This window comes from Symphalangus syndactylus, chromosome 22 (assembly GCF_028878055.3).
Source record: "Symphalangus syndactylus isolate Jambi chromosome 22, NHGRI_mSymSyn1-v2.1_pri, whole genome shotgun sequence".
Classification (NCBI taxonomy): domain Eukaryota; kingdom Metazoa; phylum Chordata; class Mammalia; order Primates; family Hylobatidae; genus Symphalangus; species Symphalangus syndactylus.
The window spans coordinates 23836967-23908427 of record NC_072444.2 but is presented as its reverse complement, the minus strand read 5'-3'; the positions used below and the strand labels follow the sequence as shown (position 1 = coordinate 23908427).

The 71461-nt window shown below is 49.4% G+C and overlaps 1 protein-coding gene across 1 annotated transcript; it reads right to left on the bottom strand.

Annotated features, from left to right (window-relative positions):
* Positions 1-18428: 18428 nt before the first annotated feature.
* Positions 18429-62088, bottom strand: LRRC38 (leucine rich repeat containing 38). The gene is made up of 2 exons (XM_055261648.2): positions 60880-62088; positions 18429-19555 (listed from the first exon to the last, which is right to left on the bottom strand). The coding sequence occupies exons 1-2, from the start codon at positions 61508-61510 to the stop codon at positions 19302-19304; spliced, it is 885 nt and encodes a 294-aa protein (XP_055117623.1). The 5' UTR covers positions 61511-62088; the 3' UTR covers positions 18429-19301.
* Positions 62089-71461: the final 9373 nt, after the last annotated feature.

Below are 71461 nucleotides of genomic sequence, written 5' to 3'. Positions count from 1 at the left end.
CAGTAGAACAAAAAGAAAGATACTAGAAGGTGCTAGGCCAGTGTGTGAGCTCTGAGCTTAATCTACCTGGGTTTAAATTCTAGATCTATCGCTGGGGATGGTGGCTCATGCCTGTAATCCCAGCACTTTGGGAGGCTGAGGCAGGTGGATCACTTGAGGTCGGGAGTTCGAGACCACCCTGGCCAACATGGCAAAACCCCTTCTCTACTAAAAATACAAAATTTGGCCGGGCATGGTGATGTGTGCCTGTAATCCCAGCTGCTTGGGAGGCTGAGGCAGGAGAATCACTTGAACCTGGGAGGCGGAGGTTGTAGTGAGTCGAGATCGTGCCACTGCACTCCAGCCTGGGGGACACAGTCTCAAAAAAAAAAAAAATCTAGATTTACCCTTTTCTAGCTTCACTCATCTAGTGACACTGGATGAGTTATTTACCCGCTCTCTGTCTCTTGTGTAAAATGGAAATAATAATTGTACTTTCAGGGCTTTGTGGCAAATTAGATAATACCCATAATGCATATAGTAGACACTTGACAGGTGATATTATTATTATTATTTATAGTATTGGGTAAGCTAGGAATATTATGTAACTATGCCTGGGGTTCCGCTTCACTTCTAATCTTCCCTTAGTTTTCGTTGTCATTTGCTAACAATCCCAGACCCCTCACACACAGGCACAGAGGGTGATGACCTCATTAGGACTATGTTCAATAATGTCCTAAATCAAGCTTGTCCAACCTGTGGCCCACGGGCCACATGGGGCTCAGGATGGCTTTGAATGTGGCCCAACACACATTTGTAAACGTTCTTAAAATATTAAGATTTTTTTTGTGACTTTTTTTTTTAGCTCATCAGCTATTGTTAGTGTATTTAATTTAATTTTATTTTATTTATTTATTTATTTATTTGAGACAGAGTCTCATGCTGTTGCCCAGGCTGGAGTGCAGTGGTACGATCCCGGCACACTGCAACCTCTGCCTCCTGGCTTCAAGCGATTTCCAGCTAATTTTTGTATTTTTAGTAGAGATGGGGTTTCACCATGTTGGCCAGGCTGGTCTCAAACTCCTGACCTCAAGTGATCCACCTGCCTCGGCCTCCCAAACTGCCAGGATTACAGGCATGAGCCACTGTGCCCAGCCATTAGTGTATTTTATATGTGGCCCAAGATAATTCTTCAATTGTGGCCCAAGGAAGCCAAAAGACTGGACACCCCTGTTATAATGCTAAACCCCATACCCAGTCTTGGAGTAACAAAAGCAGCTCGGGGCTGGTAGATGGCAGACCTCAGAAGAGACTTCTGGGTGCCTCTCAATACCCATTCTCCCCTTCTTCCCAGTTGAAAAACAACAGTAACAACATTTCAGCTAGTCACATAACTCCCCAGCTAAATGACATTTCCCAGCCTCCCTTAAAGGAGTTATGGCCTGAAGGCCAAGTTCAAAACAGTAAGAAACAAACCCAAGTGTTGTGTGGAACTTTGGGGAAGTCCTCTTTTTATAAAAATTTAATTAATTAATTTATTTATTAATTATTATTATTTGTGGGGGGAGATGGAGTCTCACTCTGTCACCCAGGCTGTAGTGCAGTGGCGTGATCTTGGCCCACTGCAACCTCTGCCCCCTGGGTTCAAGCGATTCTCCTGCCTCAGCCTCCCTAGTAGCTGGGACTACAGATGCCTGCCACCACGCCCAGCTAATTTTTGTATCTTTAATAGAGACAGGGTTTCACTATGTTGGCCAGTCTGGTCTCCAACTCCTGACCTCAAGTGATTGCCCACCTCAGCCTCCCAAAGTGCTGGATTACAGGCGTGAGCCACTGGAAGTCCTCTTAAAAGGGAGTGGGGGTGCCCTCCCCCTCTTTCCCTTCAGTTCTTTCTTCTTGCTGGCTAGGATGGTGAAGTGATGACCGGAGTACGAGCAGCCATCTTTGACCATGAGGTTCCTGGAAGTCAGAGCCACAGTGAAAAAAACCTGGGCTCCTGGAATTGTGGAGTGGAAAACAAGTCCTCTACTGACCACCCAGTCTGAGAGAGAAATAGGCTTCTATCTCGTTCAAGCCACTGTTGTATTTTTTTGTTGTTGTTTGCTTGTCTGTTGTTATTTGTAGCCAGACTCAATCCTGAGTAATATACGGGAGTTTTCCTCCTGCTTCGCCATTAGCCAGCTTTATTTATTTATTTCTTCATTTTGAAACAGGGTCTCACTCCGTCACGCAGGCTGGAGTGCAGTGGCACAATCTCAGCCCACTGCAACCTCCGCCTCCCAGGTACAAGCGATTCTCCTGCCTCAGCCTCCTGAGTAGCTGGGACTACAGGCATCCACCACCATGCCTAGCTAATTTTTTGTATTTTTAGTAGAGACGGGATTTCATCATGTTGGCCAGGCTGGTCTCGAACTCCTGACCTCAGGTGATCCACCCACCTCAGCCTTCCAAAGTACTGGGATTACAGGCATTAGCCACGGTGCCTGACAGACTATCCACAATTTCAAGCATCCACTGTGAGTCTTGGAATGCATCCATCTTGATTAAGGGGGACCTACTGTATTGCATTAAAGAATACCCCCATCTTTTCAGGGATCTCAGGCCCCTCTGCTGGCTTGGAGTAGACCCGAGAGCTCCCACCTAGACAGCAGGAGGTGACAAGACCTGGGGAACACATCAAAGCTGAAACCATGCTGGGGAACATAGTCACTTTTCTGGAGACCCATGACACAAATGGCCAATTTTGAGGAGCCAGAAGCATGGCTGGAGTTTGCAAATAAGGAGTCTTGACTGCAGCCCAGGAAATAGCATCAAGAAACTCAATTTAGGAGCAAAATGTGAAGAGTCAGTGGTGAGCAGGGGGCAGCCCTTTTGGAGGGCAAGTGTACACCTTGCCAGCAGGGACTGTGAATTGGAGCCACCATTTGCTGCAACGCCTGCAGTTGGAGTTACATGCTAGTGCATGCCTGGGCCATCCGGTAAGAGTATAGAGAGCCGAGGGGAAGGAGCTGCATCCCTTCCGTAGGTCTCCTGGCTGAGACCAGGCTTCCCCTTACCCCGAGCCTTGCCCTCCTAAAAACAACCCATCTTCACCCCAGCTGGGTCAAAGCAGGTGTTCTAAGAGCTTTGCTTTGTTTCCCCAGGGTGCTGGCCTCCCTGTTGGGGCATGGTTCAGGACCAGACTCTCCACTAAAGAGAGGCTGTGACGATGAGGACAGGAAACACTGCAGCCAGAAGGTTCTTTACCTGGGCCTCATGATGGGGCCTGTTTCACCTGAAAGAACCTGGACCCACAGTGTCACACGTGGGAACCCAGGCAGCTCTCGGTTACCTGCCCTGGTGAAGTGTTTCTCAGAGGCGCTTCAAGAAGAGCAGGGATTGCAATCTGAGCCCCTGAGGTTGAGGCATTCTCTTCAACTTATGCACTGCAGCCTGGGCAACAGAGCGAGATTCCGTCTCACAAAAAAGAAAAAAAACTGTAGATAGTGCCAAACCCTAAATATACTAGGTTTTTCCCTATACACACATACATATCTATGATAAAGTTTAATTTGAAAGTTAGGCACAGGAAGAGATTAACAATGATAATTAATAAAATAGAACAATTATAACAATATATTGTAATAAAAGTCATATGAATGTGGTCTCTTCTGTCTCAAAATATCTTAATATTTTCAGACTATGGTTGACTTCGGGTAACTGGAACCTGAGAAAGCTAACTCACAGGTAAGGGAGACACTGTAGCTTATTATAACTCAGAACCAAGAAAGAAATGAAGGAGGGCAAGCAGGGAGTCGACGGTGCCACCAGATTGGGAATCCAAGCTGCTTTGCTCTTCTTTCTAAAGCGGCGTAGGTAAGGCTTTATTTACTTACTTTTTTACTTGTGTATTACTGGAGAGAGAGAGCTAGAATAGCAGGGGGGCAGTATTCTTTTTTTTTTTTTTTCCTTTAAGACGGAGTCTTAAAGTCTGGTTTTCTCACCAGCCTCCAAGAGGAGCTGGAGAGGAGTCTGGTACCACTCTGTACACAAAGCCAGAAGCAGGGAGGGGTGAATGGGATGAAGGGACAAGAAGCCATGCACCACTTCACACCCCCAGGATGGCTGGAGTCAAAAAGATGGACCATAGTCACTGGCGCTGAAGATGTGGAGAAACTGGAAGCCTCGAACATTGCTGGTGAGAATGGAAAATGGTGATGTCACTTTGGGAAATAGGCACTTCCTCAAAGCATTGAACAGTGTTACCGTGTGACCCAGCAATTCCACTCCCACATATACACCCAAGATAACTGAAAACATATGTTCATAATAACAATATGTACATAAATGGGCCAGGTGGGGTGGCTCCCACCTGTAATCCCAGCACTTTAGAAGGCTGAGGCAGGTGGATCACTTGAGGTCAGGAGTTCAAGAACAGCCTGGACAAAATGGTGAAACCCCGACTCTACCAAAAATACAAAAATCAGCAGGGCATGGTGGGGCACACCTGTAATCCCAGCTATTTGGGAGACTGAGGTGGGAGGATTGCTTGAGCCTGGGAGATTGGAGCTGCAGTGAGCCGAGACTATGCCACTGCACTTCAGCCTGGGTGACAGAGTGAGACCCTGTCTCAAAAATAAAAATAAATGTATACAAATGTTCACAGAAGCATTATTCACAAACCAAAGAGCAGAAACAATCCAAACGCCCATCAGCTAATGAATGGACAATCAAAATGGGGTCTATCCACACAATTGAATATTATTCAGCCATAAGAAGGCAGTGCTGGCCAGGTGCAGTGGCTCACGCCTGTAATCCCAGCACTTTGGGAGGTCGAGGTGGGCAGAAGGTTTGAGCCCAGGAGTTCAAGACAACACTTGGCAACACGGTGAAACCCCTTTCCTACCAAAAATGCAAAAATTAGCCAGTGTTATAACCCAGTCTCAAAGTAAATAAAAATTTTAAAATAAATTTTTGTTAAAAGGAAGTATTGATCCATGCTGCAACATGGATGAAGCTTGAAAACGTGGTGCTCAGGGAAAGACGCCAGACACCCAAGGCCATGTACTGTATGATTCCATTCATAGATGTCCAGGATAGGCAAGTCCACAGACACATTGGTTGCCATAGGTTAGTGGCTGTCAGAGGCTGGGGTAAGTGGGGAATGGAGGTGACTACTAATGGGTAGGAGTTTCTTTTCGCAGTGATGAAATGTTCTGGAATCAGACAGTGGTGATGGTTGCACAACCTTATGAATACTAAGAACCATTGATTGTACACTTTAAAAAGATGAACTTTATGGTATGTGAATCATAACTAGATTTGGGGCTTTTTTTAGTCTTCCTAGTGCTCCAAAGGAATGGTTTTTGGTTGGTTGGTTGGTTGAGACAGTGTCTTGCTCCGTTGCCCAGGCTGGTGTGCAGTGGCACGATCACAGTTCATTACAGCCTCAACCTCCTGGGCTCAAGCCATTCTCCCACCTCACCCTCCCAAATAGCTGGGACTACAAGCACATGCCACCATACCCAGCTAATTTTGGTATTTTTCGTAAAGATGGGGTTTTGCCATGTTACCCAGGCTGGTCTCAAACTCCTGAGCTCAAGCAATCCACCCAGCTCAGCCTCCCAAAGTGCTGGGATTACAGGTGTGACCCATCGCACCCAGCCTAACTCTGTTTTTAAATGGGGGCTCCGGGAAGGCGTCAGCAGCATCCTCGTGGAGGCTGGAACAGCCGCAAAGCAGCCCCTCAGGGAGAGGGCAGGGCGGGCTGAGAGCCAGCTGGATAGAGCTGATCGGGAAGAGGGAAGGAGGCTGGATGGGTTGGGAGTGGCTTCAGTGAGGTCAAAGGCTCTTGACACCTCGGTGAGAGGCGGTCACTGGGGATAAAAAGGGCTAGGACGGCCTTGGGCTGACAGGGTGGACCAAAGACCTCCTCCCCTTTCCGTCTCCAGCCTGTCCAAGCCTCTTTTGTCTTCTCCCTTATTCTCTGCTTGGAACGTGCTTGCCTGCCCTGCCTCTGTGCCTCATACTCACCCACGAAGCCGGGCTAACTCCTTCTCAGCTTTCCAGCTTCAGACACAATGCCCCTCCCACAGCACCAACGAGGAACAAAGCCAGGTGTGAGTTAAAGCAGTGAAAACAGATGATATCCAGACAGTCGCCGAAAGGGCTGAGCTCCACCCTGATTTGTGCAGAGGGGACCGGGTGTTCTGAAGGCAGAGGGAGGGAGGGAAAGACAGGCTTAGTAGAGCCTAGAAGTGAAAAATCACAAAAGGTTGGTCGGTGCGAATGTGACGAGACCAGCGTCTTCGGGCTTGCAATGACTAAAGTCAGGATTCTAATTCCTACAGAGTCTGGGAATTGGAGGTCCCATCCTTCCTGATTACATTTCAAGGAATGGCTGTAAGTCCTGGAGAAAGACACTTCTGAGTTGCAGGAGATACAAATGCATCTCAAAGGGACAGAAGAATTTACCATAAGCCCCTTTCAGTAAATGCTCTAAGAAAGGGAGGCCGGGGTCCTATGTCAGTTGCTGGACTGGTAGCCTGGGCTTTCCTAGGCAGGCATCTCAAGGGGGTGTTGGCGTCATGCTAGAGTCCAGCCATCTCTGAGTGCAGGTGTTTGGATGGAATCGTTATGTGCCGAGAGTTCTACAGTTCTTGCGAGGGGCCCTTTTCCTGACCCATGACCCTGAGATGGTCCCAGTTCGTGGCTCCCCAAGCAGCCCATGTTTCCTATAGAAACTCATTACATTTGTTGCAGACACTTATTTGTCTTCTCTGATAGAAAGCTGCTTGTGGTTACAGCCTGTGTGTCCTGTTTGCTGCTCTGTGACCAGTCCCTTGCATAGGTTAATAATAAATCACAAATGAATGAATGAATAAATGAGTCTCAAGTCAGAAGCATCTAGGATAAGGAGGATTTAGTCAGGACAAATGGGGGAAATGGGGGAAAAGTGCAGACTCAAATAACATGGGTGCATATTACACCCTCCCTTGAAGCACTGGAGGGCTGGGAACAGGTACCATGGGCATCAGGTGATGATTTGAGGGTCGACGGGAGCTGTGGGTTTTTTGTTTTGGTTTGTTTTGTTTTTGAGACAGTCTTGCTCTGTTGCCCAGGCTGGAGTACAGTGGGGCAATCTTCGCTCACTGCAATCTCCATCTCCTGGGTTCAAGTGATTCTCCTGTCTCAACTTCCCGAGTGGCACAATCGGGGCTCACTGTAGCCTCCGCCTCCTGGGTTTAAGCAATTCTCCTGCCTCAGCCTCCCAAGTAGCTGGGATTGCAGGTGCCTGCCACTATGCCCAGCTAATTTTTGTATTTTTAATAGAGACAGGGTTTTACCATGTTGGCCAGGCTGGTCTCGAACTCCCAACCTCAAGTGATCCACCCGCTTCGGCCTCCCAAAATGCTGGGATTACAGGTGTGAGCCACTGCACCTGGTAGTGGAAGCTGTAGGTTTTTATGCCACGCTTGAAATTCTGCACCGTGGACTGGGTTGCTCCATGCTGGCCTTTCCTTGGATGTAGGAATCAGAGAGGGGATCCCAAAACAACAGAAGTGGTTAATTCCACACCGCACAGCTGACGAGGCGCATTCCCCCTCCCTCCCTCTCCTGCTCTCACACTTGTTTCCCCCATCAGGCAATCAGTCACCAGAAGATTCAGGATTAGTGAAAGTATAAGCTCTTCGAGGGAACCCATCAGAATGACAGTCATGGCTCAGAATCTGAGAGAGAACAGATCTTTGGGAAACTGAATAACCCGCACAGTGTACCGACCGCCTCCTTCCTCCAGGGACAGGTGGTGGACAAGGACAGATGAAGGACATCCCCTTCCCGCTGTCCCTGGGTTTTAAGCCCTTTTGGCACAGAAAGCCTGTCCAAGTAATTAACAGAAGTAATTAGAGGTCAGATGGTCACAAATGGAAATCACTCAGTGCCCAGCCGCCGATGCCAAGGTTGGTGGTGCCAAGGAGGCAGGAGGGCTCAGAGGGGAGAGGGCGGCCTGACCAGACATGGTGATCCGACTGAGGGGCTTATTCCCCCGGCCTCTCACAGGAAAGGCAGGGTGTGAAGTCTGGGGGTTTGCGTCTGTAATCAGCAGCCTGAGGTACAACGGGAATAGGCAACTGCTAAGAAAGGAAACACCACAAACGGCTCCTGCTGTTGCTACAGCCTTGGGTTCAGAACTGTGCCCTCGGCAAGATGAAAAAGAGGAATTTTTCTTTAATGAACTCAGTATGAGTCTTGTAAATCCTTCCTTGGTCATATTTCTTACACATTATGTGTGGCTTTCACATCTTTGGAAAGGATAGGACATTTATGACCCACCCATCTACCCATTCACCCATCCATTTACCCACCCACTCATCCACCCACCCACCCATCCACAGCTCAGCCACCTACCCATCCATCCATTCATCCACGCACTCACTATCCACTTCACAAATATTAATCAGGCTCCTGCCAAACTCAAGGCAGGGTTAGGCTCTGGGCATGCAGGGTAAGCAAGACAGGCATGGACTTTGTTCTTGAGGTTTATAATCTAGCAGGGGAAAACAGTATACAAGCAAGCATCAAAACCCACGAAGCCCACACAGTCATGAAAGCTGTAAAGACAAACAGGGTGACAATGCATTAGAGGATGTATTAGTCAGGGTTCTCCAGAGAAACAGAACCAATCGGATAGATAGGTAAATAGAGGATGATGATGAGAGATAGATAGATAGATAGATAGATAGATTAATAGATGATAGAATGATTATAGATAAATGATAGATGACTGACGGATGGATAGATAGAGAGAGAGAAAGAGAGAGAGAGATTTTTAGGAGAATTGGCTCATGGGACTAAAGAGGCTGAGGAGTCCTGCAGTAGGCTGTTTGCAGGCTGGAGAGCCAGGCAAGCTGATGCTGTGGCTCAGTCCAAGTTCAAAGCCTGAGAACCTGAGGGTCACTGGTGCAAGTCCTAGAGTCCAAAGACCAGAAACTTGGAGTTCTGATATCCAAGAGTAGGATAAGAAGGCATCCTAGTGGCCGGGTGCAGTGGCTCATGCCTATAATCCCAGCACTTTGGGAGGCCGAGGCAGGCGGATCACGAGGTCAGGAGATCGAGACCATCCTGGCTAACATGGTGAAACCCCGTCTCTACTAAAAAATACAAAAAATTAGCCGTGCGTGGTGGTGGGCGCTTGTAGTCCCAGCTACTTGGGAGGCTGAGGCAGGAGAATGGCATGAACCCAGGAGGTGGAGCTTGCTGTGAGCCGAGATCGCACCACTGCACTCCAGCCTGGGCAACAGAGCGAGACTCTGTCTCAAAAAAAAGAAAGCATCTTAGCTCCAGAAGCCAGAGGGAGGAGTGAATTCGCCTTTTCTCTGCCTTTTTGTTCTGTCCCAGCCCTCAGTCAATCAGATGGTGCCTGCCCACATTGGGTGAGGGCTCATCTTCCTTACTCAGCCCACTCACTCAAATCCCAGTCTCTCTGGAAACACCCACAGGCACACCCAGAAGTAATGCTTGACCAGCTACCAGGGTATCCCTTAATCCAGCCAAGCTGACACCTAAAATTAACCATTGCAGAGAGTGGCGACAAGTGAGGGTTTCTTTGGCTGGGATGGGCAGGGAAGGCCTCTCCGAGCCGAGACAGTGACCGGGAGGCCTAGAAGGAGCAAAGATCTTGGGGGAAAGCATCCCAGGCAAGGAGACAGCCAGGTGCAAGGACCCTCTGGCTGGAGCAAGCTAGGCCTGGGTCAGAAACCGAAGGAGGACCGAGGGGCTGAAGGACATGAGTTATGGGGACAGGGACAGGGCAGGCTGGCAAAGTCTGGGACCTCTCACGACAGCACTACAGAACCTAAGGGCCGACTGGGTGGGCAGCAAGCCCAGCTCAGCTGCCCCCTAAATACTCAGGTAGAATGTGAATACTCTGATATTCGGTTTGAATATTTTGTTACTCTGCTATTCTAATACTTAGGTAACACTACTTCCAAATATTCTATTAGAACCACTTCAATAGTTGTGGGTTTCTGAAAAGATCAACTGCAATAAACCCTAGCTTGGGCCCCAGCTTGGGCTCTGCCATGCCTCCTCAACCCACCTTGGACTCACTTCCTTAAGGCAGACCACACAGTATGGCCCTCTGCAGGTTAGGAGCTGCGTCTGTGTTCCTCAGTTCATGCTACAATCAAGGGTTCCTGTCTGCCAAGCCTGCGTCAAGGCTTGGTATTTACTGATGAGTGACACCCATTAGTCATGACCTCATGGAGCTTACAGTCTAGGGCATCTCTGGGGACAGAGGATTCCATGGGGAGGAGGGGAGATGACCCGGGGGCCCCAGCCCCTGCATTTCTCGCCATTTCATGCAGCAGCTCCTAAGGGTGTGTGGAGTCCACGGCTTTCTGGTCACCAACAGAAAGAACCTTGCAGCTTCCCTGGCGATCAGGAAAGAGCAGAGGTGCAGGCTCACAGCCATGCACTGTCCCACCTGAGCCTGATCTGGAGTTAGGAAGCTGGCCAGCTGCTGTGGCTTCAGGGCCTTCCCTGCCCCAGGGAACCTAATTTCTTACATTGATTTTTTTTGTTTTTTTTTGAGACGGAGTCTCGCTCTGTTCCCCAGGCTGGAGTGCAGCGGCGCGATCTTGGCTCACTGCAAGCTCCGCCTCCCGGGTTCACGCCATTCTCCTGCCTCAGCCTCTCCGAGTGCTGGGACTACAGGCGCCCGCCACCACGCCCAGCTAATTTTTTGTATTTTTAGTAGAGACGGGGTTTCACTGTTGTCTCGATCTCCTGACCTTGTGATCCGCCCGCCTTGGCCTCCCAAAGTGCTGGGATTACAAGCGTGAGCCACCGCGCCCGGCCACATTGATTAACCTGAGTGGAGGAGGCCGATGAAAGGGAGGTTTTGATGTCCAGATAAGAGACTGGAGAGATGGGGAAACTGGGGCAATAGGAGGAAATCTGGCCCTAGGTTGGCCTAGGGAATAGGTCTGACCTCGCGGAGGGGACACTGTCCCTGTTTCTGGGAGAAACGCTGTGGTCCTGGGGGGTGAGTACAAGCCAAAAGGAAGCTCATTCTATGAGGGCACCTCCAGGGACTGGCAGTTTGGGATTAAACACCTGGGCAGGGGCCAGGTGCAGTGGCTCATGCCTGTAATCTCAGCACTTCGGGAGGCCAAGGCAGGTGGATCACCTGAGGTCAAGAGTTTGAGAGCAGCCTGGCCAACATGGTGAAACCCTGTCTACTAAAAATACAAAAACTAGCCAGGCGTGATGGTGCATACCTATAATCCCAGCTACTGGGGAGGCTGAGGCAGGAGAATCGCTTGAACCTGGGAGGCAGAGGTTGCAGTGAGCCGAGATCATGCCTTTGCACTGCAGCCTGGGCGACAGAGTGAGACTCTGTCTCAAAAATAAATAAACAGCTAGACAGGGCGGACAGTTTCAGGAAGAGGACCGCAAGAGGGCTGGTGGAGGCCATACTGCCCCAGGGTAACGGTGGGCCCTCAGCAGATACCCTGGACACTCTGTGGTCACGAGTTAGGCTTGGCTTCAAGCCCAAGAAAGCCTCCCCATCCCCAGAAGTCCTTAGTGCCCATGGGCTGTAGCACAGAGCATGGGAAGGCACACTTTCACTGGGGTGAAATCTTGCATTCAGGTGGTGGGATGACCAGGACAGCATAATTTGGATATTCATGTGGCCTCATTTGTACGCCCAGGTGAGTGGACTCTGGGGACGTGTGGGTCACATGTGTAAAAGCCACCTCTGACATTTATGCAGATTCTCGAGCACTGAAGGGCAGCTGGGTCATTAAGCCAACAGCAGGGGGGCCTGGGGACTAATTATGAAACAGTAAAAATGAGAACTAAGGTCTTCAGGCTGCCGGCTGTCCATTCTGTTATCTGATGCTGGGATTTGGGCTCTGATGCTAGGGTCCTCTTGCCACTGCATCCTCTTCCATGCACCTGTGAATTCTCAAGGAGGCACCACCAGGATTCTGAAGGAGGAGAGAAGGGAACCCACGTTTGCGGGGAAGTCCCTCTCGTTACCTCACTGTGCTCTCACTGACTGCCAAGAAGTCAGTGTGACTGTTTCCCAGAGGAGGACCTGTGGCCCTAAGAGGATCCACAGCATGTCCAAGGCCACTCGGCTGTGAGGACAGAGGGGATGCTCCGCTGAAGGGCTCTGTTGGAGACCAGTTAACAGGCGATTCCTGCTGTTATTATTCACAATCAGAGACTCATATAGGGATGAGAGCTCTGTGCTGAGTGTCAAACTCTGAGAGAATGATTCTCAGAAAACCAACTCCCAGCTCGGGTTCCAGTGGAACTACAGAGAGCAAATGAGTTCATGACTACTGGTCCTGAATGTGAGTATAAAGTTTTACCCTAAAAGTACCTTGTATTTTTTTCCAAGGCCAAAATATAATAACTCATTTGCACCCTGGAAAGGTATGTTTATAAAAAAAAAAAAAAAGATTGCATTTGCAAACAGTAGAGAATACTGCTCTTTTTTATTAAAAAAATCTTTTCCATGGAAAAACAATGTAAAGTTTGCATGTGTGTTTATTGGTCTGGGGACTTAAAGAACAAAGATACCTTGTGGATTGCAGACAAATGAAACCCACAGAGGTTTGCTTTGGGTAGGTTTCACCATACAGGTGTTTCAATAGACCACTTTGCAAATAATAAATTACTTAACACTCAAGGCACTAAAAAGGAGTTTATGGCCAAGGCACAGGGCTGGTGGCTGGCTCAGTGAGCAGTGGCAGGATATTAATGAGACTCAGAGCCTGGATATGCTCTGGATCCAGTTCAATGTAATAGAGTTGGAAAACCACCTGCCCCCAGCCACTGACTGCGCCTAGGATTCATGCCTGTAACTTTGACCATCTGAGCCTGTAGGGACATTGGGGAGGAGGGGGAGGGTGAGAGGAGGCAGTGGCAACAGCAGCATGGATGTTCCATGCAAACCCTTCTGTGTCACCAGGGAAAGCAGTCTGAGTACATGCATTTCTTAGCCTCTCTTCCAGGATAAAGCCTAGTTTGGACAAGCACTGCAAGGTTGAAGTGTTACTGCATCCTGGGGCCAGAGCCGGGGCAAGTGGCCACCCCCTTGGTCCCTGCTGTGGTACCCAGAGTCATCTGGAATGTCTGTAAAGCCAGGACGAGAGTGCATAAACCCTCCAGATGCTGATATCTAAATATTTACAAGTCACAAATACAGATATACTGTTTAAAAAAAATGTTCTGGCCAGGCACGGTGGCTCACGCCTGTAATCCCAGCACTTTGGGAGGCCAAGATGGGTGGATCACGAGGTCAGGAGATCGAGACCATCCTGGCTAACACGGTGAAACCTGTCTCTACTAAAAATACAAAAAAATTAGCCGGGCATGGTGGCGGGCACCTGTAGTCCCAGCTACTTGGGAGGCTGAGGCAGGAAAATGGCATGAACCTGGGAGGTGGAGCTTGCAGTGAGCTGAGATCGCGCCACTGCACTCCAGCCTGGGAGACACAGCGAGACTCTGTCTCAAAAAAAAGTTCTATACAGTTACCTTGACAAAAGTACTTTCTTTTTTTTTTTTGAGATGGAGTTTCGCTCTTGTTGCCCAGGCTGCAGTGGTGCAATCTCAGCTTACCGCAAACTCCGCCTCCCAGGTTCAAGTGATTCTCTTGCCTCAGCCTCCCAAGTAGCTGGGATTATAGGCATGTACCACCATGCCTAGCAAATTTTGTATTTTTAGTAGAGACACATCCCTATGTTGGTCAGGCTGGTCTCAAACTCTGATCTCAGGTGATCCGCCCACCTCGGCCTCCCAAAGTGCTGGGATTACAGGTGTGAGCCACTGCACCCGGCCAACAAAAGTACCTTCTTAATGACTTCGAAGACTAGGTTTAAATGGTAAATTATTAAATTCTTGGAAATCTGCTGCAGAAAATGGCATTGTGTGGACAGCTGAGCTGATTGAAGCCTGCTCCCTTTCTCTTCCCACTTCCAGCTCCATCCTGCACCTTAGAGGCCTATGCACACCTGTGTGGACATCCCACTCTCACATCCAACCTCTATTCATCCTGTGTGGCCACTCAGCCTGCTCTAAAGCAGGGATGCTGGGAAGATGCCCACATCCAAGCTTGGAATCGTTTTTGCCAGAAATCGGGGGCCCCAGGTACCCAAAAAATGTTCTAGAAGGGGACATGTTCTGAGTGGCCACGGATTCCTTGCTCCCTGGGGAAGAGTATAGCTGGAGGAGGACTGGAGCAGGGCCCCCTAAAGCACTGGACCCAAGATAATGCCCCTCTTGCCCAGGTCCAAGGGCTGTACTAGTGGTACCTGCTGTCATCACAGCATTCATTACTGATGAATTCGATTGTGATGCTGGAATCCTCTAATCATAAGGTCTTGAGAGCAAGACAGTAAGACATTTTGGTGGTTTTGACTCTTCACTGGGGGGGATCTGAGATGTTGGATTTGAGGCTTGGAATAAACTCATCTTGGGTGCATATGGCAACTGCAGGCTGCTTTTCCAGAAGCTCAGCATGCAGCCTCAAGAAATGTGTCCCTCCACGCTGTTCTTGCCAGGCCTGCACCTGCTGACCTAAGAAGGGAATGCAGGTGGCTAAGAGAGGCAGTGCACACAGGGGTCAGAGCACCTGTGGCCAACTCCTGCTCCATCACTGACGGGCTGTGTCCCCCTGGCAAGTTACTCCCAGACCCAAACCAGCTCTCTCAATGGCAAAATGGAAGTGATGGAATCGTAAAGACTAGGTAATAATGGTACCTGCCTCATATAGTTTGAGTGGCTTACATGAGGAAATCCGCATAAGGGCTTGGTCCAGCATCTCATACAGAGAATGCCTCTAATACACATGAACTATGAGCAGAACCAAGAGCACAGGCTTTGGAGTCCAATAGCCACAAGTCTTTTTGGGCTCAGTTGCTTCCTGTAATCTACTTACTTTCTCTGAGCCTCAGCTTCCTCATCTACAAGACTGGGACGATAGTGGCTCTTACGTGGAGTTGTATGGATGCCTACATAGACCTCAGGTTTGTGGGGTAGCTAGTGTGGCAAACCATTTGTTTGTTCTTTCAACCAATACCTACGCTGGCTGTGCCACTGCGACGTGCCGGGTATGGTTTTTTTGTTTGTTTGTTTTTGTTTTGTTTTTGAGACAGAGTCTCGCTCTGTCGCCTGGGCTGGAGTGCAGTGGCATGATCTTGGCTCACTCCAACCTCCACCTCCTGGGTTCAAGCAATTCTCGTGCCTCAGCCTCCTAAGTAGCTGGGATTACAGGCATGCGCCACCACACCCAGCTAAGTTTTGTATTTTTAGTAGAGACGGGGTTTCACCATGTTGGCCAGGATGGTCTCAATCTCCTGACCTCATGATCCGCCCGCCTCAGCCTCCCAAAGTGCTGGGATTACAGGCATGAGCCACTGCACCCGGCCGTGCTGGGCATGGTTCTAAATGCTGGGCACATGAGCTGCCCAACTCTCTGCCCTTGGGGAGCTCAAGTTCTAGTCCAGGAAGGCAAACAATAAACATGTAAACAAACACATAGATCAGATCATGGTATGAGCTGTGCAGAAAATAATATAGGGTGGTGTGATAAGGCTGACACTGAGGAAGTAATGTTTGAGTGAAGACCCAAATGACACCTTTGGAGATGTGGGAGACCTTAAACTGGTATGTAGCATTGTCACTGTTAATAATGGCAATAACTTGAGACCCAATCAATGGCAAGTCAGAGAGCTCTAAATCATTGCCTATTGTTTGTGCAGTGTCATGTCTCAAAAGGCATTTCCCCAGTTAAGCTGTGGCTCCTGGTCAGTTTATTTTCTTGGGACTGACTGCAGATCCTCCCCACCCCCAGGTCCCCCATGATCTCAATGTTTTATAAAAATTTTATATCCAGGCAGTAAGGGACCATTTTAACTGGACATCTTTTAAAGCTCCTGTTCTTCCCAAGAATCACGTTCACTCCAAAACTCTTTGGTACAGCCAGCAGAAATGACTGCCCCTCCCCTGCTCACTAATTTATTCCGTGAATGAACCCTGGCCCCAGCGCCATGCAGGGCTTGTGCTTTTTTTTTTTTTTTTTTTTTTTGAGACAGAGTCTCGCTCTGTCGCTCAGGCTGGAGTGGTGCAGTGGCAGGATCTTGGCTCACTGCAAGCTCCACCTCCCAGATTCATGCCATGCTCCTGCCTCAGCCTCCCGAGTAGCTGGGACTACAGGCGCCAACCACCACACCCGGCTAATTTTTTTGTATTTTTAGTAGAGACGGGGTTTCACGGTGTTAGCCAGGATGGTCTCGATCTCTTGACCTCGTGATCCGCCCGCCTTGGCATCCCAAAGTGCTGGGATTACAGACGTGAGCCACTGTGCCCAGCCTCGCTCATGCCTTCTAAGGAAACAACTGAACCTGCTGACCAGCATGAATCACCTGAGGCAGATAGAAGGAATAAAGGAGACTCATAAAATGGGAATTCATCCACTAGAACCTATTAGAACAAGGGTCTAGTGCTATTTCCCCAGCTTAGGGTACCATGTCCCCAGGACTCTTGGAGGTACACATTATGACTTTGGTGGGGGCCAAAACCCAGCTGGGTTCATGCCTTTGAGTCTCAGGTAGTGGTGCTCCTGGGGTGGAGAGCAGGCCATGGCAGCAATTCCAACCCCACGTAGGTCTCAGCTGAATCTGTGGCCAGGCTGGGGAGGTGCTGACTTTAGATTGTGTGTTTTGCATTTCAAACTCCCAGGGGGAGCAGTATGTGCACCAAGGGTCAGAGACCATAGATGGGGCTCTCACAGGAGCTGAGGTTGCCACGGAGTCCTGGAAGATGCCACTCACTACTCCACTGGCCCAGGGTCTCTGTGAGAAGGTAGCCCTCCTGAGCCAGCGGTCTCCTCCACTGGAGACTGCAATGCTGGGGAGCAGAAGGGTGACCCAGAGTCTCCTCTAGACTGAAGGGGAGAAAAGGTGGAGAAAGAGAGTGGGAGAGTAGGAAAGAAGGGACGAGGTTAGGAGGCGGGAGAAGGGGGAAGCAGGATTCAGCCCAAAAGCCACCCAATCAAAGGCCTTCTGCGATGTGATGGTTAATTTTGTGTCAACCTGACTGGGCCATGGGGTGCCCAGATATTTGGTTATTTCCAGCTGTGTCTGTGTGTTTTTGGATGGGATTAATATTGGAACAGGTGGACTGAGTAAAGCAGATGGCCCTCCCCAATGTGTCAGGCCTCATCTAATCCAATAAGGGCCTGAATACAACAAAAAGGTGGAGGAAGGAAGAATCCACTGTTTTTCTGCCTGACTGCTGAGCTGAGTCTTCTCCTGCCCTTGGCCTGGGACTACACCATCAGCTCTCCTGGCTCCAGCTCATCAACTGCAGATCATGGGACATCTCAGCCTCCATCATCTCCTGAGCCAATTCCTTACAATAAATCTCTTTTTCTGTCTGTCTGCTTTTGGTTCAGTTTCTCTGGAGAACCCTAACACACCCCACTACCTCCGCTGGAATGTCTTCTCCCAGTGACTCTCTGTCAAAGGACCTCGTTTATTTCCTTCATGATACTTATCTCTACCTGCAATGGTAGTTTTGTTTCCCTGTTTGTTTTATGTTCTACCCATAAGAATATAACGCACAAGAGAGCAGGGAACCTGTGTTTCCTATCCAATGCATAGCCACAGTGCCTGGACCAGTACCTGGCACTCAAGCACTCGATAGCTATTTATGAGGGCAAAGATGGAAGGGAGCAATGGAGGAAAGAACCAGGAATATATGATAGGAAACAATGGAGAAACGATTCTCAAAAATATCTCGAGAGTTGGTGTGAGGCCCTCATCCAAGTTTCAGCCCCCAGCCTCATCCAATGCTGCTAGCACAAGCTATCTTGTATTAACCCACTGGGGTGTTAAGACTTGTTTGTTTCATATTGTCTCTGAACCAAAGTGCTGCATTCCACATCCTGGAAAACACATTTTTTGGTGCCTGTCATAGCCTGTGCACCAAAGCAATGTCACATACACCCTAAGGGCCACTGATGGAAGTTTTTCAGAGCCCAAGTCCCAGTGTTTTGTTTGTTTGTTTAAGCATTTGGTTGATCCAGTGCAACATGTTGATTGGAATCCTGGCCTCCAGGCAAGTTTACCAAAAGTTCTGGAGATCTAGAACTGTGCTGACATAGACAGTAGCTGGGAAGGGACTCAGGAAGTGGGTGATGGAGGAGAACAACCTGTCTGTCCTTCAGAAGGAAAAATGATGCTGAGCAGAGAGACCATCACAACTGTACAAAGCAACTAATCCTTCCTCTACAAGTTGCTACCGCTTAGGATAAAGATCAGGGTTTGAGTTATGTCAAGTCAAAGTTTTCCCAACCAGCTTACCAAAATTAACAACAGACACCCTCTGACCAGTTCTTAGCTTCTTCCTGGGTCCATTTTGACAACTATAACAGAATACCAGAGATTGAGTGGCTTACAAACAACAGATATTTATTTATTTCTCCCACTTCTGGAGGCTGGAAGTTTGAGATCTGGGTGCCAGCATGGTTGGGTTCTGGTGAGGGCCTGCTTCTCGGTTCATGGGCGGCTGATTTCTTGCTGCATCCTCAAGTGTTGGAGGGGTGAAGGAGCTCTCTGGGGCCACCTTTCATGAGGGCACTAAGCCCATCATTTGGGCCCCATCCTCATGACATGATCTAAACCTAATCACCTCCCAAAAGCCCCACCTCCAAATACCATCACATTGGGGATTAGGTTTCAACATATAAAATCTGGGGGAACATAAACATTTAGTTTATTGCACACGAGTTTATTAGTTCTCAGTATAACACCCCAAGGTTGCTGAGGCCTATTATATAAGGATCAAGGTTCTCATTCTTGTGGTGAATGATCTGAATTTGAATCTCCACTGTTTGAGCTGCTATTTCTTGGGAGGAAGGCAGATGTTCCACGATCTCCCAGTACAGGTCAGAAAAAGAATGGCATAAAATCATCTTTGCCATTGAAAGCTGCCAGTCTTCATATCTCCTGGGGGAGGCTTTTAGTCATCAGCTATGAAGGCTGACTTGGTCATCTTCTCCCCCAACACACACCTCAATCTGAGAGGCAGGTTATGCTCCAGGAATAATTCCCTCCATCCTTCCTGGGCTTCTGTGCTCTGCTGATTCTAAACTCTGAGACTGGTGGTCCCAGCAGGTGTACCCAGGGGCCAAGACATGGAACAGGCTCTGTTCGGTTCACGGACAGTGGCCAATGCTTTTCCATTTTCAGCATTTCCCTCTCTTCTTGGAGAAAGCTTCGGGTTCAGTGCTGGAGAGTAAGGAGCGGGAGGGAGGAGGTGGCTCACTCATCCTCGTCCTCGTCTTCATCCTCCGCATCTTTGTTGGGTGCACACCTCTGGAAGCACTGCACCACGGTGGCCAGAAAGAAGCTGGAGATGATGGCCGCAATGGACACGGCCACACCGGAGAAAATGATGATGAAGAGGTCTGTGAGTGACAGGCTGAACCTACACTCGCTGAAGCTGGCCTCCGACAGCTCACGCAGGGATACCCTCCTGCTCTCCATGGGCAGGGAGCACTGGATTTCATCAAGGCCTGAGAAAAGGCAGGCAGAGGAGAGAGAGATTTAGACTGCAGCTCAAGGTTGCCTAAAAGTTGACAAGGCAGGTGCTTACAAAGCCAGTAATGTGCAAGCATCCTCCCAAAAATAAAAGGGGGTAAAAGACTTATTTAAATGGAATTTAAACTGAAAAAAAAAAAAGCCTTAGCGTGATCACCATGGGAAAAAATTGGAATGTGCTGGTCTTCACTGACCTATTTTCAGGTTTTTCTTTTTTTTTTTTTTTGAGACTGAGTCTTGCTCTGTCGCCCGGGCTGGAGTGCAGTGGCGAGATCTTGGCTCACTGCAAGCTCCGCCTCCTGGGTTCATGCCATTCTGCCTCAGACTCCTGAGTAGCTGGGACTACAGGCAACTGCCACCATGCCCAGCTAATTTTTTGTATTTTTAGTAGAGATGGGGTTTCACCGTGTTGGCCGGGTGGTCTCGATTTCCTCATGATCCGCCCACCTCGGCCTCCCAAAGTGCTGGGATTACAGGTGTGAGCCACCGCGCCTGGCCTCTTTTTGGTTTTTTCTGTTTTTTGTTTTTGAGATGGAGTCTCTGTTGCCCAGGCCGGAGTGCAATGGCATGATCTCAGCTCACCTCAACCTCCACCTCCTGGGTTCAAGTGATTCTCCTGCCTCGGCCTCCTGAGTAGCTGGGATTACAGGCATGCGCCACCACACCTGACTAATTTTAGTATTTTTAGTAGAGATGGGGTTTCACCACGTTGTCCAGGCTGGTCTTGAACTCCTGGACAGGTGATCCGCCCACCTTGGCCTCCGAAAGTGCTAGGATTACAGGCATGAGCCACCGTGCCCAGCCAGGCTTAGTACTCTTTTGATTTTGAATTACTCAGAGCAGGGATAGAAGGGCACCATTATCTGTTTCGGGTTTAGGACCTCTGTAGACCCTAATCCAGACCCGGCTAGTAGCAGGAGTGGAGGTTGGGGCAGATGCAGTGGGATGGGTCAGTGCCAACTAGTGGACGGACCCTCCACTTGGTAGTGCCATTTTCCAAGTTAGATACTATCTTCCTCTTCACTGTCCTCTGAGTGGAAGTGAAAGGAGGGTTAGCATTGTATTGTAGGAACCCCACAACCCCAAAAGGATTTTCCCTTGACAGAGGTGGAGAACATAAGGGTGTATCTGAAGGTGGCCTTCAAATAGTGCTTGGTACTTGGAAGCTTGGAGGAAGCTTCCGTGTGCTTAGGAATCACCTAAAGACTGTTAAAATGCAGGTTCCAAGGCACCACCCATGGGGAATCTGATTCAGTAGGTCTGGGGTGGGGCCCTAAACTCTGCATGTTTAATAAGTACTTTTAATAACCAGGTGATTCTGATGCTGTGGATCCTGAGGCCCACTTCAAGAAGCATTATTTTCTAGTTGTCAGAGGAGGTTGGGAAGGGGGTTGAGAACTTCTAGGACACTCACTTCCACTAGGACCAGAGGAGCCCCTTTTTTTTAAATTTATGTATTTATTTATTTTTGAGACAGAGTCTCGCTCTGTTGCCCAGGCTGGAGTGCAGTGGCACAATCACAGCTTACTACAACCTCCACCTCCTGGGTTCAAGTGATTCTTGTGCCTCAGTTTCCCGAGTAGCTGGGATCACAGGTGTGCGCCACCATACCTAGCTAATTTCTATATTGTTAGTAGAGACGAATTTTCACCGTGTTGGCCTGGCTAGTCTCAAACTCCTGGCCTCAAGTGATCTGCCCACCTCGGCCTCCTAAAGTGCTGGAATTACAGGTGTGAGCCACCATGCCTGGCCTTAGAGGAGCCCTTTAAAACTGTGTTTTATATGTTAGGATTGTCTTCCCAATTTTACTTGAAGAGTGTTTGACTAATTTATGAAGGCATTTCAAACCCTCCAGCCTAGAAAAAGACTACAAGTGAGTGTGTGCTGAGCGAGAGCTTTATAATTAATAACACATACATGCTACATAGGCCTTACCACAGGCCGGATACTGTTCTAAGCATTTGGCTATATTGATTCATTTAATCCTTAACAACCACTCCATGGGGGTGGGTTCCATTATCAACCCCATTTTACAGATGGGGGAACAGGCTCAGGGTGGTCATGTAACTTGCCCAAAGCTGTACAGCTAGTATGTGGCTGAGCCTGGATTACAAGTCAATCATACTGTCTCCAGAGACCTGGCCTGTAGCCACTATGTCTCCAAAAGGAAGAGGAAAGGGGAAGAAAGCCAAGAAGAGAAGCGCCAGGGATGCAGGTGATGCAGACACAGGAAACTGATGCTTTCTTCCCGTGGCTGCCATCACATGACAGTGACAGAAGTTGCCAGTCAGCTGGTGGTATCCTAGCATAATGGGCTTATAACATTTTAGAGACACCTCCCGAGGATGGTTCCCTTATCACTAAACTACTGCTTTTGGGGAATCCCACCTGCCATCAAGTGCAGTAGAAGGCAGCTTTGAGAATTACAGACAGGTGGATTCTGTACCCTCCATCTGCTTATATGAATCAAAAGGGAGACTTGCCTGAGACGTGAGAAACTGGGCACCATGAGAGGTGGCTCTCCATATGCTCATTTATTCATTTAATAAGAACATATTGGTCGGGCGTGGAGGCTCACACCTGTAATCTCAGCACTTTAGGAGGCCGAGGTGGATGGATCACTTAAGGTCTGGAGTTTGGGACCAGCCTGGCCAACATGGTGAAACCCTGTTTCTACTAAAAATACAAAATACAAAATTAGCCAGGCATGGTGGTGTGCTTCTGTAATTCCAGCTACTCGGGAGGCTGAGGCACAAGAATCACTTGAACCCAGGAGGCAAAGGCTGCAGTGAGCCGAGATAGCCCCACTACACTCTAGCCTGGGCAACAGAGCGAGACTCCATCTCAAAAAAAAAAAGAATGTATTGAAGATGGGATTTCACCATGTTGCCCAGGCTTGAACTTGTACTTCTCTTGGGCCAACAACTGGGTTGGTGATATACAAGGCAACTAAGTCCTCTACCCTCAGAGCGTGTAAATTCTAGTGCAAGAAGATAGACATTCATTTATGCCACAGATATTTTTGAGTATTTGCCATGTACGAGGCCCTGGGGATACAGCAGGAAACAAAACAAAGCCTTTGCCTTCATTCAGCTTACATTTTAGACAATAAATGAATAGTTCAAGACATATGTAAAATGTTTAGGATGAAACGTCAGGGTAGAATGATAAAGAAAGTCTGGCACAAAGAATCGTCTTTAGAAGGGGTGGTCAGGAGGTATTATTTCAGCTAAGGTCAAAAGGATGAGATGAAACTAGCCATGAGAAGAACATTCTAGGCAGAGACAAGAAGCTGGGAAAGAGGCCAGGTGTGGTGGCTCATGTCTATAATCCCAACACTTTGGGAGGCCAAGATGAGAGACTCACTTGAGCTCAGGAGTTCGAGACCAGCCTGAGCAACATAGCAAGACCCTATCTCTACAGAAAATTTAAAAATTAGCCAGGTCTGGTGGTACACACCCGTAGTTCAAGCTACTCAGGAAGCTGAGGCAGGAGGATCATTTGAGCCTGGTAGACTGAGGCTATGATCATGCCACTGCACTCTAGCCCAGACAACAGTGAGACCCTGTGTCAAAAAAAAAAAAAGAAATGTTGGGAAAGAGCTCAGCATTCGGGGAACACAATGTAGCCAGGGGTAGCTGAGTGAACATAGGAGAATTTAGCATCAGCTTAGGTGAGAAACATACCATGTGTTGAGATAAAGCCCCTGATGGTTAAGGTCTCTGAATAAATATTATGAACAGAGCCCCCCCATCCCCATTACCAGCCCTCCCTGGACATGAACCAAAGAAATAGCTTATGTTGTACAGAGCTGTTAAAGCTGTTTGTTACCAAGCATAATCATCCTGACTGATACACAGTACAAGCTATGTACAAATTCAAATGATGACCATGATTTTACAAACCTCAGTTATAAGAGAATGAATGGTATTAGAATGCATAAAGAGTTCAGATCTTTTGTTTCTGATCTGGAAGAGGAGAGAAAAATAAATAGAGTAGTAACTAACAGTCATGTTGCACTTACTCCGTGCAGATCTTGTTCTAATCGCTACACACGTTTTTACTCACAACAACCTTATGAGGTAAGTGCTGTTGTTATGCCCATTTCATGGATGAGAAAACTGAGAGCATTTGCATAGCTTGCCTTTGGCAATGCAGCTTCACAGTGATGAAGCCAGGATTTGAACCCAGCCACTTGGCTGTGGAAGCTTACTCTTATCCTTTGATTAACAAGGTGCCCTTTTCTCAGTGAGAAGAGTCAGAGAGAGAGAGAGAGAGAGAGAGATGCAAGGACGCCATTTTGACATGAAGCTCAACTGCCTTCAGCCTCCGCTTGCCTCTGGCTTTGTTCAACTCTCAGGAAAACCTTCACCTGCTCTCTTTTTTAGTGCTTCCAGGTTTCATAAAGCTGACCCTTAACCCATTTCCAGCATTATGTGAAAGTTGAAATGATTTCTTCACACCTCGCTAATTAGCAGGCTTCTGTCCTGGAAAAAGCAGCCCTGCTAATTACACAGCAACCCTGCAACCACCATGGGGGGTTTTGTGTGCCTTTTTTTCTCCATCTCAGAAACAGAAGATGGAGGAATAGTGTCTGAGCATCCTCCTTCCTTCTGTCCTGCCCCATCTTTTATGTAGTCTACAGCCAACCCATGGATGCTTCTGTCCCATGGGAACCATCGCCTAGCAACCAGACTATGCGTTCCCTCCTCTCCCGGAATCAGTGTCTGCTTTATATACCCAAGGAATTAGCTGGACCAGAGCTCTGCAGGCCTCCCCAGTTTACACTTGATTACTGTTTTTGACCCTTTCTTTTTCTTAAAGAGGCCAAACTTCTCCTGAGAATTTTAAATGCATTTGAATAAAACAGGAGAGCTTTATCTTTTAAAAACTAAAAATAAAAACAGGAGCACTTTAAAACAAAGTTATACTGGGCTTTTTTTTTTTTTTTTTTTTGCAGACACTGATGTCTTCAATGAAAAAATGGAAAAACATCAATCAACCTGCCTCCTAACAGCCCACCCCAGCCAAAAATGATATGAAAATAAATAAGATGGACACCAACAGACTGTGTGAAGCACAGACGGTTTCTAAAGCCAGCAGATTATTTGCAGCCTCCAAACTAGTGACACATCATTATTTAGCTGGAGAAATTTTCTAGAAATCCTCATCTTCAGGAAGCGGTATCAGCTGGAAAACCACCACAACCCAACAACATAAGTCCACGGCGCCTGCCGTTTAAATCCAACCTTTGCAAGCCACCACTTCCCAAGTCAGTTCTGATTTCCACAATGTTCTTTGTGCCTTGAGACTCATCTTGGCATTTTTACAAAGTGACAACTTTAGAAAATGTCATCTCACATTTCTCTGTGGCTAGAAGAAATGGGCTTGTTTGAAAAACAGTGCACACAAGCCCACCAGGGGCAGGGACTTCGGAATGGCAGTGCTTAGTGGGGCTTTCATGATAAGATCCACTGACTTGATGAGCTTTCATAGCTCACAAACGGCAGAGAAATAAGAAGAGTTGGACAAAGAGAGTCTGCCAGGCAGGCAGGGCCCAGCACAAGGCTGAGGGTATTGTTACAAAAGCTGTCTACAAAGGCTGTGAAGCCAACAGCACAACTCTGGACTTGGCAAAGGCAGACTCCAGGGTCCCCTCTTCTCTCCTAGGGGACCTTTGTTTAGACCAGGGTTTCTCAACTTGGCCGTTACTGACATTTGGGATAGGATCATTTTTTGACATAGGAGCTGTCCTGTGTCCTGTAGGATGTTTAGCAGCATCCCTGGCCTCCACCTACCAGATGCCAGCAACACCCCCCACCCCAGTGTGACAATCAAAACTGTCTCCAGTCTGGGCGCGGTGGCTCATGCCTGTAATCCCAGCACTTTGGGAGGCCGAGGCAGGTGGATCACCTGAGGTCAGGAGCTCGAGACCAGCCTGGCCAACATGGCGAAACCCCGTCTGCACTAAAAATACAAAAATTAGCTGGGCATGGTGGCGCATGCCTGTAATCCCAGCTACTTGGGAGGCTGAGGCAGGAGAACTGCTTGAACCCAGGAGGTAGAGGCTGCAGTGAGCTGAGATCACGCCATTGCACTCCAGCCTGGGTAATAAGAGCAAAACTCCGTCTAAAAAAAAAAAAAACTGTCTCCAGATATTGCTACATGTCCCCTGGGTGGGGAGGACAAAGTCACCTCAGTTGAGGATCACTGCTTTAGACTGAAATGCTCTACTAAGTATATAGCTATTATGTAGACTTTTACATTTTTTTGTAAAGACAGGGTCTTGCTATGTTGCCCAGTGATACGGTTTGGCTGTGTCCTTACCCAAATGTCACCTTGAATTGTAATAATCCCCAACTGTTAAGGTGGAGATAATTGAATCACGGGGTTGGTAGGTTTCCCCCATACTGTTCTCCTGGTTGTGAAAACATCCCATGATGTTTTCATAAATGGGAGTTCCCCTCTACATGTGCTCTTGCCTGCCACCGTGTAAGATGTGACTTTGCTCCTCCTTCACCTTCCACCATGATTGTGAGGCCTCCCCAGCCATGTGGAACTGTGAGTCCATTAAACCTCTTTCCTTTATAAATTGCCCAGTCTCAAGTATGTCTTTATTAGCAGCATGAGAACAGACTAATACACCCAGGCTGGTCTCGAACTGCTGTCCTCAAGCAATCCTCCCACCTCAGCTTCACCAAGCTCTGAGATTAAAGGTGTGAGCCACCAGGCCCAGCCATTAGGTGGCTATTATGGACTAAACATTTAGATCCGTAAAATGCATATGTGGAAGCCCCAGCCCCCAGTGTGATGGTATTTGGAGGTGAGGCCTCTGGGAGGCAGTTAGGGTTAGATGAGATTAGGTAATTAGGGTGTGGCCGTCCTGATGGGATTAGTGTTCTTCCTCTGCCCCCCGCCCCCCACAAGATGGAGTCCACTCTGGAGTGCAGTGGCTCAATCTCGACTCACCACAACCTCTGCTTCCCAGATTCAAGCAATTCTCCTGCCTCAGCCTCCCAAGTAGCTGGGATTACAAGGCATGCACCACCATGCCCAGCTAATTTTTGTATTTTTAGTACAGATGGGGTTTCACCATGTTGGCCAGACTGGTCTCAAACTCCTGACCTCAGGTGATCCACCCACCTTGGCCTCCCAAAGTGCTAGGACTACAGATGTGAGACATGGCATCTGGCCAGGGATTAGTGTTCTTATGTTTTTGTTTTTGTTTTTTCTTCAGACAGAGTCTCGCTCTGTCACCCAGGCTGGAGTGCAGTGGCATGATCTTGGCTCACTGCAAGCTCCGCCTCCCAGGTTCACGCCATTCTCCTTCCTCAGCCTCCAGAGTAGCTGAGACTACAGGCACCCACCACCATGCCCGGCTAATTTTTTTGGTATTTTTTTAGTAGAGACAAGGTTTCACTGTGTTAGCCAGGATGGTCTCAATCTCCTGACCTTGTGATCTGCCCGCCTCGGCCTCCCAAAGTGCTGGGATTACAGGCATGAGCCACCACGCCTGGCCAATGTGTTCTTATAAGAGACACCAGAGAGCTCTCCCAATCTGTCTCTGTCTCTTACTTTCTTTCTCTCTCTCTGCCATGTGAGGAGCCAGAAAGAAGGCGACCGTCTGCAAGCCAGGAAGAGAGCCCTCTCCAGAACCCAGCTGTGCTGGCATCCTGATCTCAGACTTCCACCCTCCAAAACTGTGAGGAAATAAATGCGTGCTTGTTAAACCACCAATCTATGGTGTTTTCTTATGGCAGCCTGAGAAGACTAAGACAGTGTAACCTTCTAAGACAGGCCTATTTTTAGTCAATAAATAGACATTTCGTTATTAAATGGCTTCCTTTAATTCATGCATTAAGCAAAACAGGTGAGGCTTTATGCTACATGCCATGCAGGATACAAAAGGAAGGAAGGGAGGATGGAAGGAAGGCAGGGAGAGAGGGAGGAAGAGAGAGAGACAGAGAGAGGTGGCCCTGGCCTCATGGAGCTTAGGTCTTACAAGAGAGGCATTGGGACACAGGCACAAAAGAGGACACTTAAAGTACAAAGTGCAAAGCCTGGCCAGGCACGGTGGCTCACACCTGTAACCCCAGCACTTTGGGAGGCCGAGGTGGGTGGATCGCCTGAACACGGGAGTTCGAGACCACCCCGGGCAACATGGTGAAACCCCGTCTCTACTAAAAATAACAAAAAAACTAACCAGGTGTGGTGGTGCACGCCTCTAGTCCCAGCTACTTGGGAGGCTGAGACAGGAAAATCGGTTGAGCCCCAGAGGCAAAGGCTGCAGGGAGCCGAGATCACGCCACTGCACTCCAGCTTGTGCTGCCGAATAAGACTCTATCTTGAAAAAAAAAAAAGGAAAAAAGAAAAAAAAAGTGCAAAGCCCCACAAGACAGGTCAAGGGCAAGCTCACAGAGGGGGCTTTGGGGGCTGGATCAGCAGGACAGTGGAAGATGGGCTGGCACGCGGCACATGGAGGTGACGATGGGATCCCTGCAATGTTCCTACTTGACCTTGGAATGTTCTCCTCTTCCCGACCCATCCCTTCAGCTGTCTAAGTTGAGAATAGCAAAGGAAAGCCAATACTTCACAGCACCTGGTGTGTGCCTGGCACACTTGAAGCTTCACAAAACGTACTAGCCTTGTTTATTCCTCAGGCCAACCTGATCGGAAGGCCACTATAAGTACCCCCATCTTACAGCTGACCAAACTGAGGCACAGAGAGGGCAAGTGACTTGCCCAGGGCCACGTAGCAGGGAAATGCCAGAGCTGGGCCTGACCCCAGCTGGTCTGGCTCTGGAGCTTGGCCACTGCATCGTGCCTCCCACTCTCCCAGGCACGAGACCTAGGGCTGCACCAGCCTGGCCCAGCCCCTCCCAACAAGCTCCCTTGAGGCACAGTGTCTTTTTTTTATTTTAATTTTATTAATTTATTTATTTAATTTTGAGACAGAGTCTTGCTCTGTAGCCCAGGCTGGAGTGCAGTTGTGTGATCTCGGCTCACTGGAACCTCTGCCGCCCGGGCTCAAGCAATTCTCCTGCCTCAGCCTCCCGAGTAACTGGGATTACAGGTGAATGCCACGACCCCCAGCTAATTTTTGTATTTTTAGTAGAGATGGGGTTTCACCTTGGCCAGGCTGGTCTCAAACTCCTGACCTCAGGTGATCCACCTGCCTCGGCCTCCCAAAGTGCTGGGATTACAGGCGTGAGCCACCATACCCAGCCCAGGCACAGTGTCTTCTAAAGAGATGGCCTAGAACTCTCCAGCCACCCTTCTGGTCCCACCATGAGCTGGAAAGGCTGGGAAGGTGAAGCCACCAGGCATCCAGGGAGCACAGCTTCTGGACACCCTTGTCAGAAGGGCTCCCTGGATGCCCTGCAATACAGAATGGAGAGATGCTGCCCACGTTAGGGTTAGGACAGACCCCAGGCTGGACAACTCCGCCACATGGTCCCTGTGTGGCCCTGGGCCAGGCCCAGCCACCCTGAGTGCCACCTCGAGATGACACTGTGAACATGAAATAAGGGAATATCCGAAAAGCTCTCACCACAGTACCTGGCCATGCACATGCTCGAGAACCCTGTGGTTGGCATTGTTCAGATTTTTGAAGTTTCAGACTGAGCCTGTGTCTGACTCCAGATATATGAGGAGGGTGCCCATATTAGAGTGCTCCAGAGAAACAGAACCAACAGAGAGGAGAGGAGTGGGGAGGGGAGGAGCAGGGAGGGGAGGGAAGGGGAGGGGAAGGGACGGGAGAGGGAGCGAGCACGCGTGTGTGTGTGTAGAGAGATTTATTATAAGTACCTCTAGTCACTCCTCTGCTCAATACCCCTCAGTGGCTCCCCATCTCTCTTAAAATGAAATCCACAGTCCGTATCACCCCTGCTAAACCCCTCCACTCCACCTTGCTTGCTGTTCCTCAAACATCCCCGCGCAGGCCACCGTCAGGGCCTCTGCACCTGCCTGCTCTGCCTGGCTCGCTCCTTCCCTTTCGTCAGGTGACTAGACAGTCACCTTCTCAAAGAGGCCTCCCTGCCTCCATTCAAAGCAGCCGCGCTCCCCACCCCATCATCCTCCATCTCCCACTTCCCTCTTTATTTTTCTCTGCACAGGTATTTATTTTCTGCCCCCCTGCTCCTCCCTCACCCCCATGTCGGCTATGTGAGGTCCATCGTTTTGTTTTGTTACCTGCTGTATTCCTAGTACTAGAACCTGTAAACAATATTTTTGAATCAACATATGAATAAAGACAGGATCAGGGAACGTGGCTTAGACGTGTGGCCACAAAGGGGTTCTGAAACCAGCTCCCCCATCAGACAGATGGATCCCCAGTGGCTGATGGTGCTGGACCGGCACAGGCCCCTGCCTTCTAGGACAAAAGCTCTTTCCCCCAGATTCACCAGCAGGTAACATGCAACTGTCTGGAGTAGAGAGAAGCTGTGTATGTTTTCATGCTTTCCTCTCTTGAGAGGTGGAAATTCTCATTGATCTTTGGAAACAGAGTGGAGATGCATCAGCCAACCTCTCTTGCAGCCTCACCATATGCCAGATATTCTTCTAAGCACTCTGCATTGCCTGCTCTCCTTTAATCTACAAAACAAACTCTGCGGCTGGTACTGGGATGATCCTGGTTCGCAGATAAGCAAACTGAACAGTTATGTTACCTGCTTGAGGTTATCCAGCTAAGAATGGAAGAGCCAGGATCTAGAATCAGGTGGTCTCACCCTAGTGCCTATGCAGTTAGACAATACCCTTCCCTGTTGCCTTAAGAATGCTTGCACAGGCCAGGCACGGTGGCTCACGCCTGTAATCCCAGCACTTTGGGAGGCTGAGGCAGGGGGATCACCTGAGGTCAGGAGTTCAAGACCACCCTGACCAACATGGAGAAACCCCGTCTCTACCAAAAATACAAAATTAGTCAGGCGTGATGGCGCCTGCCTGTAATCCCACCTACTCAGGAGGCTGAGGCAGGAGAATCGCTTGAACCCAGGAGGTGGAGGTTGTGATGAGCCAAGATCGCGCCATTGTACTCCAGCCTGGGCAACAAGAGCGAAACCCCATCTTAAAAAAAAAAAATATATGGCTGGGCGCAGTGGCTCACACCTGTAATCCCAGCACTTTGGGAGGCCGAGGCGGGTAGATCATGAGGTCAGGAGATCGAGACCATCCTGGCTAACACGGTGAAACCCTGTCTCTATTAAAATACAAAAAATTAGCCGGGCGTGGTGGTGGGCGACTGTAGTCCCATCTACTCAGGAGGCTGAGGAAGGAGAATGGCGTGAACTCGGGAGGCGGAGTTTGCAGTGAGCCAAGATTGTGCCACTGTACTCCAGTCTGGGCAAGAGCGAGACTCCATCTCAAAAAAAAAAAAAAAAATGAAGAAGAAGAAGAATGCTTGCACAAGTTATTGCCAGGACACTAAGACCCAGAGGGTCCTACAGTTATGCCAAAGCTGCACAATGTCTTGTCAATCTGGTTTGGGGCTCATGCTACCTCCATTGGTGGCCTGAGCCTGGAGTACTCAGGGCAAAGAGCACTAAAAGGTCATTCTAGGGGGGTTGCATGCTGTGTTTGTTTTTTGGGCTGCTGTTACAAATCACCACAAACCGAGGGGCTTAAAACAAATTTATTCTCTCATAGTTTTGGAGGCCAGAATTCTGAAATTAAGGTGTCAGCCAGGCTGGGCTCCCTCTGAAGGTTCTGGGGAGAATCCTTCCTGGCCTCCTCCAGCTTCTGATGGTTCTTTTTTTTTTTTTTTTTTGAGACGGAGTCTCACTCTGTCACCCGGCTGGCTGGAGTGCAGTGGTGTGGTCTTGGCTCACTGCAAGCTCTGCCTCCCGGATTCAAATGATTCTCCTTCCTCAGCCTCCCGAATAGCTGGGATTACAGGCACCCACCACCACGCCCGGCTAATTTTTGTATTTTTAGTACAGATGGGGTTTCGCCATGTTGGCCAGGCTGGTCTCGAACTCTTCTGGTGGTTCTTCACATCCTTTGGCTTATGGCTGCCTCCCTCCAGCCTCTCCCTCTGTCTCCATACGGCCTCTGCTCTGTGTCTCCATCTTGCAAGTCTCCCTCTGCCTTTCCCTTACAAGGACCTCTGCCATTGGATTTAGGACAGTCCTACCCTCAGTCCAGGATGATCTCATCTCCAGATCCTTCATTTAATTACATTTGCAAAGACCCTTTTTCCAAATAAGGTCACATTCATAGGCGCCAAGGCTTAGGACTTGGACACGCCTTTTCGGGGGATGCAATTCAACCCACTATAGGAATCACATATTTCATAGCCACCTGTTGCCCTCTGGCTTCTCCCCCTTCATCTCTCCTGAAGCAATTCCCCAGCTTCCTTTTGGGGGCAATCATCTCTCACCCATCAAGTATGTCTTGGTACATCTTTTTTTTTTTTTTTTTTTTTTTTCTGAGACAGGGTCTCACCCTATCACCCAGGCTAGAGTGCAGTGGCACGGTCTTGGCTCACTGCAACCTCCACCTCCCGGGTTAAACTGATCTTCCCACCTCAGCCTCTCAAGTAACTGGGGCTACAGGTGTGCACCACCATGCCCAGCTAATTTTTTTTTATTTTTGGTAGAGACAAGATTTCACCATGTTGCCCAGGCTGGTCTCGAACTCCCAGACTCAAGCGATCCACCTGCCTCAACCTCCTAAAGTGCTGGGATTACAGGCGTGAGCCACTGCACCTAGCCTAACTTTCTTAAAATGTGTGGCCCTCTCCTAGCATAGAGGTCAGTACCCAACCCACACTGAGCCAGAGTCTGTCTGTCCCAGGGCTGAGTCTTGGGTGGACTGACAAAATACACAGCTGGAACCCATTCAGTCCAGCCAGCAGCCCCACCCTGCAGAAACTGTCCATCGGTTCTGCGTTCTCCACCTGCAGAGCTGCCCCATTCTCTTCTGAGCCTGCTTCTCCAGGCTTCTCTTCAATTCTGTGAACTATCTGACATCCCTGCAACATATTCCTTCCCTGCCTGCGTTAGTCAGAGTTGGCTTCCGTTGTTTACGCTCAAGACACCCAACCGATGGATTCTAGGACAATGGAATTCAAGAACGAATTGGGCTCCTGTCCTAACTGTCAGCCTTTGTCCCATAGCCACAAATCATTTAACTGGGTCCTGTTGTTCTATAAAACCACATGCTTGGTGGCACAAGGGCTTTGGGAGGCAGCAGGAGTCATGCAGCTCACCTCCCCACAATAGGCAGGCTCAACTGGTGAGAAGTTGACTTCCCACCTTTCGTCTTGTGATGGGTCCACCTCCAACCCACTGAAACCAAAGTGGGCTCCACCTCATTCTGGCCTATGAAGAACAGGGCCCACAGCGCCCTCCCCTGATAACCACAACTTCCTTCTCTTCCAGGGCACATTCAGAAGAGACAGGCATCTCCCTTGTGCAGGGCGGCTTGGTGGCCTGCCCGTCACCACCTGTCTGGGCTCCCTCCCCTTGAGTGATGACTTCTCCCTAGCAGCTGACACCTGAGCTGGAGAAGGTGAAGAGCTGCCATTCTCCAGAAATAGACAGTGACACAGCGGATGTTAGATTGAGATTAATCTCTTGCACCGGACCGGCCCCTTGCCAACAAACAGGCCTGCAGCCAGAGGATCCCTCAGGGCCTTGCCCCTGATCTGGCCTCCTGGGAACTGCGTAACTCAGATTAACAACAGGCTCTGGTGGAGTGAACAGGCAACCTACACAATGGGAGAAAATTTTTGCAACCTACTCATCTGACAAAGGGCTAATATCCAGAATCTACAATGAACTCAAACAAATTTACAAGAAAAAAACAAACAACCCCATCAAAAAGTGGGCAGAGGACATGAACAGACACTTCTCAAAAGAAGACATTTATGCAGCCAAAAAACACATGAAGAAATGCTCCTCATCACTGGCCATCAGAGAAATGCAAATCAAAACCACAGTGAGATACCATCTCACACCAGTTAGAATGGCCATCATTAAAAAATCAGGAAACAACAGGTGCTGGAGAGGATGTGGAGAAATAGGAACACTTTTACACTGTTGGTGGGACTGTAAACTAGTTCAACCATTGTGGAAGTCAGTGTGGCGATTCCTCAGGGATCTAGAACTAGAAATACCATTTGACCCAGCCATCCCATTACTGGGTATATACTCAAAGGACTATAAATCATGCTGCTATAAAGACACATGCACACGTATGTTTATTGCGGCACTATTCACAATAGCAAAGAGTTGGAACCAACCCAAATGTCCAACAACGATAGACTGGATTAAGAAAATGTGGCACATATACACCATGGAATACTATGCAGCCATAAAAAATGATGAGTTCGTGTCCTTTGTAGGGACATGGATGAAACTGGAAACCATCATTCTCAGTAAGCTATCGCAAGGACAAAAAACCAAACACCGCATGTTCTCACTCATAGGTGGGAATTGAACAATGAGAACTCATGGACACAGGAAGGGGAACATCACGCTCCGGGGACTGTTGTGGGGTGGGGGGAGGGGGGAGGGACAGCATTAGGAGATATACCTAATGCTAAATGACGAGTTAATGGGTGCAGGAAATCAACATGGCACATGGATACATATGTAACAAACCTGCACATTGTGCACATGTACCCTAAAACCCTAAAGTATAATAAAAAAAAAAAAAAAAAAAAAAAAAAAAACAGGCTCTGGTAAGTGCTTTTTGTCATTAAAAATATTTTTTTGTTTTCTTATCTCCACTCATTAGGCAAAGCTCACATATATACTGAGACAATAAAAATAATCAAAGAGAAGGGAGAATTAAAAAAAAGTTAACACTTGGCTTATACCTTTCTAGATTGTGTGTGTGTGTGCCTGTGTGTGTGTGTGTGTGTGTGTACATAAATCTACCAAGCAGAAATATACTCCACCACTCTGTTGGATAACCATACTGGGAACATCTTGCCATTCAACAAATATAAGATATCATTTTTAATGGCTGCAAGGCATTTTATTGTGTAGATGAACCATGATTTCCTTACCCAACCCCAGGATCTTTCCAGTTTTCTCTCCTAGAACTAATGCTGCTATGAACAGCCTTGCACACATTTTTTTTTTTTTTTTCTGAGATGGAGTCCTGCTCTGTCACCCAGGCTGGAGTACAGTGGTGGTGGGATCTCAGCTCACTGCAACCTCCGCCTCCCGGGTTCAAGCAATTCTCCTGCCTCAGCCTCCTGAGCAGCTAGAATTACAGGCACTTCCCACCATGCCTGGCTAATTTTTGTATTTTTAGTAGAGACGGGGTTTCACCATGTTGGCCAGACTGGTCTTGAACTCCTGACCTCGTGATCCGCCCACCTCGGCCTCCCAAAGTGCTGGGATTACAGGCGTGAGCCACCGCGCCTGGCCAAACACATTCTTAATTATTTCCCTAAGATACATTCCCACAAGTTGAAGGTTGTGGGTGAGTCCTTGAACTTGCGCCAACACTGGATTTTGTCACTCTTTCATCTTTATCAATCTGATAAGCCATGAAAGGGTATATTGTTGATTTAGTTTGCATTTATCTGATTATTAGGAGAGCTGAACGTTGTATTACGTGCTCACTGGAAACTTGGATGTGTCCTTCTGTGAACTGCCTGCCCAGGAGCTATGACATGAGCTTTGCAAGTCTTCCCAAGGTGAAAGGCCGTCATGCGAAGGGCGGATTGGAGAGAAGTATGATGGATCCAGCCCACCCAACCCCATCCATTTCCACAACCTTCAACTTGTGGGAATGTGTCTTAGAGAAATCATGAAGAATGTGGGCAAGGCTGTTCACAGCAGCATTGCTTCTAGGAGAGAAAACTGGAAACCTTCCGGGGCTGAGTAAGTAAATCGTGGCTCATCTACACAATAAAATACCCTGCAGCCATTACTGCAGCTACAACTTCCAGGGAAGGCAGATTCTTCCTTCCATGGCCTAGAGGAAGGACAAACATAGAAGGTTCTCCAGGGACCACTGGGCATTGGTCCCTCTGCTCCTGGCAAGAGCTTAGTACTCCCCATCACTCTCTTCTGCCTTCCCCTCCCTGGCTAAGAGAGCCCAGCCTATGCTGGTAGAACACCTTCCCCTGCCCTCCTTGCCAGCCTCCAGGAACTCCAATCCCAAAGGCCCAGGAAATAACAGCAGCTTTTTGGCCTTTCACACCCACAGCCAGCCTTGGTTTCACAGCATCATAAAAGATCTGAAGTCACCTTTGATATCTCTCACTTCCTCTCCCTCCCCGCCCCTCTCCTTTATTTTACAGATGAGAGGCCCAGAGAACTTGGGCAATTTGTCTAAGGTCTCTTGGAATCTGGACTGGAACCCAGGTCTCCTGACTCCCTGTGTAGTGCTCTTCCCAGGCACCAGGTCCTTAATTCACCCTGAGCATCTGGGGAAGCTGCACGTGCTACAGTCGCTGCTGCAGCCGCTTCAAGCCGCAGAGAAATGTTATTCATAAGGAGGCAGCCCGAGAGGGGACTGCAGGGCTTGCTTCTCTCCCGGGGACAGAGGTGCCAGGAACACCAGCTCTAATTTCTGATAGTGCTGACCTGTGGACTCCACCACCACTTTCATTAAATATCGACAGTTGCATAGGGGGAAAATTCACAATTAAACTCCTGTCTCGTCTCCACCACAGACACTTCGTCCGATTGAGTAATAAGCTGATTTTGCTAAGAGGAAGCTGCACCTGCAGCTTCGGGTCAAGGGCTCACCCTGGCTTGTCCTGGCTCCACAGAGTGTGCCCTGTAGAAGAGGCAGTGCAGTAACGGGGACCCTGCACCATGGGTGTGACCTGTGTCCGAATCCCACACACTAGCCTGAGTGCCACCCCTCATCTTAAAACACTGACATAAGTCGCACACATAAGCAAGGAAAACCGACTGACTGTTCACGTGACTTTTGTAATCTGTCCTTCCCTGGTAAGAAATGAGCAGATCTGTCGCCCAGGCTGGAGTGCAGTGGCGTGACTTTGGCTCACTGTAACCACCGCCTCTCAGGTTCAAGCAATTCTCCTGCCTCAGCCTCCCGAGTAGCTGGAATTACAGGCAAATACAAAAAATGCCTGGCTAATTTTTGTATTTTTAGTAGAGACGGGGTTTCACCATGTTGGCCAGGCTGGTCTTGAACTGCTGACCTCAGGTGATCCGCCTGCCTCAGCCTCCCACAGTGCTGAGATTACAGGCGTGAGCCGCTGTGCCCAGCCTTATAGAAAATTATACTCTTGGGAAAAAAGCATGAGTTTCCACTATCCCCACTGATGTCACCATCACCCCTGTCATCTCAATCATCACTGCCACTGCTGCTCCCACCCCCCTCCATGTCCACCTCCACCCCCACCCGCTCCATCATCCAAAATAAACACTTCCTATGAGTTGAGCCCCAGGCCGAGTACTAGGGATACTAGCCTGTGTCTGGTGACTATGGATGATTTGGTTAGAGAGAAGCTTCTGGTTAGGCAGTGTGAGGAAATCCAGGAATGGTCCATGAGTCTGGTACCTCCCATAGCCTGTCATGGTGCTCAGAGCTCCACACGGCCTCTGGATGGTCAGGCACCCACTGTGGCTCCCTCCCAGGCCTGTCCTTCTAAAGCACCCACTGTCCCGAATTCATCTATAATGGTGTGCTCACCGGTGCGCTGGAAGAAGAGACATGCTGTGTCTCAGGATACTCAGGGGTGTGTGTGTCCCCTCCCATGACACTGTCAAGCAGGCATCCTATTGGGAAGTAATATTTCTAGAAACTCCTGCTATTTATCAGGAACTATGATGAGTACTTCCCGGTTACCATTTAACGTAACCCTCTTGCCCAACAACCCTTCAGGGCAATGGTTCTCCGCTGGGGGTAATCTTGCCCATCAGGGGTATTTGTCGATGTCTGGAGACATTTTTGGTTGTCACACTGGGTAGAGCGCCAGTAGCATCTGGAAGGTGGAAGACAAAGATGCCATGGAACGTTCCACACTGCACAAGACAGCACCCACAACACAGAAGTAGCCAGCCTCACTCACGCAGCAGCCGTGCTGAGCATCAGATGCCCTGCCTTGGGGTATTTTTAAAATCCAGTTCAAAATTTTTTATTTTTTATTTTTTAGACAGGGTCTTACTCTGTCACCCAGGCTGGAGTGCAGTGGCATGATCTCAGCTCACTGCAGCCTCGACCTCTTGGGCTCAGGCGATCCTCCCACCTCAGCCTCCCAAGTGACAGGGATGACAGTCATGTGTGACCCCACTCCTGGCTAATTTTTTGTATTTATTTGTAGAGATAGGGTTTAGCCATGTTGCCCAGGCTGGCCAAAAATATTTTTAATTATGGTAAAATTTATAACACAACAATGTGAAGGTAGCTTCATGCTAGAGAAACAAACTGTCCACTTGAAAATGGCTAAGATGATATATTTAAATCTTAGCCATTTTCTTTTTCTCTTTTTTTTTTGAGACGGAGTCTCCCTCTGTTGCTTAGGCTGGAGTGCCGTGGCGACATCTTGGCTCACTGCAACCTCTGCCTCCCAGGTTCAAGTGATTCTCCTGCCTCAGCCTCCAGAGTAGCTGGGATTACAGGCATGTGCCACCACGCCCAGCTAATTTTTGTGTTTTTAGCAGAGACAGGGTTTCATCATGCTGGCCAGGCTGGTCTCGAATTCCTGACCTCGGGAGGCCTGCCTCGGCCTCCTGAGGTGCTGGGATTACAGGCGCGAGCCCCAGCGCCCAGCCAAATCTTAGCCATTTTCAGGTGGAAAGTTTCTCTAGCATTGTTACAGTCACATTGTTGTGCAACCATCACCACCATCCACCTCCAGAACTCCTTCCATCTTCCCAAACTGAAACTCTGTCCGCATTAAATACTAAGTCCCCATTCCCCCTCCTCCCAGGCACAGGCAAATATTATTCTACTTTCTCTTCTATGAGTTTGACTACTCTAGGTACTGCATACAAGTGAAATCATACAGTATTTGTCCTTTGTGATTAATTTCACTTAGAATAATGTCCTCAAGGTTCATCCATCTTGTAGTCCACGTCAGAATTCCCTTGCTTTTTAAGGCTGCATAATAATCCATTTCATGGATAGACAACATGTTGCTGTTACATTTATTTGGAGGAAAAATATAATGCAAAAAATAGAGAAAATTTTCATTCTTAAAAAAAGGACTTTTGGCCAGGTGCGGTGGCTCACACTTGTAATCCCAGCACTTCCGGAGGCCAAAGTGGGTGGATCGCCTAAGGTCAGGAGCTCGAGACCAGCCTGGCCAACATGGCAAAACCCCCATGTCTACTAAAAATATAAAAATTAGCCGGGCGTGGTGGCGGGTGCCTGTAATCCCAGCTGCTCAGGAGGCTGAGGTACAAGAATCACTGGAATCTGGGAGGTGGAGGTTGCAGTGAGCCGAGATTGCACCAGTGCACTTCTAGCCTGGGAAACAGAGTGAGACTCCATCTCAAAAAAGAAGAAAAAAAAAGGACTTTTTAAAAACATACCATTACCCAGCCCTGAAACTCTATGAATTCTTCTCTTACTCATCCAGGACCTGTTTAACTGGCACCTCTGTAGACCCAGCAGATCTCAAAGTGCAGACAAGCCAATATAATGTAGCGTTCACAATTCTATTATAAAAGATGTGATGCATCTCTGCTCTGCCACTCCCCTGTCTCCCCTGACCCAGGCCTAACCTCTGATCACATGAGGCCTGTCTCTCTTGGGAGTTCCCTGGGGGCCACGCTATCCCTGGGATGGGGACTCCCCCTCTGTCTCTGTGCTGTGTGCGACAGTTATGCCAGGGATATCTTCCTGTGAGTGCAGGCATCTCACCCTCAGCTCACAAAGTGCTCTCTATGCTTCAAATAGCTTCAAAACAATTTACCAATAAAAGCAATTCTGATTTTCCTGGCAAGTCAGAAATCAAGTTGCTTTTTTTTTGTATTTATAATTTTTCCAGCAGCAGGGGCCAGGGAAGACCCAGGTTCCCAGCACCAGATATCTGCACCTGGTGGTCTTCAGTGGGGCTCAATGCTGCAGCAACTGCTGTCGCCAGGGCCAGAGTTGCGGTACGGGGAAGTGACCTTGGGGTGGGGCCTTTGGGGTGGGCAAGGGGAGGTTTCACGAGAAATGAGCCTACACAGGTGGAGAAGACCTCGCCATTATCTGACCTTCTACTGTCACAGTTGGGGACACAGAAGTGAGGTTACTTCCCTGGAGGAGATCCAGACTGACCCCCTAAGTCATCCACATGCTAATCCTCAGAATCTGTGAATATGCTGCCTTGTAAGGCAGAAGGGGCTTTGCCGATGTGATTAGATTAAGGTTCTTGGGATGGGGGAATTATCCTGGATTTGCAGGCAGTCCTGATATAATCACAAGGGTCCTTATAAAAGGGAGGCAGGCGGGTCAGAGTGGGAGAAAGAGATACGCGGATGTTGAGAGGTCATGGGGAGGTGCCTGAGAGCTGGGGAGTGCCAGCAGCCTCTAACCTGGAAAAGCAAAAGGACACAGATGTCGTGATTTTAGCCTATAAGACACATTTTGGGCTGGGCATGGTGGCTCACACCTGTAATCCCGGCACTTTGGGAAGCTGAGGTGGGTGGACCACAAGGTCAGGAGTTCGAGACCAGCCTGCCCAATATGGTGAAACCCCATCTCTACTAAAAATACCAAAATTAGCTGGGCATGCTGGCACGCGCCTGTAATCCCAGCTACTCGGGAAGCTGAGGCAGCAGAATCACTTGAACCCAGGAGACGGAAGTTGCGGTGAGCCAAGATCACACCACTGCACTCCAGCCTGGGCAGCAGAGGGAGACTCTATCTATCTCAAGAAAGAAAAAAGAAGCATTTTGGACGTCTGACCTCCAGAACTGGAAGGTAACAGATTTGTGTCATTTTAAGCCCCTACAACATGGTAGTTTTTTCCAGCAGTGATAAGAAACTCACACATACCCCTAGGTTACACAGTGAGTCAGTGGCACAGCCCAGCCCGGGAGCCAGGTGTCCGCACCCTCAGTTCCACCCACGTTCAGCAGTTCCTCATTGAGACACATCTGTAGCTCAGTGTGAGCCTCAGGAACTGAGTCCTTTGAGTGTTAACGCTGATTGACTGCAGTGACATTAACAGTGGCGTTGACGTGCTCTGTGTGCCAGGCACTGTGCTAGACTTTTTTTTTTTTTTTTCATTTCTTCCTTGCTATATAATGTGCTAGGCTTTTTGCAGGGATTCTCTCTCTGGCCCTCATGATAGACTTGTGAATATTTTTGTCCATGTTTTATACATAAGAAAACTGAAGCACATAGCAGTGAAGCAGTTTGCCCAGGCTCACACAGCTGGTAAATAAAGGCACTGAATTTAAACCTTGGTGGATCGAAATCAAAAGCCTGTGTTCTTAGCCACTGTGATGTATCTATCCCCCTCTAAGGAGTGTCATGCAATATGAGGGGAGCAGTGCTGAACCAGGAACTGGGGGTCTTGGCTCTTGCCTCAGCTTCTCACTAGTTCGCTGTGTGGCTTTGTGCAAGTCACTTGGTCTCGCTGAGCTGTGGTTTCCTACCTAAAAATGAAGAAAGGCAGGTTACATGACCCTACAGTTTAAGCGATTTGTCTTCCGGAATGTTGGCTCCAGGAGGGCAGAGCCATGGTCAGCCTCGCTATGTACTAGGCAGCTGGACTTGACTTTGCTTTCAGCAGGTGTTTGGTCTGCTCTGGTTTCTGCTAATATGTTCAGGTCACCTTTGGTTTAGCCCCTACGAGGCCAGGTTCTGAAGTGGGGAAGCTAAGTTTGGCTCTCAGCCTAAAGCAGGAGCCATGGACACAAGGGGGTGGGGATAGAAGTTTCTGATATGAGATTTGAGACCACAGAAGGGTCAGGGACAAAGATCCTGGAGCCAGTCTCTCTGGATCACAGAGCAGAAGCATGACAAATATTCACGAAGGAAAGAATGAGGATGAGCTGGTGACACACACGGTGGGACAACCCCAGCGTGTCTGGGAGCCCAGGCTGCACGGGCCCACAGGAAGAGCTGTAAAAGGTCAGTGTTCTGGCTCAAGGGGAGCTGAACATAAACTAGATGTACATGATACGTATTTAGAAGCCAATTCTGGTTGCTGCTGGGTGATCCAGTTTCTGACAAGGATCGGTGTGAGCAGAATGAGACCTGAGACGTGCAAGAGGCTGGGAGCTTTGCATGTCCTCTGCTGCAGGCTTAAGGGCTCTGTCTATTTAGGTTCAGAAAGGAATGTGGTGGGGAGGGGGAGGGAGGGAAGAGGAGTGACTGCTCTGGGTATCAAAGCAGGTGTAGTCACTGATTTATAAGCACCTTGGACCCTCCTTCACGACCTACTCCTTCGGCCAGCAGAACCAGGATAGGAACCCCAGAAAGAATCACAGGACTCAAGCACTCTGGGCAGAAATCCCACCCAATACCTGATGCTCCTTGCAGCACCACTAAAAAGTGGTCATTTGGACTCTGCTTGAACGCCCCTAGCGATGGCAACCTCATTACCTCCCAGAGGCAGCCCATTTTCAGAGCCCTAATGCGGTTAGACAGTTCTCATTATGGTACATCGAATTCTGTTTCCTTGTAGTTCCCAATCATGGGCCCATCTTCGGAGGTCAGAACAAGTCTCCTGTGTTCAGTGACAGTCCCTCAGGTGCCTGCAGGCAGGCATTGTGTTCTTCCAAGTCTCTACTTTTGAGAGTTGTACATCAATTTTCTTATAACAGCACAGTCTTACTCTCCGAATACAAAGAGTGTCTGGCATTTTCTAATGAACAGGAAACCCAGGTAACGGCTTACAAATTTTGATTAGAAGGGGTCTGGGGGCCTCAACCTTCCTACTCTCTGAACACCCCCATCCAAGCATCGCCATGTCTGAGATTCTATACAAATTCATGCCTCAATGATCAGCAGTGCTGATCAGATATATATATATATTATGGAGAGAGAGATAGAGTCTCATTCTGTCACCCAGGCTGGGGTGCAGCGGCAACATCCTAGCTCACTGTAGCCTCAAACAATCCTGGCCTCAAGTGATCCTCTTGCCTCAGCTTCCCAAGTAGCTGGGACTACAGGTGTGTGCCACCAAACCAAGCTATTTCTTTTTTATTTTATTTTTTTTGTAGAGACAGGGTTTCACTATGTTTCCCAGGCTGGTCTCAAACTCCTGGGCTCAAGCAATCTTCCCACCTCAGCCTCCCAAGTGCTGGGATTACAGGCGTGAGCCACCTTGCTCAGCCCCCTTCTGTCTTTACTGCATTTATCTCTGGTTAAGCCTCAAGTTGCTAACAATCCAACAAGAACCAGTTTACCATACTGGCTTCTCTCAGCAAGGGGACAGTTCTGGAGGCCTCCTCCTCTCCATTTCTCCTCCCTTTGCCTTGGCCCAGCATCTACGCACCGAGTCGTTCATCCCTTCAACACATATGTATGGAGCACCTATTACCTGCAAGTGCAGTCCTAGCACTGTGGCTATAACACTGAACAGAACAGACAAGGCCCTGCTCTTGTGGCTACAACTGAGTGAAACAAACAGACAATGGGTAAATGAGTAAAATGTATAATATGACCCATAGGGACTGGTGCAAGAGGAAGAAGAGGAGCAGGGGGACAGGGAAGGAGAGCCACAGGTGGTGGGGTACAGGGTTCAATGGGGCTGAGGCCCAGGGAGAAGGTGGCACTTGAGAAAGGGTCTGAGAGCAGGGAGGGGCCGAGTCATGCTGACACCCAGAGGGAGGTCATCCTGGCAGAGGAAGTAGCAGGTGCAAAGGCGCTGAGGTAAGAAGGTACCTGATGAGCTCAAGGAATGACAAGGAATCTGGGATGCCCAGGCCAGCGTGAATGAAGGGAGAAGAGCAAGAAATTCGGTCAGAAAGGAACTAGGAGGAGGACAGATCACAGGCGGCCTTGTGAGCCTCTGGAAGGACTTTTACTTCTGCTTTTCATGATACAGGAGCCCCTGGAGAGTTCTGAGCCGAGGAAGAACATGACTTGATACCTGACAAGCAGGGAGGGGTCACTGCTCCAGAAAAAGCTCTCATAGGAGAAGAAGGTAGGAGTCAAATTTGTTTTTAACAAGTGTTTAATCCACCCTGGTTTCCACTAATATGGTCAAGTCATCTTTGATTTACCTCCCTCCAAGTCAAGGTTCTGACTCAGAAAGGCTCACTAAGTTTGGTTCTCAGCCTGAAGCAAGCGTGGGAGCTTGTGGCTAAGAGACTCTAGTTTCTGACGTGAGCTTTGAGGGGCCACAAAATGGTCAGCAACAAAGATCCTGGGGTCACACCTCAGCTCTGCCACTTCTTGGCTGGTGACCAACTTACATGAACCTGTTTGCACCTCGGCTTCCTCCCTGGGGGAATCACTCCACATAAACCGGAGCGATTCTGAAGACTTCATATGAAAAAAAAAAAGGAAAAATAGCTCATGATTAATTTTTCCATTGATTACACGTTGAAATGACATTTTGGACCAAGCACGGTGGCTCATGCCTATAATCCCAGCACTTTAGAAGGCTGAGGCGGGCGGATCATCTGAGACCAGCCTGACCAACACCAAGAAACTCCGTCTCTACCAAAACTACAAAATTAGCTGGGTGTGGTGGTATATGCCTGTAATCCCGGCTACTCAGGAGACTGAGGCAGGAGAATTGCTTGAACCCTGGAGACAGAGGTTGCTGTAAGCCAAGATTGCACCATTGCACTCCAGCCTGGGCAACAAGAGTGAAAAACTACATTACAAAAAAAAAAAAAAGAAGACATTTTGGATATGCTGGATTAAATAAAATGTCCAAGTTCATTTCATCTGCTCATTTTTCTGTTTTAAATATGGCTGCTGGAACATCTGAAATTATCTCTGCAGCTTGCATTCTATTTCTATCAGGCTGCGCAGCCCAAGAGTTTTCAACTCATCGCCTGGAATCAAGCAGATAATTGACAAAATGAAGCCAGGGGAGGAGCCTGCTCTGGGGCAGGAAGCAGAGCGGACCCCCAACCAAAAAAAAAAAAAAAAAAAAAAAACAAGAGCCCAGTTTGTGTTTTAGTGCTTATTTCCCCACATGAAAACCAAGGAAAGCAATGTATTTGGATATTATAAAATCTGAGGGCTGAGAGGCCAGGCGCAGTGGCTCACACTTGTAATCTCAGCACTTTGGGAGGCTGAGGCAGGCGGATCACAAGATCAGGAGTTCAAGACCAGCGTGACCAACATGGTGAAACCATGTCTCTACTAAAAATACAAAAATTAGCCAGGCGTGGTGGCGCGCACCTATAGTCTCAGCTACTTGGGAGGCTGAGACAGGAGAATCCCTTGAACCTGGGAGGCGGAGGTTGCAGTAAGCCAAAATTGTGCCACTGCACTCCGGCCTGGGTGACAAAGTAAGACTCTGTCTCAAAAAACAAACAAACAAACAAAACTTGAGGGCTGGACCCAATCTAGAGGCTGTAACCCACTCCCTGCCTCTGGCAAGTGAGCTGTTAGCATTATCCCCTGCAGGTGTTTCCTGGGGTGGCTGCAACACAATACCACCAACTGGGTGGCTTATACAACAGAAATGCTTGTCTCCGAATTCTGCAGGCTGAACATCTGAGATCAAGGCATTGGCAGCGCTGGTTCCCTCCAGGGGCTGTAGGAAGAATCTGTTCCAGGCCTCCCCACTGGCTCCGGTGGTTTGCTGGGAATCTCTGGCTTTCCTTAGTTTGTAGGTATAGCGCTTCTACCTCTGCCTTCATCTTTACATGGCCTTCTCCCGGTGTGCGTGTCTGTCTCTATGTCTGTCCAAATTCCCCCTTTTTATAAGGACACCAGTCATACTGAGTTCAGGCTAACATCTACAACGATGATCCCATTGCATTTTGTTTGTTTGTTTGTTTTTGTTTTTTTGAGACAGAGTCTTACTCTGTCGCCCAGGCTGGAGTGCAGTGGCATGATCTCAGCTCACTATGCAACTTCCGCCTCCCAGGTTCAAGCAATTCTCCTGCCTCCATCTCCCGAGTAGCTGGGATTACAGGTGCCTGCCACCACACCCAGCTAATTTTTGTACTTTTAGTAGAGACGGGGTTTCACCATGTTGGCCAGGCTGGACTCAAACACCTGACCTCAAGTGATCCACCCACCCCGGCCTCCCAAAGTGTTGGGATTATAGGCATGAGCCACTGTGCCTGGCTGCATGATCCTATTTCTAAACAAGGTCACATTCTGAAGTATTTAGAGTTAAGACTTCCGTGTATGAACTTGGGAGTGACAGGGAGACACAATTCAGCCCATAGCATCCTTTTCCATTGCTCCTTGCTCAATTCCTTGCAGGAATTTGCTTCCTTTGTCAGGATCCCGGCATGGCCCACTCAAACAGAGTTATTTGAAGTGAGTCTAACAAAGGGGCTGGTTACAAAGGTGTGTACTGGATTTAGAAAGTCAACAGGGATAATGCGGTACGCCAGGGCTCAGGCCAGTGGTAGGGGTGGTCTCACGGCCCCAGTCTGAAAAGATAAGGGGAGCGGGCAGTTACATGAGGCAGAGAGGCATCAGGACTGGAGCTGTGTGCAGCCTTCCAGACCACAGTGCGACTCACAAGCGTGCTCGCAGTAGGTATGCACGCTTTACATACGTGTATTGTGAAAGGAAAATAAATCTCACTCAAATCACTAAGCCAAAGGGAAAAGACAAGCTCAGAACTGTATAGGGTGAACCTGCCTCCCATTCTATTCCTAAATAAAATAGCTACAAAGATTGGCAGGGCGCGGTGGCTCACGCCTGTAATCCCAGCACTTTGGGAGGCCAAGACAGGCGGATCACCTGAGGGCAGGAGTTGGAGATCAGCCTGGCCAGCACGGAGAAACCTCATCTCTACTAAAACTACAAAAATTAGCTGGGCACGGTAGCGCGCACCTATAATCCCGGCTACTTGGGAGGCTGAGGCAGGAGAATCACTTGAACCCTGGAGGCAGAGATTGCGGTGAGCCAAGATCATGCCACTACACTCCAGCCTGGGTGACAGAGTGAGACTCTGTCTCGGGGAAAAAAAAAAAAAAAAGCTACAAGATTTAAAAAGAAAAGAAAAAAGCTACATACCTCCCTCACAATTTGCCCACAAGGAAATTCTCTGTGGACAAAGGGCAGACAGAACTCAAAGTCATCTCTCTGCTCATATGAGATGAATGCCCATCTGATTGCTTCCTTTGCCCTACTGTTTCACTAAGCCAGATTGTGGCATAAGTGACTATTCCTGTAAATTGTGCATTCAGCAAAAGGCTAATTGGAAACTTAAAAGAATGAAACTGTTTGTCTCTTATTTACCTATGACCTGGAGGCCCCCTCCCCAATTCAAGTTGTCTCACCTTTCCGGACCGAACCAAGGTACATCTAACATATATTGACTGATGTCTCATGTCTTCCTAAAATGTATAAAACCAAGCTGTGCCCCGACCACCTTAGGCCCATGTTGTCAGGACCTCCTGAGGCTGTGTCATACACGCATCCTGAACCTTGCTAAAATGCACTTTCTAAATCGATTGAGACCTGTCTCAGATACCTTTTGGTTTACAGTGTTATACTAAAATAAAAGGTTATAAAGTGAACGCCAGAAAGCATATGAAAGAGAAATTTTAAATGATATGATATTCTGGAAAAGGCAAAGCTAGAGGCAGCGAAAAGATCAGTGGTCATCAGGGGTTGAGGAGGGAGGGGAGAGGAATGAGTGAGCGGGGCACGGAGATTTTCAGGGGCAGTAAAACTATTCTGCATGATTCTATGATTGTGAAGGATTACATGACATAATCCCTTTGTCAAAACCCATGGAATACACAACACAGAGTGAACCCTCATGTAAACTTGCTGTGGGCTTTAGTGAATAATCACGGTGACATTGGTTCATCATATTGGTTTATGTAATATATGGTACAGATGTGGCATACTAATATAGATATATATACGCATATGTATTAGTATATACTAAATAGTATGTGGCATACTAATATCTATGAATATATACAGCATATAGAGTATATATACTATATATGTACTTATGGCACAGATGTGACATACTAATGCAAGATGTTAAAATGGGGGAAACTGTGCAGGGTGGGGGGTAAAGGGAAATCTTTACTGTCTGCTTAATTTTCCATAAACCTCAAATTGCTCTTAACAAAGTCTATTAATTATTTTATTTATGTATTTATTCTGAGACGGAATCTCACTCTGTTGCCCAGGCTGGGGTGCAGTAGAGCAATCTCAGCTCACTCCAACTTCCAACTTCTGGGTTCAAGCAATTCTCCTGCCTCAGCCTCCCTAGCAGCTGGGATTACAGGTGCACGCCACCATGCCCAACTAATTTTTGTGGAGTTTTTTGGGTTTGTTTGTTTTTTTGAGATGGAGTCTCACTCTGTTGCCCAGGCTGGAGTGCAGTGGCGCGATCTTGGCTCACTGCAACTTCCACCTCCTGGGTTCAAGCAATTCTCCTGCCTCAGCCTCCCTAGCAGCTGGGATTACAGGTGTGCGCCACCATGCCCAGCTCATTTTTGTTTTTGTTTGTTCGTTTGTTTGTTTTTTGAGACAGAGTCTCACTCTGTCGCCCAGGCTGGAGTGCAGTGGCGTGATCTGCACCACTCCTGGGTTCACACCATCCTCCTGCCTCAGCCTCCCGAGCAGTTGGGACTACAGGCACTTGCCACCACAACTGGCTAATTTTTTTTTGGGGGGGCGGCGCGGGGACGGAGTCTTCCTCTGTCACCCAGGCTGGAATGCAGTGGCACGATCCTGGCTCACTGCAAGCCCCGCCTCCCGGGTTCATGCCATTCTGCTGCCTCAGCCTCCCCAGCAGCTGGGACTACAGGTGCACGCTGCCACGCCTGGCTAATTTTTTTTTTTTTTTTTTTTGTATTTTTAGTAGAGACGGGGTTTCACCATGTTAGCCAGGCTGGTCTCAGTCTCCTGACCTCAGGTAATCTGCCCGCCTCGGCCTCCCAAAGGGCTGGGATTACAGGTGTGAGCCACAGCACCCGGCCAAAGTCTATTAATTATTTAATAAAATAAAATAAATAAAATAAAACCACCTTTTCACCCAGAGAAAATCACTATTGGCACTAGGCTGTCGATCCTTCTGGTCACTTTTCTAGGGAACTCGCTTCTTTCCCCTGACCTCGGGGCTCTCATACCTGCCCCTGCTTGCTTCCCCAGCCTTGCTGCTCCCAGGCACTGGCTGGGAGGGTTCCTCACCCCCTCACCACCTCCTCCCTCTGACTCCTGCACACACAAATGAACGCTGGAGCCGGGGTTTCCCATCAGCAAGCAGTTCTTGTGGCCTGGACCGTCACCCTCTCTCCTTGTCTGGCTGCCCTGTTGCTATTCTGTGGCTTGCCATGTGACTTGGAAGGGGAGATGAGGAATGGTCTATAAACCACTGTCATTTTACTGGGCTAACACCAGCCCTCCTCATTTGCAAACACTCCATTCTCTTCTAAAGATCTTTCACATCTGTGTTTCCTTGATCCTCTCGACAAACCTCAGGATGACAGGCAAGGGAACAAAAACCCAGGGAAGTTAGGTGACCTGTCAAGTCAAGGAGGTCCTGACCTTCGGCTCTAAGCAACTTGCCCCCCTCGAGGTGACCACCTTCAACTTTCACTTCTGATGTAGACGATCATTTCTGATGTAGATGATCTAAAAGCACACCTCATCTCATTGGGGTCTTATGAAAAAGCAATGCTATTCTTTCCAATAACTCAAGGAGGGAGTTTTTTTTTTTTTTTTTTTTTTTCAAATGAAGACAGGAACATACTCTTGCACCTCCTGATTTGAAAGGGAGCTCCCGGGGTGGTGGGACATTTGCCACAGGGACCCACCCAGGGGACCTTTGCTGGGAGCTTCAGACTCTTTCATCCTGTGCCCTGGAGGAGGCTGACACAAGAGGTCCCAGCATCAGCTTACATCAGAATGAAAAGGGGCCCTCTTGGTCACCTAGAGCAGGGATCTACCACTGGCGGCCCGTGGGAGGAACATGTTTTGGAGTTCAGCCAGCACTCTACATTGTTTATTTATTTATTATATTTTTATTTATTTGTTTATTTATTTATTTATTTTGAGACAGTCTCGCTCTGTCACCCAGGCTGGAGTGCAGTGTGGCGCCATCTCGGTTCACTGCAAGCTCCGCCTCCCAGGTTCACGCCATTCTCCTGCCTCAGCCTCCTGAGTAGCTGGGACTACAGGTGCCCACCACCACGCCCAGCTATTTTTTTTTATTTTTAGTAGAGACGGGGTTTCACCATGTTAGCCAGGCTGGTCTCGATCTCCTGACCTCAGGTGATCTGCCCACCTCGGCCTCCCAAAGTGCTGGGATTACAGGCATGAGCCACCGCGTCCTGCCCACTCTAAATTGTTTATATACCTATATTCTCTGCTGACTCCAACTGGCTGCTTCTGCTAACCTCACCCAGCTGACCCCGGGGGCATCTGGGGTCTCACTCCTTCACTCTTTATCTGGGAAAATCCACTCTCTGAGAGATGAGAAGGCTGAAGCCGAGAGAAGCATGTGACTCGGAGGACCCACGGGGAGCTAACGTTGGAGCCAGGATTGGGACCACGATCCTTGGCTGTTCAGTTTCTGTTGGCCTTTGAGAAGCTGCCCCTTTATCTTCAATGGCCCATAGCTCCCTCAAGGTCCTGACTCCCTGACCTTGGCATTTACCACATATCCAGCTGGGAGGATGGAGAAGATGGGATGCCAGAGGACTCTTGATTGGCAGCCTCCGACACGCAAGAGCCAGCCAAGAGCCACTGGGAGGATGCGCTTTCACAGATACTGCTGTCTGCATGGGTTGTCACACATTTGGGATTTGACAGGCAATTCCTTAGTTCACTGGGTTTTGTAAGCCTGTATATGTATGTGGTCTGTTTGGCCACATTTCTGTGCTTTAAACAAAGACAAAATAATAACAGCTTCTATACGTGGTGATGGAGGAAATTGCTCAAAAGCTTCTTTATATGACTCTCACTTGAGGTCAAAGGAGAGATGCTATCACCTACATTTGACCAGGGGACACTGAGGACCAGGAACATCAGGGGACTTATCTGCCATCGGACAGTTCATTGGAAGCACAGACAGTCATGGACGCTGGGGGTGGCCTGCCCAGCCCTGCCTCAGACCCATGGTAACCACGGTACAGATAGGAAAACAGAGAAAGCCCATCAATACACGGAGAGAAAAACAAGAAATCAGCATGAGGCTGGGCACAGTGGCTCATGCCTGTAATCCCCACACTTTGGGAGGCTAAGGTGGGTGGTTTACTTGAGGCCAGGAGTTCGAGACCAGCCTGGTCAATGTGGCAAAACCCTGTCTCTACTAAAAATACAAAAAATAGCTGGGTGTGGTAGTGTATACAGCTGTAATCCCAGCTACTCAGGAGGCTGAGGCATGAGAATAGCTTGAACCCGAGAGGCAGAGGTTACAGGGAGCCGAGATTGCGCCACTGCACTCCAGCCTCGGTGACATAGTGAGACTGTGTTGAAGGGAAGAGGGGAGGGGAGGTGGAAAGAAAGAGAGAGAGAAAGAAAGAAAGAGAAAAGAAGAAAAGAGAAACAAAGAAGAAAGAAAAAGAAAGAAAGAAAGAAAAAAGAAAAAGAAGAAAAGAGAAAGAAAAGAGAAAGAAAAAACAGTATGAGAAGCAGAGACAAGCATATGAGCGAGGAAAAGGGGTGCTGTTTCCTGTGCCCCAGTTCTGCTCCCACAACTTGCTGGGGCTTGACTGTTCAGGACAAAGCATTCCTGGCCACACCTGCATCCTTAAGAGTAACCCTCCTATTTGCTTACTCCAGATGACATTGGTTTCTGTTTCTGTGAACTGATAAGCAAAGCTGTCCGATTCAGCTGGAGTTAAACTGAGACCTGTGGCCTCAGCATCCTGAACTCTGTCCATCAGCCACTCCCACTGTGCTTAGCAGAGGAGGGAAGAACATTCCAGCTGCCTCTCCAGGGCCCTCTCCTCTCCCAGCACCACTCCCACAGATGGGGGCAGAGTAGCCGCTCCCTCCCTCCTGCATAGCAGGAGCTGCGGCTCAGGGGGCTACTGGGGATTTGACCAAGATCAAAACAACCCAACCTAGGAAAGAGAACACAACAATCCAACCTAGGAAAGAAACCCTGAGAACGTGCATTCTGGGCCCTGCCTTGGCTGAAGGCAATCCGAATATGCTTTGCTGACCCGAAGTCACCGAGGGGTATTTGCTGAAAACAAAGACAAAGGCCAGTGATTTGGGCCCATCCCTGGATGACCCTTAGGAGTGTGCATTCCTTGGCTCACTCACTCCCACAGCGCCACTGTGACCCTCCTAGTCTCCTACGCAGGATGCGGCTGACAGCAGCGGGCATGCTGGCCTCTTGCAGCCTGCATTTGTAGTGGGACAAAATGTGTGAATTTGATAATGTCAACCTCAGTGAGTGTTATGACGTAACTACAACAAGAAGATGTGACCAAGAGTGATGGAGTAGGGGTGGGATGGTCAGGGAAGGCCTCTCGGAGGAGGTGATGCTTGATGGAAGACCTGGTGATGAGGAAGATCAGGGTGTGGGGAGGTGTCCTCACAGGGGCTCCGGCTGGATACTGGCACTTGGGCGTGTTCCGGGGACAGAACAAGGCTGGTGTGGCACAGGTGGGGAAGGGGCAGGGAGGGAGGAGAAACGATAGGGAGGGGCCCGTCTGGGCTGTGGGAGGGAGCTCGGTTGACTCAAAATGCAACGGAAGCCACTGGAAGGTTTCCAAATACGCCCTGTGTTGTGTGAGCCTCTGGGGATTCAAGGAAGAACAAGACACACGTTGCATCCTCAAAAAGGGTCAGACATGTGACCTGTAATGTCAGGCAGTGGTCACAGGATAAGCACAGCATCCCAGGAGATCACACAGGATAGGCTCCCAATCCAGCCTCAGGAGCTCAGAGAAGAGGTGGAGCATGGAAGGTTAAGTGGGAACCAGAAGGGTAAAGAAGTCAAGGCAGGGAATGGGGAGGAAGAAAGAACCCCAGGACAGGTAACAGCACAGGCACAGACCTGCGGCATCACAGCCCATGATGTTTCCCAGGACGGAAAGGGATGCACTTGGCTGTGATCTTACTGTGGCCATGCTCAGGATATGAGTTGACTAGAACCACCAATGCTCCTGACCCAGGGACTCAGCACAACTCCCAGCACATGGAGGTCCTGATGCATTTCTTTTTCTTTTTTCTTTCTTTTTTTTTTTTTTTGAGACAGAGTCTCGCTCAATCGCCCAGGCTGGAGTGCAGTGGCATGATCTCGGCTCACTGCAACATCCGCCTCCCAGGTTCAAGTGATTCTCCTGCCTCAGCCTCCCAAGCAGCTGGGATTACAGGTGTGTGCCACCGTGCCCAGCTAGTTTTTAGTATTTTTAGTAGAGATGGGGTTTCACCATCTTGGCCAGGCTGGTCTTGAACTCCTGACTTCAGGCGATTCGCCTGCCTCGGCCTCCCAAAGTGCTGGGATTACAGGCCTGAGCCACCACGCCTGGCCCTGATGCATTTTTACAGCCCACACCAGCCCGAAGGTTGATAAGGCTGGCCAAGCACCTCATCCCTGTAAACCATGTTCCAGACCACAAGATGCTAGGACAGCAGGAACTGTGCAGCCACTTGGCTTAAAGAGCTTAACCCTTCGGGTAACTGAGCCGGCTGGAACTTGCCTGCCGTACCTACTGGTGATATGGTCCTCTCAAAACCAAATTCCCTCCTGGGTTCCCCTGGGGCTATCTGTCCACTGTCTTATGTTGTTCAGCAAAAAGGTTTCCCTTTGAGTTCACTGGTAGAGTAACTGGATGAGTTGAACATTTTCAGAAAGATCTGGTTTTGGGGGCCAGAGTAGGATGACCCAGTGGGGGCTCTCCAGGGAGCAACCAAGGCAGACCCCTCGGTGAGGTTACCTTAGGTCAAGCTTGCAGTTGGCTTGGCACCAGAAAGCCAGACCACAGTGCCCATGAGAGCTGGCACCTGGCTCCTGGACACTGGTAATGGTGAGAAAGGTGACACCCCAGTGACTCAATTCCAAGAGACAAGTTAAGCGTGCAGTGGACTGTGGCACACAGGACATGCACCGACTCATCAACGGCAGGACAGAGGTCACTTGCATGAAAACTGAGACTTCAGTAAGTCTCTGCCCAGGAACACAGCTCTCTCCGGTATAAACACACACAAAATGTTCACTCGACCGGTGAGCAAATAACGCAAATTAAAGCAATAAGCAGATGTTGTTGTCTTGCCCATCAAATTGAAATACATTTTTTTAAAATGAGAATAAAAAACATCGGGGGCCAGGCGCGGCGGCTCACGCCTGTAATCCCAGCACTTTGCCAGGCCGAGGTGAGTGGATCACCTGAGGTCAGGAGTTTGAGACAAGCCTGGCCAACATGGTGAAACCCCATCTCTACCAAAAATACAAAAATTAGCTGGGTGTGGTGGCGTGCGCCTGTAATCCCAGCTACTTGGGAGGCTGAGGCAGGAGAATCACTTGAACCTGGGAGGTGGAGGTTGCAGTGAGTCGAGATCACACCACTGCACTCCAGCCTGGGTGACAGAGCGAAACTCCATCTCAAAACAAACAAACAAAACAATGGGAAAGGTGTGGCTACACCTGTACTCTCTGCTAATGGTGCCAGACAGCTGGCACCATTAATGCATTCAGGGGTTAAAAAAAAAGCATAGACTTGGCTGGGCTCGGTGGCTCACGCCTGTAATACCAGCACTTTGGGAGGCCAAGGCGGGCAGATCACTTGAAGTCAGGAGTTCGAGATCAGCTTTGTCAATGTGGTAAAACCCTGTCTCTACTAAAAATACAAAAATTAGCCAGGCATGGTGGTGGGCACCTGTAATCCCAGCTACTGGGGAGGCTGAGGCAGTAGAATAGCTTGAACCTGGGAGGCGGAGGTTGCAGTGAGCTGAGATCATGCCACTGCACTCCAGCCTTGGTGGTAGAGCGAGACTCTGTCTCAAAAAAATAAAAAAAGCATAGGCTTTCACCCTGTGTTTCCACCCCAAATAAAATAACCAGAGGCTTCCACAGACTTTCCATGTGTAAGGATATTCAGCTCATCACTGCCTGCATACAAAAAATACAAGGAAACAACCCACACTTCTAACAACAGAGGATGGGTCCAATTAATAAATCTATAAAATGACCTATTCTTAAGGCCATTTCGAGTTAAATCCTCCGACAACTGTAATGACAGGAAAGGCTCCCAATTCAGTAACAGAAAAAAATCATTTTGCGAATGTATAGTATAATATCAATCTGTTCAAATATACATATATGTAAGAATACAACTAGAATAAAATATAGCAAAACTTTAATAGCAATGGGATTCTGGATACCTTTTATTTTCTTCATGATACTTTCGGCATTTCCCCAGTCTAATAACAGGAGCCTGCTATTTTTATCATCAGGAACATAAAGCTGCTTTTATTTTCTCAAAGAAGAAAAAGAAATAGAGTCACCTGGGAGAAAGGACCAGCGTGACCTTCAGGCAAGCGCCGGGTTTGTCCCTTAGGCTGAAATACCATTTATGTTGTCAGTATGACAAGAACTCCTCGTTCCTCTGACCATACCAGGCCCTCACAGTGTCTGACATCAGAAAACGGAAGTAGAGCTTCGGGGAAATGGGGAACGGCTCCCCCAGAAAGCCCCAAATCAGATCTGGTAAGCTGATGGGGTTAAACGATGTGACCTGCCTACCATGATGCCCTTCCTAGACAGGATGGTGCCTTCAGGGTCTGCCCCATGGGGGCCCCAAGCCCCTGAATGCTCAGATGCTCCAGATGTTCTTTAGTGGATCTTTTCTGGGAAGCTGTCTCCACCCAGGAGACAGGGTTCACAGACCCAAGGCATGACATGTGGTTCTGTTTAATTCCGCCCCAGTCCATCCTTCCTCCCAGCCTTGCCCTCCCCATACCTCCACACGTCAAGGTTGTAGAGCGAGAGAATCAGCTCGAATCTCTTTCCTAGTGCTGTAGGCTGTGACCTTCAGGCCACATGTGGCTGCGGCTAGAAAGGGAGGTGCAAGAGGGTGCCTGGGTGAATGCAGCCTCCCATCTTGACACCTGCAAGTGCCCCTTCTGCGATACACTCCCAGGCACGCTGTGGGCTGTGTCAGATGCTCTGTGCCCCTCCAAAGCCAAGCCCAGAGTCTAATGACCCCTACGAAGCCTCATGCCCACTGGCCTCGGTTTCTCAAACCCAGCGGCATTTTCTCCCTATGGCCCAGGACCAGGGCTAGGGACAGCATGTGTAAAGTCCTTCCACACTGTGACAGCATCTCAGGCCCATGAGCCCAGAGCCCCAGTGCACCCAAGAGCTCTGCCCTCCCTAATGCACAGAGACTACGGCCCCCTGAATTCCAGCAGAGGGGTCTTTGGAGGTCACGTGCCTCCCCAGGCCTCGACTTCCTAACTTTTGAAACCAGGTCAATCTCACCTTCCCTAATACTGTAGAACTTTAGACTTAGAAGGAGCCTTATGGTCCTCCTACCTACACTCTTTGTTTATAAGAGAAAAATCGAAGGCACAGAGGACAGGCAACTTATACACAGTTCCACAGTGAGTGAGTTACTGCACCACAGAGCCAGCAAAAAGCCCCAGCTCTCTCATGCACAGGAATCCCCTGGAGGTGTGGAGCTTGCTAAAATGCAGATCCCCAGGCCTCAGCCCCCTACCCCCAGGGGCTCATTCAGTCATAGATCTGGGGGCCTGTGAATCTGCACTTCACACAAGCTCCCCTGGTGATTCTCATGCAGGTGGTTCTCAGGTGACGCTTTGAGAAACACCACGGTGCTCCCCACTTTTGTGTCTTTATCTCCTGCCCACTTCGCTGGGCTGCTGTGCAGAGAAGATGATGGACGACATGAAAGGCTTTGAAGATCACTGCCGGGTGCAGACAGTGTCTTTGCACTGCTTCCTGGTCTCCTCTGAGCCCTCCCTACTCTCCCGCTCTGCCCTGGCTTCCATATCTGGAGCCCTTTCTAATACTTAAAAAGAGATCAGCCAGGTGTGATGGTTCACGCCTGTAATCCCAGCACTTTGGGAGGTCGAGGCGGGTGGATCACCTGAGGTCAGGAGTTCAAGACCAGCCTGACCAACATGGAGAACTGTAATCCCAGCTACTCGGGAGGCTGAGGCAGGAGAATCGCTTGAACCTGGGAGGTGGAGGTTGCGGTGAGCCGAGAGCGCACTGCTGCACTCCAGCCTGGGCAACAACAGTAAAACTCCAACTCAAAAAAAAAAAAAAAAAAAAAGAGAGATCATCACTGTTTTTTTGGCGATACATTGTCCTAAACTGCCTGGAACCCCACTGTCTCACAGGAGAACCACCAGACCAGGCCACTATCACCCAGAAGGATCAGTGATGTCGGGGCGGGGCATGCTGGGGATATTCTCATTCTCCCTCTTTTTTTTTTTTGTCTCACTCTGCCACCCGGGCTAGAGTGCGGTGGCGCAATCTTGGCTCACCGCAACCTCCACCTCCTGGGTTCAAGCAATTCTCCTGCCTCAGCCTCCTGAGTAGCTGGGATTATACGTGCCCGCCACCATTCCCAGCTAACTTTTTTTGTATTTTTTAGTAGAGACGGGGGCCTCACCATGTAGGCCAGGCTGGTTTCGAACTCCTGACCTCAAGTGATCTGCCTGCCTAGGCCTCCCAAAGTGCTGGGATTACAGGCATGAGCCACCACGCCTGGCCTCATTCTCGTTTTCTATGCCTATCTGAAAGAACTGGGTGTGGGTTCAACACTCCTGAGTTCAAGCTCGTCTCAGCCACTATGTAACCTGTGCAAACCTCTTCACTTCTTTGCACCTTTTTTGTTTCTTATTGGGTAAGCCGTAGGTAAAAGTACCTGCCAGGCACTGCTGTTGTATTAAAAGACACAGCTCTTATAAACTACAAGGCAGCTTGCACCCATAAGGTAGAGTGGTAGGGTTGCCAGATAAAATACAGGATCCCCAATTAGGGTTAAATTCCAGAAAAACAATAAATAATGTTTTGGATACGTCCCAAATATTGTGTGGGACCTACTTATACTAAAATATGATTTGTCATGTATCTGAAATTCAATATTAATTGGGCATGGTGGGTGTTTTGGTTTGTTGTATAGTTGTATTTTAGTTTTTGCTGATTGGCCGCTGGGTATTCTGGCATCCCTTGGTCCTCCTCCCACCAGCAAGGCAGTTCCTCCTCAGTCCTCAGACTCAGATTCCCCCAGCCCCTAGACCATGGAAGAGCCTGCACAGAGGGTACCACTGGCCCTTGACAGCCTTTCCTTCCTCCCCTCTGCTGCATGCTCTGGGGCTGAGTGCTCCCCATCAGCCCTGTGGCCACAGGGGGAGGCTCACCTGGCAGACAGCACAATGTCTGCAGCTGTCACAGCTAGACAAGGTCACAGGGAGAACGCTTTGGGCTCTGTCTTGCTTCTCTGGGGGACAAGAGGGCAGGGAGGCAAGGGAAAGCAAGGATAGGATCCTCTTTGCTCCTTCCTTCAATTTCCTCCCCTGGAAGACGCAGAAGGCCTGCCTAGAAAGCCCTGGAGCTTTACCCTAATGGAGCCTGCTTTTCTCCGGCAGGAAGTGGGTGGTCCTCACGGAGGAGGTACTGGGAGCTAGGAGATCCTGGTGCACCCCTAGCACTGGGTTTAACCCTCTGTGTGATCTAAGGCAAGTTACATCACTTCTCTAGTCAAAACAGGATAATAACAGCACCAATTAAAACACTTATATAGTACATACTGTGAGCCAGGCACTGTTCTTGGTCCTTTATAAATAATGCCCTTTTAATCCTCCTAACAAGCCTAGAAGGTGGATACTGTATCAGCCCCATTTTACAGATGAGGAAACGGGTACAAAAAGATCACATAATCAGTAAGAAGTAGAGGCAGGATTTGAAGGCAAGCAGCTTGGCGCCCGTCTGGGCTCTGAGCTGTCTCTGCGAAAAGTAGAAAAAGCACAAATGCAGGAGGAGGAGGGAGGGGGCGGTGAACACCTATTGAGCACCTACCACATGCTAAGCAAGACAGTGTCCTTTACAGAGATGATCTCATTTCAATCTCACAGCAAGCACGGCAGAGGACACCATGACCACATTCTGAATCCAGATGCAGAGAAACTGAGGCTTGGAGAGGTCAGGGACTTGCCTAGGATTATAAACCTGAGTCCAAACCTGAATGCGGGTCTCATTTCAAGGTATCTGCTGGAACCTCCACCACCCACCCTGCATCTGGCTTACAGTTTAGGAGACACTCTCGGGCCACACAGCATGGACAGTGGCAGTGAGACCAGAGCTGGTCGTGGCACTGCACCCTGCAAGGTGCCCTGGAGCTGTGTCCATCCTCTCCCTACTGACTGAGGCAAAGCCATACCCCCAACCCCTGTTCCCAGGGCTCTGGACACGGCTCCTCGCTCTGAACCTGTCCATCCTTCCTCCAGTCTTTCCTATCTGAGTCCAGTTTCTTCCCTACATCACAGACAGCAGGAGAAGGAACATTTCACTTCCATTGCTCATTACTTTCACCCACATCACCTTGTTTGGATCTCGACAACCACCGGGTGGGATGGACTACGCAGCATTACCCATGTCTTGATTTCACTCAAAGGGAAGGTGAAGCTTAAAAAACTGGAGTGACCCACCCAGAGTCCCCCTGATTTTAGGCCAGGACTTAAATCCATGTCTTCAGATTCCAAATCCAGGGCTCTTTGGAGATCTCAGAGGTCAACGCAAGAATTCTAGAGATGAGGAAACTGAGGCCCAAATGGGACAAGTGGCCTGTTCAAGGTCACAGTCACCATGGCAGAAGTGAGACAAACCCACAGCTCCTGACTTCATAAAACCTTGCCTTCACCTGGAAGACAACCGGAGCCAATAAACCAACCCAACCAACAACAGGGGTGAACGGTGCCAACCCCACTGAAAAGGAAAGGCGGGGAAAAAAAAAAGGAGAGGCGGAAGCAAGCAGAACCGAGGTGTACCCCATCCCACCATGAGCTCTTCATCTGGTCACTCCTGTCTCCAGGACCGAGTCTACTGGTGGGGAGGGTCTGGGGAGCCAGACAAGTGGATGAGGACAAAGTTTAAAGGTGGGGACTCTGCACCCTGCAGGCCAGATCGTTTTAGGAATTTCAGCCAGCCTGGGCTGAAAGTGATGGCTCAGGGGCCTGCATTTGCTGAAGAGTGAGCACCCCGAAGCATGGGGTGTGTTTGATGACAGTTGGGAATGAAGATATGAATGCAGGAGTTCAGCACACAGGTGAACAGCATCCTTGATTTCTCCGTAAATGGAAAAAAAAAAGATATTCTGAAGCTAAATCTGCATATATGTCACCTTTGATGATGTGCGCCTTGCAGCTGTGGTTCCAGTTCTGCTGAAATCTTGGGAGCGAGGTGAGAGGCAGAGTTCAGCTCTGAGAGGTCACTGCGGACACTGGTGCTCACAGGGTCACAGGTGGAAGGCTGGAATCCACTTGGGGGAAGGACACCCACCTGCCACCTGCCACCTGCCTCCTCACTCTGGGTGCTCATCCCTGTGGATGCTGGAGTCCCCTCCTTCTCAGCTCCACCCCTGCTCCCTTCCTGCGAGCCTGAATGGAGCCCCTTAACTCCCTCCGCCCTGGTGTTCCCTTCTGCCAAGTGGGTTTGTATGCCCACGCCGCCATTGGAAGGGTGCACCAGGAAAGCAAAGGGGGCACCAGCCCACTACATTTTGGTTCAGCTTTTTCACATCTGGCTGAAAAGCCACAGAGAACTACAAATCATTACTGCATCATTGGCTCTTAATGGGCTGCCATTATTCCTCATCAGAAATCTTCCTCACTCATATTAGACAGAAGAGCAAACTGGAGCTGAGAAGCTGAGAGGCCGGGTTAGGCTCGGGAGGCTGCTGGAGAGCCCTTGGAATTGGCTGACTCCCCGAGCACGGTACTGGGAATACGGCCGATTCCCATAGAGTAGGCTGCGTTCCGCTTACCAGGGACCCATAAGTAGTCCACACCCGCCAGTCCTAGGACCCAAAGCCCAGGGAGATGATCCTGGGCATCCCGAGAACGGGAAGGTCCCTAACTTGGGAAAGTGAGTTACTGGAGAAACAGGGGAAGAAGTACAGCCTGAGGGTTCAGAAACTCCAAAGAATTCCAGATGCGTCCCTCTCCACCCACTTCCCCAGCAGAGACCCAGGAAAAGTTCAGGATCCCCCAAGCCTCCTCTTCCAAACTCAACCCATGGCTCCTCGCACGCAGACTGGGGTCTGGGGTGGCGTCTCCCTGCCCCCCTCCCTCCCTCAGCCTAGCCGGCTCCGCTCACCTTTGGGCAGTTTAGATGCGTTCTCCTGGATCCAGGAGAAGAGGTGGGCGAAGTCACAGTCGCAGAGCCAGGGGTTCCCGTCCAGACGCAGGGAGCGCAGCGCGGGCAGCGCGGCCAGGGCGGCCACGCTGAGACTGCGCAGGTTGTTGTCGTTGAGCTCCAGCACCTGCAGCGACTCCAGGGTCTCGAAGGCGGCCTCGTGCACGCCCGCCAGGTTGTTGTTAGCCAGGCTAAGCTTCACCAGCCTCCCGGCCGAGCGGAAGGCGCCGGCGCCCAGCTGGGTCAGGTTGTTGTAGCTGAGATCGAGGAACACGAGCTTGGCCGAGCCGCTGAACGTGCCCTCCTCCAGCGAGCGCAGCGAGTTGTTCCTGAAGTCCAGGTAGACCAGGTCGCCGTAGAAGATGAAGAAGTCCTCGGGGATCCGCTGGATGCGGTTGCCGGCCACCAGTAGCTTGCGCACGTCAAGGGGGAAGGGGTCTGGCACGCTGGGCAGCCCGCGGTCGCGGCAGTCCACGGTGTGCGGGTCCGTGCAGGCGCAGCCCGCGGGGCACGCGTGCCCGGGCGCGAGCAGCAGCAGGAGGCTGCAAAGCCCGAGCGCCGCGGCGGCGCAGGCTGGGGCGCGGGGGCGCATGGCCGGGGGGCCCGCGCCGGCCGCGGCGACAAGGAGGCGGCTCTCGGAGCGAGCCCTGGCGCGGGGCGGCGTGGTGAGGCACTGGCTTCCGGGCGCGGGGAGCCAGAGGGCTGCCCGGGCGGGGAGGGCGTGCGCCTGGGCGTGCGGGCGCGATGGAGAGCAGCGCGGACGGACTAGGGAGCCGGGACAGCAGGGCTGGAGAGGGGAGGGGCGGGAGGGAGGGGCGAGGGACTCACCAAAGGGTTTACCCGGACAGGAAATTAACCCGCTAGAAAAATCCCTTGGGAGAGGCAGGAGCGGCAGGGGTAGCCGAGTGGCCGTCGCCAAAACGCGGCGCCACCCTGGCAGCTGATTTCCGAGATCTGGAAGTAAGACGCCGCGCGCACCGGGCGGGCTGCACTCGACGTCTAAGTTCAGTTACCAAGCCCAGGAGCGGTTTCCCTAAGGCGTGTCCCGGGCGTGCGCCCTGCCCCCTCGCGCCCTCCTGGTGCCAAAGCACGCTCCCTGCACGCCACCCTATGTCGCCAAAGGGAGTGGGACCTGGGTCACTCTGACTCTGCTCCAGGGGCAATCCCCGCAGGTTCTCGGGTGCCGCGCCAGGCGCTGCTGGTCTAAATTTGGGCGGGGTTCCAAGGAGAGAGAGATAGTGACTGGTCTTCCCTCTTCCCTCCCCCACCTGCACTTGAACCATCTTAGGCCGGAGGGTCAGTGAGGCAGGTGGCTGCCAGGTCCCCTGCTGTGGCCCGAAAGAAGGCCAGGGCCAGTCAGCACTTTCCATGCTGGCCCAGAACTTCTGGATGGAACTGGCATCCACGCAAGGATCAGCTGCCGGTCTGACAGGTCCAGCCGCTGAGGCTCGGAGGCCTGGAGTCACCAGGCCTGGCTTCCAAGCTGTGTGGCCTCAGACCAGTACCTCTGCCTCTCTGGACCTGGTAGCTCCATTTGTGAAATGGAAAAAGGTAATATATATCTCACCACCTTTGGGGGAGGACCAAGAAGTCAAAAACAAAGTTCAAAAATTATCTTTTCCTCTCTCCCCCTCAAAACCCCACCTTGGATAGCCTAGGGAGGCAGTCAGGAACGTGCCAAGGCTGAGATGAAAGGACAGTGAGGAATTGCTGACGTCAGCCTCTGACACTGGCAGGAAAATTCCCTCTTCACCACCCCGATGCCAAACTCCTTTCTTTCTATCCCACCTCATTCCAGAAACTTCTGTATGGGGAGGGGTCCCCACAGAGCTACCAAGAGATTGTACCGCTGTTGGTTATTTTGGTCCAAATGCCCTAGAATTGATAGACTCCCACTAGACCAAAATAACCCAGGGAACAGCTGTTAGGCAGCAGGGCCCCAGAGACCCTGCCCTGGCCCCCCGGCCGTGCTGGGGATTGGTGGAGGCTCGGATTCTGAAGCCATAAAGCTAAGCCCTCGGCCTTCTTCCAAAGGTACAGGCCGACTTGATGCCTCTGAGCCATGGGATGAAAAAACTGATCCCCTGGGCATATTTGCAGGAGCCCCGGGGAAGAGGCGGGGGAGACCCAGGGGGAAGCTTTGAGGCACCTGGAGTCCTGCAGCTCTTCCCCTACTTACATTCCAGGCCACTAAGCCAGACCTCCCTGAGGTCTCCATCTCTGTCTCCACTCTCCCAGAGTGCCCAATTTGCCGCTGCCATCCCCAACTTCAAGGGGTCAGCTTCCCCACCCCAGTCTCATGCTCTTGAAGAGGCAGGTGCCCGGGGGAGTGGTCTGAATGCTCCCAGAGTGGATGAAAATGCTTCTGCCTACATAAATGATGCATAAATTATTGAAGAGTCACACAAGGTGCAGGCAGGTGGCAGAATAAACACATCTCCCACCCTTGCAACTCTGCGAAAGCAGCCTGAACCAAACTGTTGCACCCTGCCAATCTCAGGCTTGATTCTGGCTGCTCCCTCCTGTACTGAGAGGAACCTATTACTGGTTTGAGCCTTCAGCATCATGGTTTCATGACACCCGCATTTTGTTGGGCTGCCATCTTGCACGTGCATGCCCATGTGTCTGTATGTCTGAGTGTGTACACAAGCCCTCCCTGCCAAGTGGTCTGGTTGGCTGGAGCACTGGCCTATATGAATCAAGACCCTGGGTCTGGTCCTGGCCCCACCACTAGCCACAGAATCTTTCACAAGCCACTTGATCTCTCTGGGGACTTCTTAGCCCGGGTCCCCAGATACTATGAAGAGGAGGTCTTTTCAAAATTTAAAAAAGTCTGGTGAAAATTAGGCCCTTATCTTTGAGGCGGTCTCCCGGATTAAATACTGCAATTCTTCCCAGGGAACTTAATGGTAGCACTAGTCCTTTTGTGCAGAACCGGCATTCATAGGTGACTTTAAGAAAAACAGAGATGAATTTCTACTTAATAAATGCAAGTAGTTAGTTGACAAGGGCTTGCAAAACAGGGGAATGCATGGTACTAAAATATTAAGAGGGGCTCTTGGTAACAAACCTGTTGAGAAATACCATTCCTAGCCTTGATTTCCTCATCCTGAAACTAAGGAAAAAATACCTTTCTTCTTCCTTTCCACAGACAACGTGAGGGCCGCATGGGGAAATATTTGTATGGGAACATGATTTGAAAGGTCTTTGGAGAAATATTGCAGACAAAAGTGGCCACAGATCTTGCTATGGCAGGAACAACTTGTTTCCTCGAGTGTCCCCCAAAGTTCCTTGGATCCAAATGTAAGCATTCTTTCCATTAATATCAGCAGAACTAGACATGGTTGGGCTTTGTGGGGAGCAGGGAGGTATCTCAGATTCCAGAGCTCCCATCCCTTGGGGGAAATACAAGCTTTGCCACCTCTAAATTTTTGCCCCAACAAATAAAACAGAGCCATGACCTCAGCAAGGTCACAATGTGAATCAGTGATAGGCGCTGGAAATAGAACACAGGCATTCTGAGTCCCCACCTGCGCCATTCACCAATTCACCCACTCACCCACTCCCCAGGAAGGGAATCTCTTACCCTTGAGGGCAAACATTGCAGGTAACAAACATTGCCGGTAATAGGGAGGAACGTTGAGAGATTCCACTTGTCAGCTCTGTTTCTGTATGTATTCTCAGAGTCAGCACACTTTGTAATTCCTATTCAAAAGGCTCAAAGCAGGAGTGTGGCAAATACCCAAGGTATCCCTATGATTTAAAAACCTGATGTCATGCCTTCCCCAACCCCCACCCCCAGCGGAATCCTCACTCCTCTCTGTGTTCTCCGAGCTACAGAGCACGTCATGTCTCACTCTCCATCCCTGTCCAATTCCCCATGAGGTTGGGTTGGGAAGCTATGTGCAAGGCGGTCCCCAGGAAACCCACCACGCGATGCCTGGTTGCTGTAAGCAAGAAAAATTCAATAATAAGAATATCCCCCTTTGTTCACCAGACTGACCTCTAAATTAGCCAAAATCCTATGCCTCAAGTTGTAAACAAGATACTGCCAGTATTTTATGTGCAGAAGTTGAATTTAGGTGCAAATGCTAGGTTTGAATAAGAGTATGACTGGTGTTTGGTGATGTCATTTGCGTGGCGTATTTCACCTCTGATCAGCACCTGGCTGGCCTGGCCAGGGAGCGTGAGGACATCTCATGGGCCCCAGGAAAGGAGACACGCTCTAGCCTTTTACTTGGGGCAGCCTGCCTCGATGGAACAGGCTCCCTGCTCCACAGACACAGCTGTGTCTTTGTCACCAGCCCGTTAGCTGGCTGCAACTGCAACTCTGATGTTCCCGTCCCATGGCCGCTGCCCTTTTTAGCTACCACCGTTAGGGGGCACCACCTGCTGCCCGCACTGCTCAAAACTGAGCGCTTCTCTCAATGCAGTTTACTCTCTGGAGCAAGGCCGGACCCACGTTTTAGAAGAAAAACTCCCGCCTCTAGTTTCGCCTCTGGAAGCAGGAAATGAATATTTCACCAGCCTAAATGGGAGCCAGGGTGGTGGTAGCCGTTGGGAATGTGGGTTTGAAGTTAAACAGATCTTGGGCAAGTTGTTTAACTTTTCTAAGCCTCAGTTTTCCCATCTAGGAAATGGGATAATACTAATGTCTACTTCACTGGGTTGTTATGAGGATGAAATGAGGTGGCTGTTGAGGGCTTAGCAGTGAAACTGACACGTAGTGGAAACACAATAAATGGTAACTGCATGATGATCTATTTCTCTCTCTTTCCACATGGAGCAAATAAAGGTTTCGTGTAAACGGATATTCTTCAGATAAAGAGCTTACGTGTTTGTTTCTCTGGAATATATTAACCAGCAATGCCCTAACATTCTAGGGTCAGTTGTAGTAACTCTCCCTGCCCTGAACCACTCCCTACTCCAAGTGTAGCCCATCTGAGACAGACACAGACACACACACCCCCGAGCCCTCTCCAGCTCTGGTTGACTTTGTGATCACAGTTATGAGGGAGTGGCTTCCCTCCCTCTGGCCCGCTGGCTTGGTTGGTCTGAGCGTGGGCAGGCTAATGAGACCGAGGACACAGGGTCAGTCTCTCAGCCTGGCACAAGGAGACATCTGCTCTCTGCTCACAGCTGGGGCTCCTAATGCTGGCCAGCCATCCAGCAAGAGTGCGACCTTGGGTAGGGTTGGAGGAGGGTGGAGAGAGTTTCACCCTGTCTGTCTCAGGAGGAGAAAAACGAGAATCCAAAGCTCCATCCTCCCATAGGTACGAGTTGGAAGCCTGGGAGTCATCCCCAGTTCCTCGTGATGTGACCCTCTCTGGATCCACTGGCAAGCCCCCCTTGCCTCTACTTCTCTGCATCTGCACCACTACCTCCTGAACCCAAACCGGCATCACCTTTTACAGCAGCCGCTGGCTGGCCTGCTGGCTCCCACTCTTGCCCATCCCCCACCCACACAATATTTAAGGAAGCCAAAGTGACCCTTTGAAAATACACATCCGATCAAGTCACCTCCCTGCTTAGACACCCCCAGTGACTTCCTGTGAGTGGCAGGCAGCCTTCTAAGATGACCCCCAGTGATCCCCACCTCCAGGTATTCCTTGAGTGGAGGTGGGACCCATGACTTGCTTCTAACAAATAGAATATGGCAGAGGCAATGAAGGTCAGTTCTGTGTTCAGGTTCTGTCTTGCTAGCAGACTATGTCATCTCTCTGAACAATTTGTCTCCTGCACAATTTGATGAAGACAGCTATTCTGTTGGAGAGACCCTCATGGTGAGGAACAGGGTTGGGGGTGCTCAGATCAACAGCCCCCTGAGGAGCTGAATCCTGCCAACAACCATGGGAGCTTGACGTGGGGCTTTCCCCAGTTGAACCCAGAGAGACTACAGCCCAGCCAACACCTTGACTGCAACCTGTGACACTCCCTGAAGAAGACCCAGAGAAAGCCTGCCCAGACGACTGACCTGCAGAAACTGTGAGCTTTGAAATGTGTTTTGTTTAAAACTGCTAGAAGGGGGTAATTTGTTAAACAGCAATAGCTAACTCATACACTAAGGAACTTGGAACAAGAGCCCACCAGATCCTGCATGGCCTGGCTCCGTGTTCCTTCCCCCACTCCCCTAATTTGGGACCCCTCTTTTCTTGGTTCACCACACTCTAGTCTTTTCATACATCTAATTCCTCATGTTTGTTTCCACCACCAGACCTTTGCCCTTTGCTGTGCCCTCCACTGGAAGTACTTCCTTCCCAGCTCCTGGCATGGTTGGTGCCATTTGGTCTCTTGGGCTTTCTCAGCCCGAATGTCACCTCCCCAAACTGGCATTCACTGACCTCCTTTCTCCAGTCACTCTCTCTTGTCTCCCTAAGTTGCTTCCCTTCTTTTCCTGGCTTCAACATGTTTATTACCCCCTGGCGTTTCCCAGATTGCTGGTTTGTTTACTTATTCACGCTACCTTCTGCCACTAAAATGGAACCTCTATAAGGGCCAATCTTTTCATTCTTTCTTTCTTTCTTATTTATTTATTTATTTAGAGATAGGTTCTTACTCTGTCACCCAGGCTGAAGTCCAGTGGGGCAATCATGGCTCACTGCAGTCCCAACCTCCCAGGCTCAAGGGATCCTCCCAGCTCAGCCTCCCAAGTAGCTGGCACTACAGGCACATGCTACCACACCTGGCTAATTTTTTTTTTTTTTTACTTTTTGCAGTGATGGCAGATCTCACTATGTTGCCCAGGCTGGTCTCAAACTCCTGGGCTCAAGTTATTCTCCTTCCTCCGTCTCCCAAAGTACTGAGATTACAGACGTGAGCCACTGTGCCAGGTCAGGCTCAATGCTTTATTCCAGTTCCTAGAATCAGCCCCAGAACACTCAAGAATTGATTAATTAACTAATTGCCACCTGTAAATGATGCCTGTCAACTAGGCCACCAGTTTCTTAGCAGTATCTCACCTAGAGAAGCTCATTCACCATTTCTGGTAGAGCAAGGAACTTCATCCCTGCAAAGACAGCCTTAGCTCTCTTTCCCAGCAAGGAATGAGATTTACATGGGGAGCACAAAGCACTCCAACTATACCCCTGAAGTAGCCTGGGAGTTTGGGGCTCCCCCAAACACATATCTAGTTCCTCTTCATCAAAAGCCTATGGCACCCCATAAATGATGTCATCACGTCCACCTTTGCGCCTTTATTCATACCCTCTTCCTGGCTTGCCTCTCACCATGTTCCCAGTTTGCTTAAGTAAATTTGGCCTCCTCCAGGAAGTCCTTCTAGAATTACCCTGAACAATTCCCTGGTTCCCTTTATTCTCTATTCCAGGAGAATAAGCGCTATGCTGGGTATGGAGCATAAAGAGGGCACAGGTGTAGCCTCATGCTCAAGGAGCTCAGGGCTCAAGAGACAGCCACAAGAAGAAATAACCACTGTTTCATTAGAGTTGGGACTTATGTGTTGGTCTCTAAAACTCGAATTCATATAGTGTTATTAAGTATACCAAAATAGAAGCTGTGCATTTGGGTAGAGTCAGAGCCGAAAACCTTGGCCCTTGAGCCAGTTAGCCCATATTCAGATCCTGGCTCCATCCCTTCTAAGCTGCTATTCTTCTGCAAGTGAAGTCACCGCCATAAGCCTTGGTGGTTTCATCTGTAAAATGGGGACCCGCCGTATCTACCTCATAGGGTTATTGTGAAGATTCAATGAGATAATATACAAATTAACATTTGGCACAGCACCTGTGGGATTCTCAATACATAGCAGCATCTGAAGATGGGAACATTCTCATCCATTTGGACACCTCCAGCAAAAAACTTCTCTTGCCTGCTTGATATTCTAAAGGAAGGCATTGAACTGGGTCCCGGGGAGACCAAGACAGAGTAGACAGCCTCACAACCTTCTTGAAGAGACAAGCCACCCGCAGCAAGGACTTGTCCTGTATGGTAACTGCCAAACAAGTACTGTGGGTTAATAAATGTCACAGCCATTTGGAGGAGTCAGGGATGTCTGGGCCGGGATGATTGGAGAAAGCCACATCTTGACACAGTGGACCGTATTTTCCAAATCAGCTCCAGAGCATACGGCCATGTGGCTACACGCTTCTCTACCCCGGCGCACAGGGTTCCCTGCCAGTCCACTTGGCAGGCCCCTGCTCACTCTCAAAAATGCCATGCATCTCCGTAAGGCCTTGGCCTTCCCAGGTACAGCCAAATTCTTTTCTCCCTTGTATCTTTCCTCCTTTGTGTTACTGTCCCTTGCATGCAGTGTGGTATTTATTGATAACATGTTTCTCTCCTTTCCCGGATTATTACTCGGCTCTAGTGTGAGAAAGAACAGGTCCTCCCGAGCAAAGACCGTGTCTTCTCTGTGTTTATATCCTGGAACCCAGCATAGGACCCCACACAGGGCAGGTGCTCAAGGTATCTCTGCCAAATGAACGAATGAGCGCGTGCGTGACAAGCAAATGCTTCTACCGTGTGGAATGATCGGTAGACAAAGCATCTGCATTAGGACTGCCTTGGAAGGCTCTAAAGGTGCAGGTCTCTGCGATGCTGCTGCTGCCCTATCTGTTTAACCCCGCAAATACTTCAGAAGGCCGCCTCAGGACTTCCCCTCCTTGCTCATGATCTCCCCTCCTGATAATAATGAAGGTGACCTGTGCACTCTCACACCCATATGCAACACTGCAAAGACCCCGTACACCCATGCTCTCAAGTGAGCCTCAGAGCAGCTGTGTCGGGGGCCCACGTCTTTGTGCCCATTTTACAAAAACCTCTGGTGGGTGACTGATTACTCACCCTTTCACAGCTGAGTAGCCCTAAGGATACTTGACATTTCAGACCCAAAGACAAGTTTCCTGTGCTCCTTTTGCAGCCCTTGTGGCCTACAGCGCAGGGTTATCTAATGATGGGAGGTCATTCATGGCTGGTGATCGCGTGGACTGACTGATTAGAGGTAGGGCCTTAGAGCCTGGAATTTTACATTTTATTTTGGATCAATAAAATAAAAAATTGACAGCTGAAACACTGCTCAGCAAACATACCTGACTGCTGGTATGACTGGCCTCCTCTGCCCTTACCCGGCCCATCCTGCAGACGTGAGCACACACTCATGTGCACGCACCTCCCTCCTTCCGGGTAAGTCCTTCTGAGACAGCAGAATAGAAAATGGCATAACCCAAAGGTAGAATGGTATAAAGCCACCAGAATTCTTTCTAGTACATGCAGAGGCACACACAAGGCTGTTTTCTATAAATTTGTGTGCAATTTGCATATATTTGCATATGCTCCCAAAGCTATCTCATTGAGTTCTTGAAACAAGTAACAGGTAATGCCACTCCACCTACGCCAGCCAATGGCAGAAGTAGAGACACATTTGCCATCCAGGCAGCCGTGGCTTCTTCTACCTTGTAAGTTATTCTAAATTAGCATAAAATCATTGTTAAGTATTAATATTACTGAAGACCCCAAAGGCTGGAGAAAACATGACATGGATGCAATCATAATAATAGTGCTGCCGGGCGCAGGGGCTCACGTCTGTAATCTCAGCACTTTGGGAGGCTGAGGCGGGTGGATCGTGAGGTCAGGAGATCGAGACCATCCTGGTTAACACAGTGAAACCCCGTCTCTACTAAAAATACAAAAAAAAAAAAAAAAAAAAATTAGCTGGGCGTGGTGGCATGCGCCTGTGGTCCCAGATACTCGGGAGGCTGAGGCAGGAGAATCTCTTGAACCCAGGAGGCAGAGGTTGCAGTGAGCCAACATCGCGTCACTTCACTCCAGCCTGGGCGACAGAGCGAGACTCCATCTCAAAATAATAATAATAACAGTGGTAATAATAATCTCTAATACTGAGCACATATATGTCAGGCATTTCTCTATGAGCTTTGAATATATTATCTTAATCTCCTCAATAATCCAAAAGGTAGGTCCAATTATTACCATTTTACTGGTGAGGAAGCTGAGATCCACAAGGTTGAGGCCATATGGCTTGTCAGTGATTCACAGGCATTCTGACTCCATTCATTTATGGGCCAATATTAGTTTAAGCACCTACTATGAGCCAGATATTATTCTAGGCACTAGGAACACTGCAGTGAAGGAAAAAGACCAAGTCTCAGTTGTCACAAAGCATTAGTATGTGTGAGTTAGGGTAAGGTTGGGTGGGAATAAAGAGACCCCAAAATTTATTAGAGAACAAAGAAGTGAATTTCTTTTCTTTTTCCCTTTTTTTTTTTTTTTTTTTTTGAGACAAAGTCTCACTCCATGGCCCAGGCTGGAATGCAATGGCACCATCTCAGCTCACTACAACCTCCGCCTTCCAGGCTCAAGCAATTCTCCTGCCTCAGTCTCCCAAGTAGCTGGGATTACAGGTGAGCACCACCACGCCTGGCTACTTTTTGTATTTTTTGTAGAGACAGGCTTCCGCCATGTTGGTCAAGCTGGTCTTGAACTCCTGACCTCAAGTGATCTGCCCACCTCAGCCTCCTAAAGTGCTGTGATAACAGGCATGAGCCCTAGCATCCAGCCTGAATTTCCTTCTTGA

Coding starts and splice junctions, on each gene's coding strand:
- LRRC38 (XM_055261648.2), bottom strand. CDS start 61,510: ATGCGCCCCCGCGCCCCAGCCTGCGCCGCCGCGGCGCTCGGGCTTTGC. Junction 19,556..60,879: donor CGCATCTAAACTGCCCAAAG/GTGAGCGGAGCC, acceptor GCCTTTTCTCAG/GCCTTGATGAAATCCAGTGC.